The 67,485-nt window shown below is 46.8% G+C and overlaps 7 protein-coding genes across 29 annotated transcripts; 4 read left to right on the top strand and 3 right to left on the bottom strand.

The window, feature by feature from the left end:
• Positions 1 to 10,557: 10,557 nt before the first annotated feature.
• ZNF3 (zinc finger protein 3) lies at positions 10,558 to 23,428 on the bottom strand. Of its 3 annotated transcripts, XM_080680535.1 has the most exons (7): positions 23,309 to 23,428; positions 22,049 to 22,151; positions 20,117 to 20,205; positions 18,062 to 18,200; positions 17,301 to 17,392; positions 16,893 to 17,019; positions 12,814 to 14,976 (listed from the first exon to the last, which is right to left on the bottom strand). In XM_080680535.1, the coding sequence occupies exons 3-7, from the start codon at positions 20,129 to 20,131 to the stop codon at positions 13,907 to 13,909; spliced, it is 1,443 nt and encodes a 480-aa protein (XP_080536661.1). In that variant the 5' UTR covers positions 20,132 to 20,205; positions 22,049 to 22,151; positions 23,309 to 23,428; the 3' UTR covers positions 12,814 to 13,906. The 3 variants fall into 3 exon arrangements, with proteins under 3 accessions (XP_080536662.1, XP_080536661.1, XP_080536663.1); XM_080680536.1 differs by lacking the exon at positions 20,117 to 20,205 and having other exon boundaries at positions 10,558 to 14,976; positions 18,062 to 18,179; XM_080680537.1 differs by lacking the exon at positions 20,117 to 20,205.
• A 6,797-nt stretch (positions 23,429 to 30,225) lies between these two features.
• COPS6 (COP9 signalosome subunit 6) lies at positions 30,226 to 33,135 on the top strand (the record flags this gene model as incomplete). 3 transcript variants are annotated; one of them, XM_080678888.1, is made up of 11 exons in its annotated part: positions 30,226 to 30,361; positions 30,566 to 30,691; positions 30,887 to 31,018; positions 31,344 to 31,432; positions 31,533 to 31,595; positions 31,905 to 31,952; positions 32,029 to 32,143; positions 32,236 to 32,328; positions 32,413 to 32,513; positions 32,616 to 32,760; positions 33,012 to 33,135. In XM_080678888.1, the coding sequence occupies 10 exons, from the start codon at positions 30,226 to 30,228 to the stop codon at positions 32,754 to 32,756; spliced, it is 1,044 nt and encodes a 347-aa protein (XP_080535014.1). In that variant the 3' UTR covers positions 32,757 to 32,760; positions 33,012 to 33,135. The 3 variants fall into 3 exon arrangements, with proteins under 3 accessions (XP_080535014.1, XP_080535015.1, XP_080535016.1); XM_080678889.1 differs by having other exon boundaries at positions 32,918 to 33,134; XM_080678890.1 differs by lacking the exon at positions 33,012 to 33,135 and having other exon boundaries at positions 30,258 to 30,361; positions 32,616 to 32,890.
• A 614-nt stretch (positions 33,136 to 33,749) lies between these two features.
• MCM7 (minichromosome maintenance complex component 7) lies at positions 33,750 to 40,814 on the bottom strand. 14 transcript variants are annotated; one of them, XM_080678879.1, is made up of 15 exons: positions 40,653 to 40,814; positions 39,403 to 39,482; positions 38,928 to 39,092; positions 38,637 to 38,761; positions 38,382 to 38,562; positions 37,944 to 38,081; positions 37,483 to 37,632; positions 37,193 to 37,307; positions 36,989 to 37,120; positions 36,718 to 36,801; positions 36,031 to 36,424; positions 35,677 to 35,760; positions 35,149 to 35,317; positions 34,295 to 34,404; positions 33,750 to 34,118 (listed from the first exon to the last, which is right to left on the bottom strand). In XM_080678879.1, the coding sequence occupies exons 1-15, from the start codon at positions 40,681 to 40,683 to the stop codon at positions 33,917 to 33,919; spliced, it is 2,160 nt and encodes a 719-aa protein (XP_080535005.1). In that variant the 5' UTR covers positions 40,684 to 40,814; the 3' UTR covers positions 33,750 to 33,916. The 14 variants fall into 14 exon arrangements, with proteins under 14 accessions (XP_080535005.1, XP_080535001.1, XP_080535004.1 ...); XM_080678875.1 differs by lacking the exon at positions 40,653 to 40,814 and adding an exon at positions 40,164 to 40,215; XM_080678878.1 differs by lacking the exon at positions 40,653 to 40,814 and adding an exon at positions 40,138 to 40,192.
• Positions 40,815 to 40,917: 103 nt separating this feature from the next.
• AP4M1 (adaptor related protein complex 4 subunit mu 1) lies at positions 40,918 to 45,026 on the top strand. Its single transcript, XM_080677676.1, has 15 exons — positions 40,918 to 41,135; positions 41,236 to 41,324; positions 41,706 to 41,812; positions 41,892 to 41,988; positions 42,120 to 42,230; positions 42,317 to 42,397; positions 42,601 to 42,663; positions 42,764 to 42,830; positions 42,936 to 42,989; positions 43,116 to 43,222; positions 43,323 to 43,417; positions 43,763 to 43,807; positions 44,051 to 44,101; positions 44,247 to 44,358; positions 44,542 to 45,026. The coding sequence occupies exons 1-15, from the start codon at positions 41,078 to 41,080 to the stop codon at positions 44,764 to 44,766; spliced, it is 1,362 nt and encodes a 453-aa protein (XP_080533802.1). The 5' UTR covers positions 40,918 to 41,077; the 3' UTR covers positions 44,767 to 45,026.
• Positions 44,953 to 53,142, bottom strand: TAF6 (TATA-box binding protein associated factor 6). Of its 6 annotated transcripts, none has more exons than XM_080677673.1 (15): positions 53,084 to 53,142; positions 49,806 to 50,020; positions 49,618 to 49,704; positions 49,360 to 49,513; positions 49,091 to 49,147; positions 48,867 to 48,986; positions 48,505 to 48,650; positions 48,321 to 48,398; positions 48,094 to 48,195; positions 47,805 to 47,987; positions 47,228 to 47,302; positions 46,976 to 47,101; positions 46,245 to 46,418; positions 45,785 to 45,982; positions 44,953 to 45,522 (listed from the first exon to the last, which is right to left on the bottom strand). In XM_080677673.1, the coding sequence occupies exons 2-15, from the start codon at positions 49,959 to 49,961 to the stop codon at positions 45,142 to 45,144; spliced, it is 2,037 nt and encodes a 678-aa protein (XP_080533799.1). In that variant the 5' UTR covers positions 49,962 to 50,020; positions 53,084 to 53,142; the 3' UTR covers positions 44,953 to 45,141. The 6 variants fall into 6 exon arrangements, with proteins under 6 accessions (XP_080533799.1, XP_080533800.1, XP_080533801.1 ...); XM_080677674.1 differs by having other exon boundaries at positions 53,105 to 53,134; XM_080677675.1 differs by having other exon boundaries at positions 52,980 to 53,128.
• A 248-nt stretch (positions 53,143 to 53,390) lies between these two features.
• CNPY4 (canopy FGF signaling regulator 4) lies at positions 53,391 to 59,944 on the top strand. The gene is made up of 6 exons (XM_080680015.1): positions 53,391 to 53,638; positions 55,865 to 55,991; positions 56,090 to 56,186; positions 56,411 to 56,533; positions 57,260 to 57,377; positions 57,470 to 59,944. Exons 1-6 carry the CDS (start codon positions 53,521 to 53,523, stop codon positions 57,622 to 57,624), a joined length of 738 nt encoding a protein of 245 aa, XP_080536141.1. The 5' UTR covers positions 53,391 to 53,520; the 3' UTR covers positions 57,625 to 59,944.
• On the top strand, positions 58,891 to 59,727 carry MBLAC1 (metallo-beta-lactamase domain containing 1; the record flags this gene model as incomplete). The annotated part of the gene is made up of 1 exon (XM_080678143.1): positions 58,891 to 59,727. One exon carries the CDS (start codon positions 58,891 to 58,893, stop codon positions 59,725 to 59,727), a length of 837 nt encoding a protein of 278 aa, XP_080534269.1.
• Positions 59,945 to 67,485: the final 7,541 nt, after the last annotated feature.

Below are 67,485 nucleotides of genomic sequence, written 5' to 3'. Positions count from 1 at the left end.
CCCTATTTTTTAAATATCCCTATTTCACACATGAGGAAACAGACTCAAGGCTTCCAAGGAATTAAGTGATGGACTAGAATTCTCAATGAAGTTCTGTTTTCCTGCACATCCAGGCTACCTGCTCATCTACCTAAGAGTCATGAAGATCATTCTAGACATTTTGTAGAATGTTTCTTTTCCTGACCACAGAGATTAATGACATTTGCCTTTTCTATTTATTATCTTAGACCAAAGTGGATAACCAAGAATGCGGTGAGAATTCCACTATGGAGTGATTGTGAAGCAGCAGATATGAACAGAATATTTGATGAATCTTATAAGTCTACAAGCTGTTAAGAAATAGAGCAGCAAAATTCCACAGGAGAGAAAAAAAAAAAGTATCCCATCATGCAGGTTATGTTCTATCAGAGCAACAGTCATCCCCAGGAAACCCCCCATTAGAGAAAAAGCCTATGACAGAAATGTCAACATTCTACAAGAAGATCTTGTAATAAATGTAATTGAGTTGCTCAGCCATTGGCAATCATCGGAAAATCCCCAGAGTAAAGAAATCCTATGTAAGTAGAAATCCTATGTATTTGACTGGGAAAACATGGCATCAGAAGTGCCTTGTAATGCATGTGAGAAAAATATACTGGAAAGAATCCCTCTGTGTGTAATGAATTTGGGGATGCATTCACTGGGAGCTCCACCCTTACTCAGCATTGGAAAATACATACTGGGGAGAAGCCATTTAAGTACAGTGACTGTGCAAAACCCTCAAGGCAGAACTCTGACCTCATCATACATCAGAGAATTCATTCTAGTGAAAAGCATATAAGTGTTCTGAGTGTGGAAAAGCCTTTAGGAATTGTTCATGGCTTTCTCAACAGAAACAAACTGGAGAAAAACCTTATTCCTGTCATTGGTATGAGAAAACCTTTTATTTTAGCATAGATCTCACCAAACATCAGAGGTTCCACATTGGAGAGAAATCTCATCAATGCAACAACTGTGGGAAAATCTATAAGAAATCATCTGATCACACATCAGAGGGTGCATACTGGGGAGAAATCTCACACATGGATTCATTATGGGAAAACTTTATACCAGCCATCAAATCTTATTGTCCATCAGAGAATCCATACTGGAGAGAAATCCTATAAATGCAATGATTGTGGGAAAGCTTTCTGTGAAGTTCAAACCTTATCACACACCAAACATTCACATCAGAGAGAGAGAGAGAGGCCTTGTGCATGTGTTTGGTGTGAGAAAACTTACATGAGTAGGGATATCACCAAACATCAGGCTGTTCACACTGGAGAAATGCCTTACTGATGCAAACAGTATAAGAGAAGCTTTTGTCAAAGTTCCTATCTTTCTCACCCATTAGTGAGTTGATTAGTAAAGGCAAATGTCATTAATATCTGTGGTCAGGAAATGTAACAGGTGATTGTGTCCTTATGACCTTATGAAAGTGTAAAAAGGCATTCCACACTACACAAAGGAACCTTATCAATTATCAGAGTGTCTACACTAGAGGCGCTATGCACATGGTCAGTGTGAAAGAACCTTCTATCTCAGGAGGGATCTTACCAAGCACCTGAGAGTTCATCTAAAGCAGTGGTTCCCAACCTTTTTTTGGCCATGGCCCACCTAAGCATCTCTAAAATCCTGATGCCCCCCCTGTGACATATAATTCTTTTTTTAAAATATATTTTTATTGATTTCAGAGAGGAAGGGAGAGGAAGACAGAGATAGAAACATCAATGATGAGAGAGAATCATTGATTGGCTGCCCGCTGCATGCCCCCCACTGGGGACTGAGCCCACAACCCAGGCATGTGCCCCTGACTGGAATCGAACTCAGGACCCTTCAGTCCCCAGACTGACGCTCTATCCACTGAGCCGAACCAGCCAGGGCGACATATAATTCTTATTATTCAGAAAGTGAACTATTCACATGGAGGAAGCCTTTTAAAAGGCCATTAAATTGGTCTAAAGAAGCTTCCAAAGAACATGGCATCCATGAAAGAGAAAAATAAAAGAACAAAAGGACAGTTGAAGTACTGGGGAAGAAACCACTAAGAAATTGTTTAAAAAAATAATAATCTATATACATAAAAGGCTAAGTGACCGACCGTCCATCCATCTGACCAACCAACCAGTACATATGATGCTCACTGGCAATTTAAAAATAAACATTGACTCATGCATGTGCAATGCATATAAAGCTCTCGCTGGTGCCAATCACACACGTGTGTTTCAATCTGTCATTGTCTATCGTGAATTTGGTTGTTTTTGTTGACATTCTGAAGCTGAAAGAAAGCATTCCTCTTCGACAGAATATGTCTGAAGACGAACTATATGCAATCGGCCATAGTACAAACAAGTTTAAAGTACTGTAAGTATTTGGGGATGTTTCAGACAGTTGTCTGTTAAAACAAATATGAGCCCTAACTGGTTTGGCTCAGTGGATAGAGCATTGGCCTGCGGACTGAAGGGTCCCGGGTTCGATTCCGGTCGGGGGCATGTACCTTGGTTGTGGGCACATCCCCCGTGGGGGGTGTGCAGGAGGCAGCTGATCGATGTTTCTCTCTCATCAATGTTTCTAGCTCTCTATCCCTCTCCCTTCCTCTCTCTGTAAAATATCAATAAAATATATTTTTAAAAAAATCAATAAAATATATTAAAAAAAAAATATGAGATCAGAGGATTCTTCGTATAGCAAATGGTTTGGGAAGTCACAAGGGAAATTAGTCAAGCACTCTGAAAGTGTTTTTACTCTTAATGTATATAGGCAGATATTAGAATAAGTTTAATCAATTTATTGGTCATTGTTTTTATCAATGTTTTTATATCATGTTTTTGTTGTTTTTATATCATGTTGTTACTGTTTACTAATCAATTTATATATTATTTTCATATACATTTTACTAATTTTATTTCATCTTTGACACTTCTATTATAGAGAAAGGACGAATAGCGATATTAAAATATTTTTTCTAATTAATTTCCTTTCAATGTGCATGAATCCGTGCACTGGGCCACTAATAATAATATGAAGTGATATGAAAAAATAGAAAATAAAGTTTCAAAACATACAATAGAGAACTGAAATGCATAAATATGTCACATTATATATTTATATATGGTATATGAGGCCCTTAGAACCATAAGAAAGGCAAAAAATTCACAGTTAATAACTCATTCTCCAATTGCCCCCCTTAAAAACCAAATTGCCCTACTGTGGGGTGTGTGCCCCACGTTGGGAATCATTGATATAAAGGGAAACACTGAAAGAGCCTGCAAGCACAGTTAGGATTTTAAATATATACACATATTTTTATTGATTTCAAAGAAGGGAGAGGGAGAGAGAGAGAGAGAAATATCAATGATGGGAATCATTGATTGGCTGTCTCCTGCATGCCCCATACTGGGGATCAAGCCCACAACCCGGAAATGTGCCCTGACCGGAATCAAACTGTGACCTCCAGGTTCATAGGCTCAGCCACTGAGCCACGCCAGCCAGACACACTGTTAGGATTTTATCTCATATACTAGAGGCCTGGTGCACAAAATTTGCACTGGGGGTGTCCCTCAGCTCAGCCTGTACCCTCTCCAATCTGGGACCCCTCGGGGATGTCCAACTGCCGGTTTAGGGATCGGGCCTAAACCGGCAGTCGGACATCCCTCTCACAATCCAGGACTGCTGGCTCCTTACCGCTTGCCTGCCTGCCTGCCTGCCTGATCACCCCTAACCATTCCCCTGCCAGCCTGATTAACACCTAACTGCTCCCCTGCCAGCCAGATTGCCCCCAACTGCCCTTCCCTACTGGCCTGATCTCGCCCCCAACTACCCTCCCCTGCTGGCCTGGTCACCCCTAACTGCCCTCCCCTGCAAGCCTAGTTGCCCCCAACTGCCCTTCCCAGTCGGCCTGATCACCCCTAACTGCCTCTGCCTGCCTGATCACCCCTAACTGCCCTCCCCTGCCAGCCTGATCTTGCCCCCAACTGCCCTCCCCTGCCGGCCTGATCTTGCCTCCAACTGCCCTCCTCTACTGGCCAATTTGGTTCTGATTGGTCAGTTTCTATGCCAGTCAGCATCAAAAGCTCCATCTCCTAGGCAGCCATTGGCTCCTCACACTTCACTCAGATTTGGTTCTGATTGGTTGGTTTCTATGCCAGTCAGCATCTCTGGGCCTATCAACGGGGCCTGATCAGAAAGACAGGGCTGATCAGCAGCCCCAGTGGAGGCCTGGAGAGAAATGGAGGCGCAACTGCTGGCCAGGCCCAGAGAGAAAGAGAGAGGCAAGTGCTGATCAACAGCTGCTACAGAGGCTATGGATCAGAACCTGCTTCTCTCTTCAGGCCTCTCTCCAGGCCTGATTCGCAGCTCCCTCAGCAGTCAGTGCTGGGTCACCACGCCTGCTGCTGTAGCAGTCAGTGCTGGGTCACCACGGCAACTCAGTGCTGACTACAGGACTGACTTCTGGTTGGTCAAGCCTCCGGTCGTGATGGATCCAGGGTTTTTATATATTAGGATAGTATATATGTTATTTTAGACTGCTTTTTAAAATTAAAATATTCATTTTTATTGATTTTTAGAGAGGAAGAAAAAGAGAAACATTGATGTGAGAGCAAAACATCAATCAGCTGTCCCCTACCAAGGATGGAGCATGCAACCCAGGCATGTGTCCTGACTGGAAATCAAACCAGCAACCCTTCCGCTGCACACGACGATGCTCAACCAACTGAGCCACACCGCCCAGAGCTATATCAGGTTATCATTTAGAATCTCTGCACCAGAGAGGGGCCCTATCCTATCCTATATAATAAAGAGGTAATATGCAAATTGACCATCAAACCCGCACAAGATGGCTGCCTATGACCAGGCCTGCAGGGGGTTAGTGAGGGACAACCAAATGACTGAACAAACATGCTGTGTGGGGCAACCAGGCCGGCGGGGGGGGAGGGGGGAGTTGGGGCGACCAGACTGGCGGGGGGGGGGCAGTTGGGGGAAACCAGGCCAGCAGGGGGGGCAGTAAGAGGTGACCAGGCCAGCAGGGGGGCAGTTAGGGGCAACTAAGCCAGCGGGGGGGGAGGGTGCAGTTGGGGGTGACCAGGCTGGCAGGAGGGGGGATGTAGTTGGGGGTGACCAGGCCGGCAGAGGGGCAGTTGGGGATGATTAGGCTGGCAGGGGGGGCAGTGAGGGGCGACTAGGCCAGTGGGGGGAACAGTTGGGGGACATCAGGCCAGCAGGAGGGAAAGTAAGGGGTGACCAGGCCGGGGGGGGGGGGGGCAGTTAGGAGCAACCAGGCCAGCAGGGAGGGGGCAGTTGGGGGCAATCAGGCCAGCAAGGGGGGGCAGTTAGGGGCGACCAGGCAGGCAGGCAGGTGAGCGATTAGAAGCCAGTGGTCCAGGATTGTGAGAGGGATGTCCGACTGCCGGTTTAGGCCCAATCCCGGAGATTGGGCCTAAACCGGCAGTCGGACATCCCCTGAGGGGTCCCGGATTGGAGAAGGTGCAGGCTGGGCTGAGGGGGAACCCCCCAACCCGCCGTGCAAAAATTTCATGTACCAGGCCTTTAGTAATTGTTATAAAATGGGAGGCATCCTACATCAGGCATATACAGTTATCCAAACTCTTAATTCAGGAAAACCTTTTAAGTTTGATGTTTCAAAAAGACTCCAACATTATGAATGTACTTAGTGCCACTGAATTATATACTTAAAATGGTAAAATTTATCTATATTTTACCACAATTTTTAAAATCACCAAAAAAGTATGGTACACTTGGTGTAGGCAATAAATACTATTTTTTAAAAAAAATGTATTTTATTGATTTTTTACAGAGAGGAAAGGAGAGGGATAGAGAGTTAGAAACATCAATGAGAGAGAAACATCGATCAGCTGCATCCTACACACTCCCCACTGGGGATGTGCCCGCAACCAAGGTACATGCCCTTGACTGGAATCGAACCTGGGACCCTTCAGTCCGCAGGCCGACGCTCTATCCACTGAACCAAACCGGTTAGGGCGCAATAAATACTATTTTTTACCAAAAAGAAAAAACACACAAAAACAAATAAAAAGCTTGAATCATATTCTGTAACTGTGCAATCCATCTTTTGAGAAAATTTAGAGAATGTTAAAGACAGAAGATATTTTATGGTAGTTCAAAAATATATCTAAACTCAAAATTGCTCTTATGCCCTAACTGGTTTGGCTCAGTGGATAGAGCATCGGCCTGCGGACTCAAGGGTCCCAGGTTCGATTCCGGTCAAGGGCATGTACCTTGGTTGTGGGCACATCCCCAGTGGGGGGTGTGCAGGAGGCAGCTGATGTTTCTAACTATCTCTCTACCTTCTTGTCTGTAAAAAATCAATAAAATATATTTTTAAAAAACCCAAAAAAACAAAACTGCTCTTAGAATAAACAGAATATTAGTCTTAGAGTTTGTAAACACTCTTTAAAAATTATTTGAGGGCCCTAGCCGGTTTGGCTCAGTGGATAGAGCATCAGCCTGCTGACCGAAGGGTCCTGGGTTCGATTCCTGTCAAGGGCACGTACCTCCATTGCAGGCTCCTCCCTTGCCCGGGTCCTGATTGGGGCTTGTGCAGGAGGCAACCAATCCATGTGTCTATCTCTCATTGATATTTCTCTCTGTCTTTCCCTGCCTCGGCAAACTGCGGCTCGCGAGCCACAGCGGCTCTTTGGCCCCTTGAGTGTGGCTCTTCCACAAAATACCACGGCCTGGGCGAGTCTATTTTGAAGAAGCAGCATTAGAAGAAGTTTAAGTTTAAAAAATTTGGCTCTCAAAAGAAATTTCAATTGTTGTACTTTTGATATTTGGCTCTGTTGACTAATGAGTTTGTCAACCACTGCCCTAGCCCAATCGGCTCAGTGGCTAGAGCGTCGGCCTGCAGATATAAGGATCATGGGTTCGATTCCAGTCAAGGGCACATGCCTGGGTTGCGGCTCAATCCTCAAGTTCAGGTGCCACAGTCTGTGGCAGGGTTTGTACAGAGCCAGAGGAGCTGACACCACAGTTTTCCCAATGAGTTGCTCGTTGCCTGCTCCCAGGGGCACCCAAATACAGGCTCCCTCCTACGGGGCCCATCATGGGTCCACAGACCAGGTGTGGCAGGCAAGTGGGTGTCGTGACTGGGGGTTAAAGGGCTCCAGGCCAGGGTTGAGCTGCGGACTCCTCCCAGATCCACCATCTCAGCACAGGGCCATATGTGGACTCCAAGGACTTAGGTACCCGCTCATCTCCCTTCTGATCAGCCCCTCTGAGAACCCCCCAAACCATCTTCCCTGCGGATCAATTAGCCCTGCCTTTAACATACTATGTTCTCTGAGCCACAGCCCACAGTTTTTTCCTGTCTAACCAAATCAGCTACACCAATTAACATCAAGGACATAAGTGCACTGTTTCCTGTACTGGACATATCCATGAGGCAGACATTTTTAAATTTTTTTAAATTATCCTGCATCCCAGCTGAAGTGGTTCAGTTAGTGCATTGAAAGGTTGTCAGGTGAACAAAGAGGAGAGGGCATTCAGAAAGAAATAGTATGTGTAAAGGCACAGAAGTATGCCACAATATTTGTTCCCGTCACTGTAGTTCTGCATCAGTCCAGCATAAAATATGTGGGGAATTTGGAATGAGAAGGGTCCTAGGAGGTAGGATGGGAAAGTAGGCAGGGCTAGGAAATGAAAAGCCCTGTATCATGACAAAGAATTTGAACTTTGACCTAGGGGATGAGGAGGGGCCACTGAAAGGTGCTGTCATCCTGCATAGGTATCAAGAATGAATTGGAGAAGACTTTAGAAACAAAAGACCTACCCTCAGGCTGGCGTCCAAGTCCTGGATGGAGTTAAGGATGGCCTAGCATAAGTCACAGGAATGGGCAAGACAGGATATTGACAGACAACCTGTATAGGTAAGAGATGGAGAAACAATGCATCCAGAACAATTCCCAGGTTTCTGGCTTGGCTGACTAACAAGTTGGTGTCAGCAACCAAAGCAGAGAATACACAAGAAAAAAATATGCCTTATGGAGGAAGATAAGAATCCTTTATCATTCCTGGAGAAACCACTTTCTGACCATATTTCTCTTTGTATGTAGAAAATAGTCTATATAATTTTTTTTTCCGGCCACCTGCCCCTCTGGGTCCCTTCTCGCCCTAGACTCAGTCCATATAATTTTTTATTCAAAATCTTCAGTTCTTTGCTGACATATTTAAAATAGTGCACCTGACTGAACTTTTATTTTTTTTAAAGTAGAAAAAATTTAAACTTTATAAACAATTTAAAAGAAAAATAAAATATCTTTGGAGAGCTTTAAAAAAAAATCATTGAATTTTAAAAAAAACCTCACACAGTTCGTTAAGCCCTAGCCAGTTTGGCTCAGTGGATAGAGCATGGGCCTGCTTACTGAAAAGTCCCAGGTTCAATTCCGGTCAAGGGCACATGCTGGGGTTGCAGGCTTGATCCCCAGTAGGGGGTGTGCAGGAGGCAGCTGATCCATGATTCTCTCTCATCATTGATGTTTCTATCTCTCCCTTCCTCTCTGAAATCAATAAAAATACATTTTACAAATAAATAAAATATTTTAAAAAAGAGTATTTGTCATGAAAACAAAGGCATGAATCTAAGATTAAACAAAAAGTACCATATTAAGCCCTGACCGGTTTGGCTCAGTGGATAGAGCATCGGCCTGCGGACTGAAAGGTCCCAGGTTCGATTCCGTTCCAGGGCATGTACCTTGGTTGCGGGCACATCCCCAGCGGGGGATGTGCAGGAGGCAGCTGATCGATGTTTCTAACTCTCTATCCCTCTCCCTTACTCTCTGTAAAAAATCAATAAAATATATTAAAAAAAAAGTACCATATTAAAATATGTATATGTAATATATCCCATGTAAAATAATTTTTAAAAAATTAAGATGTTTTTCTCCATCAACACTCAGTAGCTTACACTTCTGTCAGCTGGAATGTTCAGATAAAACCAGGCTTTTCCCTTACTTGGAAACTTATCACATATCCTTTCTCAGAATTACTGAGTTGGATCTCAAAGAACAGGTGTAACTTGGGGTGCATGGGGGTAGTCAGGAAATTGCTTTTGCTAGGACTGATGGTGTCCTTGGAAATCTTGCTCATCCTCCTCATTTCAGAGATAATACAAAACCACAAGCTAACTGCAAGGCAGAAGCTTATAAGAAGACAGAATTCAGCTTTACTGATTTTCAGCAATCAGAATGCTCAACAGTGGAATTGTCTGCTTTTGCCTGGTCCAATGAGCCTTTTCCCTGAAGATATTACAATAGAGAATGAATAGTCATCTGTCAGGGGTACTGTTGAAAGTTTATGCAGAGTGGAAGATTGAAAATGGTTTCTCAGGCCCTCTTGGACTTCGCTTTTTATTGATTGGATGTGAGAAACTGGAGCAAGATATGGGTACACTGTTGAGTAAACAAGCACATGGTCATGAACATAAGTTGTGTATCTGGCCTTGTTATAATCTTGGTATTTGATGTGACAAGATTCTTTGCTTGACTAAATCTTACTCAGGATCCTGAACTTTCTATGCCCACTTTAGCAAGTCTCCCATCCTCCAGCATCACTTCATAGCAACGTCTAATCACCCTGGCCTGTCTTCAGCAAGGATCCTATTAGGTCAGTTTAGCCCAAACCCCTCTTACCCCGTTTCCTCTTAGAAAATTTTCATCCACTGACCCCCACCCTACTCCTTAGCTATAAATTCCCAATTGCCATGCTGTATTCAGAATTAGGCCAGTTTTGTTTTTATCCTCACCCGAGAATATGTTTTTGTGCCTTTTTCTCTAATTGATGTTAGAGAGAGGAATCGGGGGCAGGAAAGAAACACTGATTGGGTACCTCTCCTACTTGCCCTGAATAAGGATCGAACCCCAAACCCTTTGGTGCACAGGATGATGCTCCAACCGAGCCACCTGGATGGGCAGGGCCCAATTCTTACTGAGGTCTCTTTCCCCCTATTGCAATAGTTCTGAATAAAATCTGTTTTTACTGCTCTGCCAGCCCTGGCTTTTCACACATTTGATTTTCAGATGTGTGAAGAGGAGCACTAAGAGTTAAGGCCAGACATTTATGTGGCAACCAGCTCAAGGAAAGCCTTGACTACATAAAGCTAAGGAGTTTGAATTTTATTCTATAAGAGCAGCCACTGAAACATTTTGATAAAGTGACTAATTGGGGAGTGATTTGTAGTGAGAGAAAATGAAGATATCAATCCATTAGAAGACTGTATAATTCAGGGGGGAATGAAGACCTGAACTCAAGTTAACAGCGATGGAAATGAAGAGGATGAACTATAGAGATTGTAAAACCATAATTGACAGGACAAGATTATTGCCTAGATAAGGTTCTCTTCAGAGGTGGGTGCCTCCCCATCTCACATCCAAGCCATCTACCTGGGGCCCAGCCTCCACTAAGTAGAACCCTGATCTTTGTTGTATCTCACTGGGCAAGTCCAATTGTTTCCTTGTCTGTAAAATGGGATTATACGAACAACTGCCTTACACACAGGTCATAGTGAGAATTAAATGATTTAATATATGAAAAACATTTGGAAAGGGGCCAGGTAGAGTATATGCATAGGTCATCTATTATTACCATCACTTGGAAATCCCACTTCCTCCATGATCTCAACTCTGAAAACTTCCCCTCTGATAATCTCTTTATCTTTCCACAGCATGCTCACTGAACCTGCACAGGATTGATGTTGGTTAGATGTAGGATACCAATAATTTAAAAAACGCATAAGTGCCCTAGCCGGTTTGGCTCAGTGGATAGAGCGTCAGCCTGCGGACTGAAGGGTCCAGGGTTCAATTACGGTCAAGGGCACATGCCCAGGTTGTGGGCTCCATCCCCAGTAGGGGGCGTGCAGGAGGCAGCCAATCAATGATTCTCTTATCATTGATGTTTCTATCTCTCCCTCTCGGAAATCAATAAAAATATATATTTAAAAATAAAAAACTCCTAAGTTATGACTCTGAGAGATTTGCAGAAATTTTGAGAGGGGGCATTGATGGGGAAGACATAACTGATTTGAAATATATCATTTGAAACTTTTACAAGATCCAAGTGTAAATGCCCTGCAGTCTGCTGGAGACCCAAGACTGGAGTTTGGGAGAGATCAGTACCACACATGCAGATGTAAAACTTATTTGCATTGAATAGTGGAGGCCTTGGAAATAAATGGGTTCACCAAGACACGAGCATCATATACATTAAGGACTGCTCAGTTAGGGATTAAGAGGAATTGATGGGAATAGGAATAATCAGGGAAATGAAGTGAATAAAATGTTACGAAAATAGTTTGAGACCTTTTTAAAAAACATTTTTCATGTAATGGCCCGCAAACAGTCTCAGGTCCCACTGAAAGGGTCTGAGTCATGAAGTCTTATGGGAGGTGAAGGGTTCAGCATCTGGGCAGAGAAGGGGCTGACCCTTCCTGTTCAGGGGTCTTTCCCAGAGCTTCACATTAAGTGGCCATACTCAGGCCCACCCCCAACCATCCTGCCTAGAACCTCTTCTTATTTACCACATATTATCTATAAGACCTAGCTCAAGTTTATCTTCTCCTAGGAATTTTCTCTATTCCATTTTTTTCCCAATATAGATATTTGAGTTCTATCCTCAGGAATAATTTTGTCTGATTTGGGGTTTAGAATCTGTACTACTAACAAGCAGCCTAGTGATTCTAGTTCATTTCTCTAGGTCTACACTTTGAGAAACAATCTGCAAATATGTGATGAATGTCAGAGATGAGTCAAAAGTTTCATTTAAAAACACATTCTGGCCAGCATGGCTCAGTTGATTGGGTGTTGTCCAATGAACCAAAAGATCACTGGTTGGATTCCAGGTCAGGGCACATGCCGAGTTGTGAGCTTGATCCCCAGTAGGGAGCGTGCAGGAGGCAGCTAATTGATGTATCTCTCCCTCTAAAATAAAAAGAAATTAGCGCAGTGTGTGGCTCGGTGGTTGAGTATTGACCTATGAACCAGATCATGGTTCGATTCCCAGTCAGGGCGTGCAGGAGGCAGCTGAAAAATGATTCTCATCATTGATGTTTCTCTCTCTCTCTTCCTCTCTGAAATCAATAGATACGTATTTTTTTTTTAAAAAAAAAGAAAGAAATTTAGGTGATCATAATACATGATCCAAAATTTTCCAGGGGCTAGATTTCCAGACATTTCCTCATCTTCTCCATTAGACTTTTTTGTTAGCATGCAACACAGTAAGGATTCGCAGAGGGAATGGGGAGGGGGGGTGGAGTGGGAAGGGATTAACCAAAGAACTTATATGCATATATGCAAAACCAATGAAGATAATAGTGCCGTGAAGGCTTGGGGAGGAAGGAGGAAGAGGTCAATGGGGGGAAATAAAGGGAACATCTGCAATTCTTTCAACAATAAACTTTAAAAAATCTAAATATGCCCATTGCTACCCAACATCCAAGTAAGCGCTTATCAGGGATCCCATGCCCAGTAACCTTTCTAGTTTTAGCTGCTGATTTTAGTATCATACTACACAAAATGATATACAGCACAAAAAAAACCTGTATGTGGATATAAAGGTGGGAGAGATTGTGTAAATGATGGAATAGTCTGTAGTAGTATCTAGGAATATAATGGGAATCTTGAGGGAAAGGGGTCACATGTTTGTGACTGAAATGGTTGGCTGTAAAAATATTTTTAAGGTTAATTTTTAAATATTCCATTTATAGTCACTGTTTAAATTAAAATAAACTTGGCCCCTACACAAGAACACACTCAAGCCCTTCTTCTGAAAAACTATTCTGTTTAATAGTGCACTTCATTTATGCTACAGGATGAGCAGGATTGGGAAAACATGAGGTCATCCCTTCAGCTGGTTTTCAGGAGCTCCATCTTAACCCAGCAAGGAGACCTGCCACCAGGCACAGGCCAGAGCCTTCCTTCTCTGGGCTTTGCTATGTTTGCATTCATACTCTGCTGTTGAAGTCAGAGGTGGGGTCAGAAGTTTGGCTGCTGGGGCCAGATGTCACAGGTCATAGGTGACAGAGGGCAGGGCAAGCTGGCTGAGCAAGCTCCTTAAAAGCATCCTTAAGTCACTAGGGTTTGAATTAAATAACTTATCACAGGAGTGGTGAGAGGAAGAGGGAGAGAAGAGGAAAGAAAACAAAAAGACTAATGCTAAATGCTTTTGATCCATTTCCTCATGTTAGACTCACTGATTAGTTGTACTTCCCAATTAGTCCTGGGTTCTCCAACAAAATTGCCAGAATACTTTAAGAAACTCCTCACCCTCAAATAACAAATCCCTCATCACCCTATTTCCTTATCAAAACTTAAAGCAGGATTAGGAACAGTGGCTTCCACATACAGCATCCTTTCCCCCCCCTTTTTTTTAACAGCTTGTTAGTTACTTCAATGCATTTGAAATTCCTTTTCCCTTTCTTAGCAAGTAACAGGACCCATAACATTCTTTCCACTGCCACCTGTGCTGACTATATTGACTCCAACTAGAGGGATCCTTAGAATTTTACTCCTACTGTGCTTCCACCCTCACCTTGGTAAGAAAGGCTCCCATGGTGTGAGAAATATGGTCTAGTGCAAACTCCCTTCCATAATGGAAGGTGATTGGTCCCAGAGCTTCCCTCTATTTCCAGCTCTTAATCTGCTGCTTGCCTCCTAATTTTTTAAGGCTGGTATTGTTCCTGGGGAAACTGACCAGGTTGCTAATCACTGTGCCAGGATGATTTGCCCAATTTTCCCCATTCTCTAAAGTGAAAGATTTGCATCAGAAGGGACACATCCTAAGTTGTTCATACTTTTATAGTAAGGCAGGGGGTCTTCAGACTCAGAGGAAGTGAGAAAAACAGGTGTGTGGCTCTCTTTCATGTAGACTCTCTGATATTTAATTCAGCAGTAACTCTGAGAGAACTTTTGCTCATTCCCATTACATTCAAAGGCTTCTCTCCAGTGTGAATTCTCTGATGGCGAACAAGAGCTGAACTATACCTAAAGGCTTTCCCACACTCATTACATTCATAGGGATTCTCCCCTGTGTGAATTCTTTGATGCTGAATAAGGCCTGAACTATAGGTAAACTTTCCTCCACATTCCATACATTCATAGGGCTTCTCTCCAGTGTGGATTCTCTGGTGCTGGTAGAGGTGTGAGCTCTGGCTGAAGGCCTTCCCACATTCATTACATTCATAGGGCTTCTCTCCAGTGTGGATTCTCTGGTGATGAATGAGGGTAGAGCTTCTACTGAAGGCTTTTCCACATTCATTACAAGCATACGGTTTCTCTCCAGTGTGGATTCTCTGATGATGAGTAAGGGTGGAGCTCCAGCTAAAGGTTTTCCCACACTCGTTACATTCATAAGGTTTCTCTCCAGTGTGGATCCTTCTATGTAGAATGAGAGCAGAGCTACAACTGAAGGTCTTCCCACAATCATTACATTCATAAGGTTTCTCTCCAGTGTGGATTCTCTGATGCTGAATCAGATGGGAGCTCTGGCTGAAAGCCTTCCCACATTCACTACATTCATAGGGTTTTTCCCCAGTGTGAATTCTCTGATGTTGAATAAGGTCTGAAGTTCGATTAAAGCTCTTGCTACATTCATCACACTTATGGGGTCTGTCTCCCACAGGAAGTCTCTGATGTGAAATAAGGTTGGAACTCACAGTGAAGCTGTTCCCAAAATCATTATATTTCTCACTTCTCTCTATCATAGGGGTTAGTTTTTCCTCAACTGTCACTTGACCAAAATCTTGTATCTTCCTATGCAGTTTTTCTCCAGAAGAGTTCTCCAGCTGCCTGTTGAGACTGACTTCTTTTTCATAGGCTTCTTCAAACTTAAGACCCTGAGAAATATCCTTTTGGAATCTTCCCAATAGCACCCCATGTGATTCTGTATCTTCAGAAATTTCTTGGTCACGCTCAGTTCTGGTCTCACCATCTGGCACAATACAAAATACAAACATCACTGGTTCCTAGTGGAAAAATCAAAACCAGAGGACAGGATAATCATGGGCATACCTCTTACCTGCCCAGGCTGTGTGTAGTAAGGCAAAATAAGAGAAGAGGAAACAGGGAAGGAGAAAGGCAGGAAGCAAAACTGAGATAACAGCTAGAAGTATAGAGAAAATTGGATTGTAAGGAGAGAATGGATCAGGTAGAGGCAGGGAAAAACATGTTGTTTAATGAAGTGAGAAAATCCTCAGAGAGGTTAAAGACTGTAGATATAATTTGGGAGATGGTGACTACCAGAACTGTTTAAGAAAAGTGGGGAAGGTGTTGAGAAACAGTAGCAGAGCAGGAACACCGAGGTTGAAGTCATTAGTAACCCCCTACAGCCCTAGGTGAAAAGAATACTTGTTTGTAGCTGTGCCACGTATGTCAAATTCAGGAAACAGGCAAAAGTTCATGTGTGGGCCTTAGGCCTAGAAGGCTATGCTATGATTTGAGAATATGTAAACAATTTCCATATTTGATTTCTATATTTTCACTGTCTTAAGAGTTTCTAAAGGGAACTTCACACATAAAAAATAACTATAAAGACTCTAGATGTTAGCATTTTTAGGCTGAAAATAAAAAAGTGTTAGGAACAGAAATAGCTATTTCTCCCTCACCTGAACAGGTACCTTTCAGAATCTCTCTGTTCTTAATTCCCTTCAAACCCAGGACCCTCAGCTCTTCCTCAGCCTAGATATCATGTCAACATACAGAAACGGGAGCCCTGGTTGGCAATGCTCAGTGGTTAGAGCATCGGCCTGTATACCAGAGGATCTTGGGTTTGATGCCCAGCCAAGGGCACATACCCAGGTTGCAGGTTCGATCCCTGGCCCCAATCAGGGCATGTTCGGGAAACAACCAATCAATGTGTCTCTCTCACATCGCTGTTTCTCTCTCTCTCCTCTTTCCCTCTCTCCCCCTCCCCACTCCTTTCTATATACTCTAAAAATTAAAGATCAATGGGAAAAAAATCCTCATTCCTTGGATGAAGATTTTAAAAAAACACACACACAAAAAAAACAACAACACAGAAATGGGAATCCTGCTCATGGGAAAAAACATGGGACAAGGTTTTATCCTGCTCATATCAAGCAGGCCCAGAGCTCAATCCCAGACCTAGGATCTGCAGGTTACACAAAGGAAATGTCAGGGAGGTCTCAAATAGGAGTTAGGAAGACCTTCTGGCACTGCTCAAGAAAAAGTTTTCACTGAAAATAGGAAAGAGACAAGGAATTAACAGTCTACAGACTAAAGGTTAAAAAGGTAATTGCTCCCTATACCAAATTAAAATTTCTACCAGAGCAGCAGTTGCATTAGATCATGAACAAAGCAACAAGTCCCTAGAGGCAGTCCAAAAAAGAAGGGGAGGAGATAGAGTTCCAGATAGACAAGAGTTCCAGAATGTTCACTTGGGCACAGACCACTACTTCACACGTTCAGGGATCCCAATATGCTAATCTTTTGGAAAAGTCTCTGGATTATATGATAAATTCTAAGAATAGCATGGGGAAAAGCATCGTATTTGGACTTAAAAGACCAGGGCTTGAGCTGCCACCAACCAGCTATAAGACCATGTGTAAAACATTTAAGACCTCTGACCTCTCTTTCCTCACCTATAAAATGAGGATAATTCTTGCTACTTCCACTGCCATTACTATGAGGATTAAATGAGAATATATATATGAAACCTCTTTATAAACTGCAAAGTACTGTACAAATGGGGTTACTATTATTACTGTTGGAATTTTCTGAGGCTAAGTCAGTCCTTAGTTAATTATTTTCATTGACTCAACTGTTACTAGCAAATAAGGAAGCAAAGAAATGCCAAGGGAGTTTTATTGAGAAAGCATAACTCCTTACCCAATGAGAATACATTCCCATAATTCTCCAGCATCACATCTCTATAGAGATCCCTCTGAGCAGGCTCCAAACGCTTCCACTCCTTCCGGATAAAGTATACAGCCACATCCTCAAATGTCACCAACTCCTGAAACAACACATTCCTGCATGCAATTTCAGGGTGAGGGTAGGACTGGCAGCACACACACACAAAAATAATAATTTGGGATGGGGTTGAGTAATATTTGGGAATCTGGGGAAAGATGATTAGGGTGAAGAGAGATGAGAGTCCAAGAAAGTCTTACTCAGCAGGAAAGGACCACAGTCCTCATGGAGTGAATTGTGGTTGGGGCACTGAATGGGATGTTGCTGTACCAAAAATGTCCACAAAATGGGAAAGAAAAAGAGGATAAGGGGACCACAGCTTACCTGAGACTTGGCCTTTAGGAGTGCAGCTGCCAGCATCTCATCCCCCAAACTGTCCTTGTTGGAAAATTCGGGAACTTTTGAGGAAGGAAGATCTGAGGACAATAAAAGTGTCTATGAGTGAGTCTATCTGCTGCTGTCTGGCCTCCCAACTTACAGAAAACTCACAGGGTCCTGGGACAACCTAGGACCCACTCCTCTGACATTTCTAAGTTCACTTCCTCTGCAGCTACTAAGGGTGCTTATAACAGGTACATTTAGTGTGGGGCCAACCTAAAGAGAGATGTCTAAAGCCCTATTGATTCTTGCTCTCTTCTCTGCCCTCAGTCCCTTCCTTTCTCTCCAGTCACTCTACTCTCAATGAAAGTTGCTCAGTCCTATAAGTAGTGATGAATGTGTTCTTGTCTACTCTCCCAAAACACAGGCTGTCCTGCTCATATCCCTTCCATCATTCACCACAACACTGAATTCAAACTATCGCATGAAGTTCTCTTAGACCAGAGGAAAACTAGGAGCTTCACCCTATCCCTGACTGAAGACATAACACTCCATCCCCCAGATCTACAAATCCCAAAACACTATTGGCTGCTACAAAGCCCCTAGAAAATGGAATTTGGTGACTGTCACAATTTTCTTAATCTTTCACAAGGAACCCACAGATATTAATCATATCAGGATTCTAGCAGTTATCCTAGTACCTGAAATTTCAATAGATGACTATTGAATGACTAAATAAAAGAATAAATGAATCCCCTATTCCATACCACTCTCAAGCAGGGTCTGAGGTTCCCGAGATGCATGATCAGCCTGAGTTTCCATGAGTAAGGCCAGAAGCTCCTGTCTCTGGTCTCCTATTTGCAGACTCAGCAGGAAATAGGTTTTCTGAATGAGAAAGAGGAAGCACTGCAGAAGCAAAAGTTCAAGGTTCAAAGATTTAAAAAAACACACAACCCATCTCCTTAATACAGAGAGGAGAACTAGCATTTTAGTTAGTACCCAAGAACAATGAGAGAAAATGCAGCAACTAGGGCTAGTCTTTAAGACCCTGGTGAATATATATACTCCTACTCCCTGTAATGAAATTACAGGAGAATCACTAAAAGTTCCTGGACAATATCCTACCTTTGGCTCCGCACAGAAACTGAGGGATATTTATAACAACAAAAAATGGAGAATACTAGTGCCAAATAATGATATTAATAGAATGAAATACTATCAAAATGAAAAGTATCAGAATAAAGTGAAAAAAGGAGTACACATATAGATTGCAAAATCATACCCATTTTAAGAATATTTGGGGGGGGGGGGGGGGAGATAATATTTGGGCCCAGCCGGCATGGTTCAGTGGTTAAGTGTCAACCTATAAACCAGGAGGTCATAGTCCAATCCGGGTCAGGGCACATGCCCGGGTTGCTGGCTGGATCCCCAGTGTGGGTATGCAAGAGGCAGCTGATGAATGATTCTCTCTCATCAATGATGTTGCTTTCTCTCTCCTTTCCGCTCTGAAATCAATAAAAATATACTTAAAAAAAATTGTGGGATAATGGAGAAAGCTATTTGTTTATAGAGGAGGAAAAAAAAACCCTCATAGACACTAGAATTGGCAGGAGAAAAAAACACTTTATTGAATTTCTAGCTGTTATATTAAATTTAGCTGTTATAATTAGAGGAAAAGGGACAATGAAAGAGCACCCAAATAACAGAGACCAGAGAAACTTAACAAGTACTCTGTCTCTCATTTTAAAAAACCTGGGGAAACAACACCTGTTTCACAGAACTAGGTCAAACAGCTCTATTAAATTAAATGAGATAAATTCTTCCCTTTCTTTCTAAAATGGTTTTCTGCTTTCAGTCCCAGTCATAGGTGGGACACTGTCGAAGAACTTGAGTCCTTTTTGTGGTCTTCCTGTATCTCATTGCAGGGACTGGGTGTATATATTTACCCGGATCTAAAAGACTAGTCCCAGCCCTGGCTGCTTTGGCTCAGTGGTTAGAGCATCAGACCAAAGGGTTCAGGGTTCAATTCCTGGTCAAGTGCATGTACCTCAGTTGTGGATTGATCCCTTGTCCAGTCGGGGAGCATGTGGGAGGCAACCGATCAATGTGTCTCTCTCACATGGATGTTTCTTTCTCCCCTACCCCCCTTTTCCCTCCCTTCCATTTCTGTCTGAAAATCTGGAAAAAAAATACCCTTGAGTGAGGATTAAAGAATAATAATAATAATAAAAATCTATCTATATATAAAAGGCTAATATGCTACATGTCCAACTGTCCGGGTAATGATGTCATGTACCAATGCCCAGCTTCCTCTCCCTAGTGGCAACTAGCCTCCTTACAGTTTTTTTTAGCCCAAGAACACGACTTGCTTTATAGCCAGGTGCAAACATTTCACACTTTAACCAAATGTCTGTGAAGTTTTTTCCCATGCCTCATCTCATTTGATCCTCACAGAAGTCCTGGAGTAGGTAGATAGGAGACTCAGTGGAATCCTATTTTCTTTTCATTAGCCAGAAAACGGGAGTTTAGAAACTTGACCCGACTAAAAAGAAGAAATGGTAGACCTTGAAAATGACTTCAGGTTTTCTCACTACACAGAATATAGTTAAACACTGCTGCAGTTAAATATTTTACCCTTTGTTCTCCCTGCATGATCTACAATAATAATCTGCTTCATGTTGATATTTACTGCTGTGTTGCTGACAATTACCTGAAAGAGAAGTTGGGATGCTTCACTGGGCTGGAAAAAGTTTAGCTACATCAGAAAGCAGGTCTAATTAAGCAAGTTTATTCTATATATAAAAAAGGCTAAGTTGACTCACACATGCATGATACATAGAAAGCTCTCGCTGGCGCCAATCGCATGCGTGGTTTGATCTGTCACTGCCGATTGTGAATTTGGTTGACACTTCTATTATAGAGAAAGGGTGAATAGCGATATTAAAATATTTCTTCTAATTATTTTCCTTTCAATGTGCACTAATCCATGCACCAGGCCACTAGTAAGTAAATAAAAAACTAGTCCCATTTGCTATGTTTCCTCTCACTGAGAAGGTAGCAACCAACTTTCTTTTTATCTCCCTTCTCTTCTTTTTTCTTTTTTTTTAAATATATCTTTATTGATTTCAGAGAGGAAGGGAGAGAGAAAGAGATAGAAACATCAATGATGAGAGAGAATCATTGATTGGCTGCCTCCTGCAAGTCCCCCAATGGGGATCAAGCCCGCAACCCAGGCATGTGCCCTTGACCGGAATCGAACCTGGGACCCTTCAGTCCGCAGGCTGATGCTCTATCCACTGAGCCAAACCAGCCAGGGCCCTTCTCTTCTAATACATTTCCTTGGGTCAGAATATAAATCCCTGAAGCAGGAACCAACACTTTAAAAAAAATACAAGATTACTGATTACTCTGTTTTTATCCCTACTAATGTCCCTAATCCTCAGATACTACAACAAGCAAAAGAGATCTTTTCTCTGGCCCTAGTGAATAAAATGTAACATTAACATCTAATCTAAGGTTTGATCTCAGGTAAAAGTTTCCCTTCACTGAATACTGTGGCAAGAATCACAGCCTAAACCCTGACGGGGTAGCTCAGTTGGTTAGAATGCCATCCCAATACACCAAGGTTGCAGGTTCGATCCACAGTCAGGGCACATAACAAGAAGCAACCAATGAATGCATAAATAAGTGGAACAACAAATCATTGTTTCTCCCCTCCCCGCTTCCTCTGTCTCTTTCAAATAAATAAACAGATCTAGAATAGATGCAGCAGCCACCCGAGCATCCTTATCTTCAAGCAAGAAAAAACACACACAACACTGTGGATTTTGTTTACCGCCCCTCTCTTTACTTGTTTGCTCATATAACAACAATACTGAGTGCCAACTATATTGCAAAGCTCTACTAAAAGGAGTAAAAAGCCAGGAACAATATTTGCTTTATCAACACAGACTGCTGCATTCACATAGGCATGAAAAGGGGAGGGGCCCAGTCTGAGAGCCACAGAGAGTTCAGAGAACTCTAGTCTTTGGGCAACAAAGGGGTATAAAATGCTCACTACCAACACCATTACACAGTGAAAAGCATTTAAAATATATATGTGTGTGTGTGTGTGTGTGTATATTCTAATGATTTCAGAGAGGGAAATATAGGAAGGGAGAGGGAGATATAGAATCATCAATGATGAGAGAAACCTGCACGACCCTACAATCTGGGCATGTGCCCTGACCTCCCAGTTCATAGCTCCACGCTCAACCACTGAACCACACGTCAGGCTGAAAAGCACTGAATCAGGTATGAGCCAGGCCCACCAGCTCAAGGTGGGTAACATACCCTCTTGCCACTAACACTCTCCCAGCTAGGTCCCTTTAAACAATGTCTCTCAGAGCTAGCCATCTCTTTGTTCCTATCAACCAACTTTACAATTTCCAGGACTGTTAATAAGCACACATCCCCAATAAACCAGCTCTCCATCCAAACTCTCCTTAGAAAGAAAATCAGAGGCTCTGACTCCAGAGACAAAAAGCAATGCACCCTTCTCACAGCTGGGTTAATCAAAGCTGGAACTCAAAGGCATATTGTTGAGAACAAGTCCCCAGTGTCTAGAGCAGTAAACAATGTTTCTCGTAGAAAAAAAAATCTCCATTGTGCTCCCACAGCTTCAGGTGCTCCACTGCCAATTCTTCTTCCTGGAGCTGCTTCTGGGCACTGAGAAAGATGACCTGATGGTGAAAATGAGCCATGGAAAGCTTTACCTGCTGTATTCTTTTCTACCTTCTTTGGAGCTATCTCTCGGCAGCAATTACTGGGAGCCTCTGTTCAAGTTCCTGGGAATTCTGACTTTAGTTGATGCCAATGCTGTACAATTAAGGGGAAGAAAAAAGAATTTTAAATACTCACATAAACTCCACTTCTAATCTAGATATTTACAGATGGGGGGGGGGGGGGGAACGCATGCTAAGAAATACTAATTAAGACCACAACTGGTATTTGTGTTGCACCGTTGAAGAAAGTTGAAAGGGAACTGAAAGTTCTCCAGGTCTACCTCCCATTCAGTGTAAGGAACGTCTTCTAAAGTTCCTAACATTGTCAGCTAACTTGCTAGATACTCTCAATACTTCAAATTCAGCAAGGGTGTCTTCTGTTCCCCTGCTGCACAGCTTAGCCACCAGATGGTAAACTGAAAATCTAAGCCCTTGGACCTTCACCTTACAGAGGCCTCATGCCCTGTGGAGCTTCAGTGATAGAATCTTCTTCCACACAATTGTTCAAAACCGAATGATGCCCCCTCTCCTCAAACATCTCTTCTTGGGGATAAATACCTATAGTTTCTCTAGTCCATCAGTTTCATGTTCATCATCCTCTGGAAGTTTACACATGCCCTTCAGAGGGTAAACACCGGATCTCTGTTCAATCCCACGTCAAAAGCGTATCAAATTAGGAATATAATACAGTTACAAATGGGAGCCGAACAGTAGTACTACTCACCAAAAAAGACTCGACTTACGGGACGCCAGAGGATCAGTCCCATAATCTGAGTCTACACTCCCTCCTAGTTCTAACCATGCACACTTCGAAGAATTCATTCTCTAATCCTAAAACCCAGGTAAGTAAAATCAGACCGCCTTTGCTGCCGCAGGAGCGAATATCTGTGTAAACCTCCATTAAAAGCGTCTCGGAGAACTGCCAAGTTAGCGTCGCTGTCATCAGCGGTTTTCAAGACAGGGACCCTTCTACAGCCACAGTGGAACTTTTAAGTGCTCGAGCCGGGCGCTAGGTCACAAAACCAGAACCGGAGCTCCTTTCTTCCCTCCCATGCCGGGTGCCGCCCGGGGGAAGGGCGTCCCTGGGGAAGCGGCGTCGGGGACCCGCTGCGGGCGAGGGAGCAGCACCTTCGGCACCCTGCTCCGGGCGGGCTTGGGGATCCCACGGGCCGCAGAGGCGCGGACACCACGCCCTTCCCCGGCGACCACAGCCTCCGGCTCACCGCGAGCCCTGAGGGCAGCCGGACTCACCCTGGAGGCAGGGACGGAAGACTTGAGGGGTCCGGACACGGACCAGGCCCCACTGGACACTGTCACAGATCCACACACCGGGGACAGAACAAAGAACGGAAGCTCCTCCGTTTCGCTTCCGGGTCGGTCCTTTTTTTTTTTTTTTTTTTTTTTTGGCCACCACTACCCCTTGCCCGGCCCCCCCCCCCCCCCCCCCACACCTGTTTCCTCTAGGAATTGGGATGTCTCCGCCTCTCGGTGGTTTACTGATTGGGCGTTCGGGCCTCACGCCCCGCCCGCCTTGCTCCTCCGCCTCAGGGCGCATGCCCAGGTGCCGCTGGCCGGGTTAAGGGTGTGAGGTGGGGCGATGGGCCGGGAAAGGTGGAACGGTGTGGATTAGCTTTCGCTCCACGCACCGTCTCCTGAGGGGCAGCCAACGGCGGAGGAGAGCGCCCAGTGCCTCTGAGCGACCCGGTTCCCAGCGGAGCTGTAGTAAACTGTGGAAGGATTCATCCATATGAAAAAAAATCAGCCTTATTTGCAATTTCCAAATAAATTGTTTATGCTTCCAAAGTTTTCTGTTTGTGTTATATGGGAACAGGGCAGGACGCCGCAAAATATCCCACAATACGTATTATTTTGAAGTAAAGTTACTTAAGAAACTGCCAATGCAAGTACTTTCTGACCTCTCTCCTGTCCCCCAGAAAGCAGGAGATCAAGACTCCCATGTGAAAGGTGCCTTTCTTATCGCTCGAGTTAGGGAACCCAGAGGCGGGTGAGGGGCAAGAAGCTTAAGGTAAAAACCTTGTTACTAGGTAACTATCCAAGCCCAAACTTTGTTTAGATGAGATTCCTCACCAACAAGCATCCAAACCTGTCCTGTTGATTCTTCACAAATTTATTGTTTGTTTAAGAAACATAAAAAGCCGAAACCGGTTTGGCTCAATGGATAGAGCGTCGGCCTGCGGACTGAGGGGTCCCGGGTTCGATTCCGGTCAAGGGCATGTACCTTGGTTGCGGGCACATCCCCAGTGGGAGGTGTGCAGGAGGCAGCTGATCGATGTTTCTCTCTCATCGATGTTTCTAGCTCTCTATCCCTCTCCCTTCCTCTCTGTAAAAAATCAATAAAATATATTAAAAAAAAAAAAAGAAACATAAAAAGATGGCTAGTCTATCATTTCTCAGACCGTTATCTATGATTTCCCATGCCCACATTTTAAATTGGTTTTTCTCCTGTGAATCTGGCCTTATATTAGTTTTATTGTTAGTCCAGTTGTAAAAACTCAAGAAGCGTAGAGGGGTGGTATGGGGGTTGGGGACATGATATCTCCCCTCTCCAACAGTTCCATGTAAAAATGCCCCCATAAATATTAAAATTTGAAGAAAACATTCCAGCCCATCAGGGAGTTCAGGTGCAGACAAACCTGCACAAGGGATGACAGCAGAAAAGACTTGGGGAAGTTACTGATCCAAGAAAACAGGAGGACCCACTGAATGTTGTAAAATGCTTTAGGGAATGAGGGCAAGGCTTAGTGGTTCACTCACTTTTATGCCCTCACAGGAGGAATCCTGGACAGGTTGTTCCCTGTTCAGGGCAGCTGGGTGAGGGGGCAAATGGGAACTGAAAGTCAGCCTGAGCTCCAGAAGGGACATCCTTTTTTCTTTTTGAGAATTTATAAGATTTACTCTCTTATCAACTTTCAAATATGCAATACAGTATCGTTAAGTATAGTCGCCAGGCTACTAACTCTTTTTCTAATGATGCACTGGGACACATAGCTGTAGGCCTGAGTCATCTCCCATTGCTACCTCTACTGCTCAGTCCAAGCTGTGGTCATCTCTCACCTGGATTAGGACAATAGCTCCACTTCTGTGCTTCTATGCCCTCTACTGTCTTAACCTCCATGCATCAGCCTGGGTGACCCTTTACAGCCTTGAGTCAAATCAGATCATTCTGATTCAATCTGAAAGCCGAAGTCCTAATAATGAGTGGCCCACGAGACTCCGTCATCTCTCTGATTTCATCTCTTATTACTTTCTCCCTCACTCAGTTCTGGTAATTGACTTTTTTGTTATTCTTGGAACACACCAGCAGTCTCCTGCCTGAAGACCTTTGCAATTACTCCCTCTGGAATACTTTTCCTCCACATAGCCTCATATCTTACTCCCTTATTCCATTTCAATCTTCCCTTCCACGTAAAATACCACCCCTCCAATCCCTCTTAATATCCTGGTATTTGCTTATTGCCTGTTTCTTATAACTAGAATGTGAGCTTTATGAAGTCAGAAGTTCGTTTTATATAGTGCTGTATCCCCAGCACCTGGAATCATGCCTGCTGCATAGTAGGCACTCCTAAATATCTGTTTTTGTTAAGTAAACGAACAATGGATGGATGGATAATTTATTGACAACACCACTGACTCAAAGTAATTGGTGAGCCAGTCTAGATTATTTCCTGGAGGGCTCTCATTTCAGTCCTCAGTATCTTTTCTTTGCACTCTCTAAACAGATATTTCCCATCAGTCGTTAACTCCACCTTGTGGAAGGAAAGTTAACAACAAAGTGATGCGTTGTATTTTAGTTTTGTTGGAAGCTAGGAAGAGAATGGTGAAATAGTTGTTTTAACACAATCGCAACTTGAGTTTTTCTTTTTTTAATTTAATAAGTCTTTATTGTTCAGATTATTACAATTGTTCCTCTTTTTTTCCCCCCATAGCTCCCCTCCACCTGGTTCCCAACCCACCCTCTGCCCTTACCCCTCACCCCACTGTCCTCATCCATAAGTGTACGATTTTTGTCCAGTCTCTTCCCGCACCCCTCCCCACCCCTTTCCCCCCGAGAATTGTCAGACCAATCCCTTTCTATGCCCCTGATTCTATTATATTCACCAGTTTATTCTTTCTGTTCATCAGATTTTTTTATTCACTTGATTTTTAGATTCACTTGTTGATAGATATGTATTTGTTGTTCACAATTTTTATCTTTACCTTTTTCTTCTTTTTCCTCTTCTTAAAGAATACCTTTCAGCATTTCATATAATACTGGTTTGGCAGTGATGAAGTACTTTAGCTTTTTCTTATCTGTGAAGCTCTTTATCTGCCCTTCAATTCTGAATGATAGCTTCGCTGGGTCGAGTAATCTTGGTTGTAGGTTCTTGCTATTCATGACTTCAAATATTTCTTGCCACTCCCATCTGGCCTGCATAGTTTCTGTTGAGAAATCAGCTGACAGTTGTATGGGTGCTCCCTTGTAGGTAGCTAACTGTTTTTGTCTTGCTGCTTTTAATATTCTCTCTTTGTCTTTTGCTCTTGGCATTTTAATTATGATGTGTCTTGGTGTGGTCCTCTTTGGATTCCTTTTGTTTGGAGTTCTCTGTGCTTCCTGGACTTGTAAGTCTATTTCTTTCACTAGGTGGGGGAAGTTTACTGTCATTATTTCTTCAAATAGGTTTTCAGTATCTTGCTCTCTCTCTTCTTCTGGCACCCCCATAATTCTGATGTTGGTATGCTTGAAGTTGTCCCAGAGGCTCCTTACACTATCTTCATATTTTTGGATTCTTTTTTCTTTTTTTTATATTTTATTGATTTTTTACAGAGATGAAGGGAGAGGGATAGAGAGTTAGAAACATCGATGAGAGAGAAACATCGATCAACTGCCTCCTGCACACTCCCTACTGGGTATGTGCCCGCAACCACGGTACATGCCCTTGACCGGAATCGAACCTGGAACCCTTAAGTCCGCAGGCTGACACTCTATCCACTGAGCCAAACCAGCTAGGGCTCTTTTTTCTTTTTGCTTTTCTGGTTGGGTGTTTTTGCTTCTTTGTATTTCAAATCTTTGACTTGATTCTTATGATCCTCTAGTCTGCTGTTGGATCTCTATATATTATTCTTTATTTCAGTCAGTGTATGTTTAACTTCTAGTTGGTCCTTTTTCATATCCTCAAGGGTCTCACTAAATTTATCAGCGGTTTCTAGAAAGTTCTTGAAAAACCTTATAACCGTGGTTTTGAACTCTATATCTTCCATTTTTTTCGTTTGTGACCTGTTTCTTTGTCTCTGCATTTTGGTTGCTTCCCTGTGTTGATAGAGTGGCTTTGTGTACTAGGTGTGCTATAGCAGTGGTTGGCAAACTGCAGCGCTTGTGAGCTGTGGTTTGCTGCTCTGTTGACTAATGAGTTTGCCAACCACTGCTAAGGCATTACCCTTCCCCAGAAGTTTTGACTTCAGGTTAAAGACATTAGTACATTATTAAAATGTTTTTTAAGTGTTTTTCCCTAAGGCAGTGGTCGGCAAACTCATTAGTCAACAGAGCGGCAAACCGCGGCTCGCGAGCTGCAGTTTGCTGACCACTGTCCTATAGGGCCCGGTGGCTCAGCCTCCCCAGTTACCTGAGGTGGACACTCTTGGTGCACCCCTTTGTGGGCTGTGTGCACAGTCTTGTTGTAGTTAAGCCTTGCTTGTTGTTGGTATCACTTGGAGGAATTGACCTCCAGGCCAATGGCTGTGAAATCAGCTGTGTCTACAATGGGAGAACTTCTGTGCTGGAGACACCCTTATGAGGCAAGACTTGCAAAAGCCTCTGTGCTCAGCTTGGATGGGGCAGAGTCTCAGGGCAGAACAGACAGCATTGGTTTCCCGTCAGCCCTGCCCTAATAGGCCCCTGTGTCTCAGTGTCCCATGGTAATTGCTGCAAGCACCTCTGAGAGAAAGCTGCCCTCGAGTTCCGCCCGCTGCCAGTTCCAGTTTCTCCCCGAATGAGTCTGGGTCCCCAGAGTCTTGACTGGAACTGGAGTTCAGCGCAGTCGGGAGCTTTTGTCTCCCTCCCGCTTGAGAAAGCCAGCCGCGCACTCAGTTGCCAGTCCTCTCTGCGTACGCGTCTCAGTACCTCTTCCTCCTGCAGCTCCTCTGAGTCTCACTGTGCTTTTCTCTTTCCTTCTAGTTGTAGAATTTCCCCTCAGCCAGCCTTCCTGTGGTTCTGGATAATGTCTGTTTTGTCTTTTAGTTGTAGTTTTGAAATTGTTGTGCGAGGCAGCAGTTTAGGTGTTTACCTATGCCGCCATCTTGGTTTCTCCCCCACTTGATATTTGCAACTTGAGTTTTTCTTGGTAGTTTTTAATATAATGCACTTTTAAGAAATGCTTAGTAAGCCTTAGGCAGTTTGGCTCAGTGGATAGAGCACAGGCCTACAGACTGAAGGGTCCCAGATTCAATTTGGGTCAAGGGCGTGTACCTCAGTTGTAGGCTCCATCCCTAGCCCCCAACCAATCAATGATTCAATTTCAAAGTCATTCATGAATTTCACAATAACCACTGCTTTATGAGTTGTTTAATTACCTGAACAGTGTTTAAAAGCATTTGAAACAATAAAAAGACAAAGGAGTACTTTAATGTGTGAAACAGCAACACAAATTATCAACTTTATTAACACCAGAATAATTCTTGCCTTTCTTTTAGCCTTCAATCTAGTTGAGAAAAATTATACTGCTTAGAACAGCTGTGGGCAAACTACGGCCTGCGGGCCGGATCCGGCTCTTCTATCTGGTTCTCTTGCTCTTCCCTCCGCTTGTTTACTTTGAATTTATATTAGTTCACACAAACACTCCATCCATGCTTTTGTTCCGGCCCTCCGGTCCAGTTTAAGAACCCATTGTGGCCCTCAAGTCAAAAAGTTTGCCCACCCCTGCCTTAGAACTGCCTATCATGTAAAAGGGATATATATTTTTTGACCTCATTTTTCCTAAGAGAAGTAAGGCATATATGCTTTTCTTCCATAAATATCTTATTTGGCTGAGAGGTTTTTTCACTGGGGATTAGAATGAGATAAAATTTTTCTTCACTTTCTCTTGGCCAGAAGACCTCTCTCTCTGCAGGATTTCTCAGGCCCCTTCCTTGGAGGGTTGCTGGCCCTTCAACTTCCCGTTATCCAGGCTCCTATATGGAAAGATTGCTTAATTCACATAAGTCACCATTATCATTGGAAAACATCTCCCTGTACCTGCTAGTTCTGGGCACTAGAGTAGGCTCTGCAGGGTTAAGGAACAGGTCTCTAACTGCTTTACAGAGCTTACACTTTGGGTGAGGTACACACACATTAAAAGAGCCAATCAGATGGATATGTTGGGGTAGCAGGAGCAGGAGTAAAGGCAGTGTACACAACGTAATTGCATGTAGAAATAGGGAGAGGGTTGGAATAGTCTCTTTGCCAGAGGTGAAACTCATGGAATGGAGAGTGCAGGGAGGGTGGGAAGGGTTAAAAATGCTGAGGATGTTCCATACTGTAGGTAATACCAGTGTTTGGAAGAAGGAAAGATATTACATGCAGATGGAGCCACTCAAGACCAGGCTCTACCCCAAACTATTCATCCATTTATTATAAAATTATTTAGGTACTCAAGTTTAAGGTACCGAATTGGTTATAGAGTTACAATGGTTAACACAGCAGAAGGCCCTTAAGTGGGAGTGGGGCGTGTGAAAGGAACAGATGTGAGGGATACTGTGGCTGAAATATGGGGACTAGGGGCCAGAAAAGTAAAGGTCAGGGTCGGCTGGCAGGCAGGGACAGATTATGGGCTTAATCACAAGGAACAACAGCCTGTAATTATTGGAATCGAGAGGGGCTTGCAAGCCACAGCTAGCAGCTTGAATTTTATTCGGAGGGCAATAACATGACATTTCATTCATTCTGCAATAGACTTGGGAGCTAGGCTGTATTATTACAATTTCACTGACTAAGGAGAAAAGGTTGCAGTGGGGTCCAGTAATTTGTTCAGCGCTAGCCGCAGCCGAGAGGTGGTGTCAAAGTCTACGAAAATCTGTCAGCTCCTAGGCCATGCGGGCGCCGGGTTTTCACAGCTGAGAGGGAGGCCAGCCGAGACCTGACTGGGGAACGGCCGCTGCAGCCCGTCAGACTAGGCGCGCGCTCGGGGACACTGCACATGCGCCGCTGCCCGACGGAAGCCGGGAGGGGGCGGGGCCGAGGCCGAGGCCGGCGGGCGCGGGGGAAAATGGCGGCGGCGGCAGCTGCGGCGAACGGGACGGGTGGGAGCAGCGGGATGGAGGTGGATGCAGCAGGTAACGGGCCCCGCGGGGGCGGCTTCTGGAGACGGCCTTCGGGGTCGTGAAGGCCGCCTTCCTGGATCCTGGAAAGTCAGGAGGGCGGACGGAACATCGACCCCTGGGATAACTGGCGGGAGGGATGTATGGCCCGGGCTCTGCGGTGTCCGGGGAAGGACATGGGGCCTGGATTCTCACCTTCTCTCCTTCCTCCACTCTTAGTAGTCCCCAGCGTGATGGCCTCCGGAGTGACAGGGAGTGTTTCAGTCGCTCTTCATCCCCTCGTGATTCTCAACATCTCAGACCATTGGATTCGCATGCGCTCCCAGGAAGGGCGGCCTATGCAGGGTGAGTGTTAAGCCTAATTCTATAACCTCCTCTCGTCAATTCCTCAAATAATGGTCTATTTTCCTGAAGCCAATTACCCCTCGCCCAAATCACCGTTTCCCCAGTACTTGGTTCACACTGACCTCAGACGCTCAGAATATGATTAGGAAGCTTTAGGATTCCTTACCCTCTCCTATGTGTCCTTCTCTTCCCCAGTGATTGGGGCTCTCATCGGGAAGCAGGAGGGCCGAAATATCGAGGTGATGAACTCCTTTGAACTGCTGTCACACACCGTGGAAGAGAAGATTATCATTGACAAGGAATATTATTACACCAAGGAGGAGCAGTGTGAGAGGGGAATAGAAGTGGGCAGAGGAGTGGGAGAAAAAAAAATGAAGTGGGGAAGATGGAGGAGGTTGGGAAGAAATAAACAGGACATGGGATGAGTACTATGGAAAAGTGAATACAGAGTAATTGAAGAGATCTTAGAAAAAGAATACATTCAGGTATTCTGCCCAAAAAAAGTAAAGGATGAAAGGCTAAAAGGGATTATTCTAAACTGAGCCACGATTTGAGGGGGGAGAGGAGAAGCTGGTGAAAATACACCAGGAGTTTCAAATTAAGGAAGGATGGTTTAAAGAAATACTTTGTGCTCTGGCCCCTTCCTCTCCAGTTAAACAGGTATTCAAGGAGCTGGAGTTTCTGGGATGGTATACCACAGGGGGACCACCTGACCCATCCGACATCCACGTCCATAAGCAGGTATACATTGCTCACACATGTGCATGCTGGGTTAGAAAATAGAGGATGAGGGGAAGAAAGATGGGCATTACCACTCTTGTCTGTCGTCTTCCTCTTCCAGGTGTGTGAGATAATCGAGAGCCCCCTCTTTCTTAAGTTGAACCCTATGACCAAGCACACGGATGTGAGTACACTGACTCCATGCTCACTTTGTCATGCTTGTCTATCCTCATGCTTATCTTTTATCCTCATCGCCTTTTATTGTATGACATCTCTATTTAGAGTTGAATCTCCATTCTGCCACTTAAGAGCTTTGTGACTTTGTTAGTCATTTAACCTCTAACCTGCATTTTCTCATGCGTAAATGGGAATAATACCTCCATCATTGGGTTTGATGAGAAAATCTAAAGTGAAAGGGCCAAAGCCCAATTTTTGGCACATAGTATAGGTTCAGGTGCATTTAATGTGAGAGCTGTTCTCCATCTCTTTACAGCTTCCTGTCAGCGTTTTTGAGTCGGTCATCGATATAATCAATGGAGAGGTAATGCCCTCCCTTTCAACCCTCAGATCCTGCCCCTGGTGTTTCCTGCTTTTGACTTTCCTTATGTGCTCCATAGGCCACAATGCTGTTTGCTGAACTGACCTATACTCTGGCCACAGAGGAAGCTGAACGCATTGGTGTAGACCATGTGGCCCGGATGACAGCAACAGGGAGTGGAGAGAACTCTACTGGTAACTGAGGCTGGATGGGTGTCCTTGGAAGTGGGGGTGGAAGGTGTGGTCACAAGCCTTCTCAACCATGGCCTGTCCTCATCCCCCTGCAGTAGCCGAACACCTGATAGCACAGCACAGTGCTATCAAGATGTTGCACAGCCGTGTCAAGCTCATCTTGGAGTACGTCAAGGCCTCTGAAGCAGGTAGGAGAGAGGTCTCCCTGGCACTCTTCTTTCCTGGCGAAGTGACAATATCCTTATCAATGCAGTCACTTTTTGTGCCTTTAGGAGAGGTCCCCTTTAACCATGAGATCCTGCGGGAGGCCTATGCTCTGTGTCACTGCCTCCCAGTACTCAGCACAGACAAGTTCAAGACAGACTTTTATGATGTGAGTATAAAACCCAGGATGGGGAGGTGGGACTCAACTGTTCCTGGGCATGCTGTGAGGGACCTAAATGCCCTGGGGAACTGGTTCTTTCTGTTCCCTCAGCAATGCAATGATGTGGGGCTCATGGCCTACCTTGGCACCATCACCAAAACATGCAACACCATGAACCAGTTCGTGAACAAGTTCAACGTCCTCTATGATCGACAAGGCATCGGCAGGCGGATGCGGGGGCTCTTCTTCTGAGAGGGTACTTGAAGAGATGATGTACAGGGGTCCCTGTGTGCTCCATAAGCCACAACTGTTGGCAGAGGGGAGGGGTGCTACACTCCCTTAGAGAAGGCTGTCATTAATAAAAGGGGAGCAGCTCCTCAGCACCCCTTTCAGTGGCTCTGTCCTCTTGTTAGGTACCCCACAGATTTCTCAACCATCTTAAAGGAGACCCTTGGTTCCAGCCTTGGAGTCCCTTTTTTATCATCAGCTCTTCTCCATACTTTTCAGTTACTGGGGAGTTCATTGCCACTTGAAGTGACTCCATGTCTGGTCAGGTGGACTGTTGAGCAGAAAACTGCCTGCTTCCATCTACACAATCTGTTGTCTTCCTATAAAAAGGACTGCTTTCCCAAACTTAATTCATTTTTTCACAGAGTGGGAAGATGAGGGATATTAAGCACATTTCTATCTGGGACAACTGAAAGCCTTGATCCTATGGGCAGTGAATATTACTGAGGTTTCCCATTTGTTCTAGTTTATATTTGCCTGAACTATAGACAGCTCAGCCTGACGAGGCAGGTGCGCTAGTGTTTATACTTTAGAGATGAGGCCAGGTGATAAGAACATGGGGATTGTCCTGTGCAATTACTTGTGCCAGGCATTACATTTCACATGCCTTCTTTCAGGTCCGATTTCCATTACCCCCTGAATAAGACTTTCAAGTAGGAGTTGGGGTCTAAGGTGGTGTAATGAAGTGTAGAAGCATTTCAGAAAGAAACGGAGAGACTGTTTCATTGCTGTTTCCTCAGAACCTGAGTGGCACCTCAATATACACTTAAGCCCTAAAGAGATCCAGAGAGAACAGTCTCTGTACAGTGGGATTCTCATCTCTCACTGCATCCCATGTCTATATGAATGCCTGGCAGGTACTTTCCTCAGTGCATTTATGGAGTGGATGAAAGACAAGTATGAAGCAAACAGGGTATGCATCTAGAACACACACAATACCTCATTTTAACAAAAGGCAGCAATCTACAAACACTTTATTAGCAAAAGAAATGAAGAAAAGTGCAGCTCAGGAAAAAGAAGGGATCCTCCTTTTCCCTCAAAGGTAATTTAGGCATTTAAAGGAAGGGGGAGGGGAGTTTGCGCACACTATGCAGAGTAGACTCCAGCGTCACAAGTGGTTGGAATCAGACAAAAGTGATCCGAGTCCGGGCAGTATTGACCTGCCAGACATTTAATTCCTCATACTCATCTAGAGCTGCCTGGAATTGGGCAGGTGTGAAACCACGAGATATGCAGCGCTGCTCCGCCTCGGAAAACCGGACACTTCGGCCTTCTGAGACCAACTCACGAACAGTGGCAAATATCACATCTGCTGGTCTTTGGGTCCTGAAGGCAACAAGTGTGGGTGTGTAAGGTCAGGGTACGAACAAGAGCACCCAACATGTCAGAGAATAGTGGTATTGCAATTCTGAAGCCACCATCATACATGTGTCATTGCAGAAGCCACAGGATAAGTGGTCTGCTAAAGAACTCCTGATTTCCTCTTCCATTAAACCACTCACCTAGCTGTTTGTCCCTTGTCACTCAGTAGTGAGTCCTTTGACATCTCCATTAGCCTTATGGCTTCATTCACATCTTCCTTTTCTACTGTGTCCACCATTCGCAGACGTGCCTAAGGGGAAGGTAGGGACAGATGGGAACAGGAGGAGGGGAGTGGAACAGTCAGGGAACCCCCTTCTGTGTTGCCTACTCAGAAAACCAGTGGAGGCCCCCCTCCCCTCCCCTATAAACATCCGCAGTGTGGGGCCGGCACTGTCAGACCGAGACAAGTGCAATGCCCAGGGCAGCGTCCAGCAATTGCCCAAGTCTCCGCCTCTCAACACTGGCCAGTCCCGGTGATCAGCTGTCCTGCGAGGGAGACTAGACCCTTCTGAATTCCAATGGGCTTCCCCCCACCATGACAGATGGAGCTTGGGGAGCTCAGCCAAGAAAGCGATTGGCAGAGAGGTATCCCTGGGGCTCGGGAAGTGCTAGCTCAGCAGTAGGTCAGGTAATCACACTACCTGCACGAACAGCACTTTGGAGCCCCCAGGACTAAGGTCCAAGATGTGAGGACAGAAATGAAGATTTCTAGCACAGGATCTAGGACATAATGAAATTCACCCCACCCACCCCCATAGTGAAGTTTGAGCAAAAAGAAGGCCTTTCCCTCCATGGACGCTGTGCGTGCCCTGCTGGAGCAGCAAGTACCCACAGTGCGGTAGCACGAGAGGACCACTATCTGCACTGTCAGCACTTTAGCCCCAGCAGGGCCTGAGTGGAAGGGAGGCGGCAATGAGAAAGGACAATGTTACTGCAGGCTGCCCAGTAAGTCAAAACAGATAACCCTCCAGCAGAATAGGAACTAGGCACTCACCAGAGCAGTGGATAGTCGCAGAATAGCCAGCAGAGTCCTGGCAGAAGTATAGGTGGCGTCCTTACTAGCCCAAGCCTCTCGCCTCATCTCCACGTATGCTGCTGTGATATAGTCAGCCAGAGACTCTGGCACTGTGGGCTGCTTCTCCTGGCACATAGCTATATATCGTCTGTGAGTTTGTGAGAAAGCAGAAGAGAGATGGAGTATGCTTTTTCCTGTATAAATTTCCCATTTAAGAAAACTCTTGCCCTAGCTGCTTTAGCTTAGTGGATACAGGGTCAGCCTGCGGTCTGAAAGGTCCCAGGTTCGATTCCAGTCAAGGGCATATGCCTAGGTTGTGGGCTGGGGGACCTGCTGGAGGCAGCCAATCAATGATTCTAATCATTGATGTTTCTCTCTCCCTTCCTCTCTGAAATCAACAAAAAACAAAACAAAAAAACCCTCTTGGGATTAGGGAGGAATTTTTAAGTAGAAGATACTGCCACACAAGGTGAAGCAGACCTGTCCTTTCTTACTCAGCTCTCCTACCTCATAAGCTTCATGTCCAAAGGTTCAAACTGGGCGGGAGGCTGCCGACTGTGCTGGTGTACATAGGTGATATGCTGGGCCAACCTGGGAATAGTGGAGGCAAGGAGGAACACTCTTTTTGGTGCTATGCACCCTGTGCCCCAATTCTTATCTTCCTCTTCCTTGGGCTCCATCTCCTCACAGCATGGCAGGGAAATCCATTACCAAGAAATCCTTACTTAGTGTTTCAGCCCAGACCCACCATTTCCCTAAGAATCGTGGAGCCATTTTCATGAGAATTTGAGGGCTTTCCAATTTCTCCTCCCTCCCAATCATCTCTAAGATATGTCTCTTTGAGTGTTGAGCTTAATTCACCGTAGGTCATTGTCTCGGTCAGGGCGATCCTGGATTAGCCAGAGAAGGTCAAATCGAGAGAGGAGCGCGGCAGGAAGCTGTATGTTCTGTTCCAAGCTGCGGCGAGGGTTGTAGCGCCCATAGGCAGGGTTGGCAGCAGCCAGGATGGAACAACGGGCATTGAGGGTGGTTAGAATGCCTGCCTTGGCAATGGAGATGGTCTGTTGTTCCATGACCTCATGGATGGCTGTTCGGTCGGCCTCAGCCATCTTGTCAAACTCATCGATGCAGCACACACCCTGGTCAGCCAGTACGAGGGCCCCACCCTCTAAGGTTAGTTCTCCAGTTACAGAGTCTCTCAGCACAGCTGCTGTAAGCCCCACTCCAGAGGAGCCGCGACCTGTTGTGTACTGGCCTAAATGACAGGGTCAGGAAGACAGGAAACAAGCAGACATGTTTAGAAGGGAAAGGAAGAAGGAAAAGCAAGAATAGGACAAGGACACAAGTAATGGGGACAGTGAAATGAGGCCTGCAATGATCTAATTTACTTGCTCACCAGGCCTTTCTGGGTAAAGATCTATGGGGTGCTGGCACTATCTCCCTTCCCCAACCCTCTCCCACCTTTCAAATCCCAAAAGAAGAGAATAAATGTGGTGATCCTATTCTTGTCTTCTACATTTACCTCCTTCCCCAAGTCCGATTACTCACTGCGGGGGGCCAGGCGATCAATGTAAGACAGGAGCTGAGATTTGGCCACACCAGGATCCCCCATGAGGCAGATGTTGATGTTGCCTGGAAAAAGAAAGCCCCTGTGATTGTTCTTTTAATGCAAGCTGTCCAACAACAGAGAAAAGTATTTCTGAAGCCTTCCCCACCCCCATACTCAGGATCGTTTCTTCTGATCCATTCTAATGCCCATGAAGCCAAGATGCCAACTCTTGCCTTCCCTTGTCAGAGCCTCTTCCCCATTTCCTCTTACCCCTGATTTTCATGCCCCGAGGAGACTGGTCCACACCTCCCACCAGAAGGAGCAGCAGCGCCTTCTTTACATCTTCATGCCCATATATTTCTGGAGCAATGGAGGCTGCCAGCTTTTCGTAGAAATCCTCCTCTGAGGGAAAGTGAAAATTAGGAAAAAAAGTGCTAGGAAGAAACATTCCTAGTCTTTCCCCCAGTCCCTCACCTGCAATTTGCCTCAGCTCCTCCCTGCTCAGCTCTCCAGACCCAGACTCATCATCCTCACTCTTACTCATCTTCACAATCCGATGGGCTTCCAGGTAAGTTTCTGAAAGTAAACCCTTGAACAGGAAAAGACCATGATATGAAGTCCACACTATTCCTTCAGGAAGGAGTTCCTGACAAAACCCTTTGTTCTCTTTTGTTTTACTGTTAAGTTTTCTCTGTGGGTGGGGTGAGAGTGAGTGGGCAAGGGGAAAAAGGTAACATTTCCTCCCTTCAAACCCCCTTTCTTACCTGTACCACCTGTCGGAACCCAGAGCGCAAGATTGGCAAGAAGATACCAGTGACACTGATGTGGTCCCCAGGCTGGGCAATCCGTGTGTTCTCTCCTTCTACCAACACCGTAATGCTACGAGGGATATTTCCCACAGGCACTTGGTCACTCTGGGGGATAAGGGTGCACAGGCAAGGAAAAAGAAACGTAAGGCCCTTTAGGATCTAAGCTCCTGCCTAGGGATCCCACTCTTCTACTTCTTGACCCACCCTAGCTTCAGACTAGCCAACAGGTATACAGAAGCAGAGATCTCCTTTACCTCTCCCCAGCTCAATCAAAAAGTTTCAGTTAAATATCCCTCCTGCCCTAGGTGACTTCTCTACCTCACCTCTTCCTCCTATTCTTTCTTCCACTACATGACTATAGTATTCAAATTGACTCCCAAGCTCCACCTTCCCTGGGCAACACCCCCAAAACTCACATGTTCTTGCATCTTCATCTCCTGGAATTTTATGAATTTGGAGCCACGTGTCTGTAAATATAGTCGCCCTCCTGAACGGTTGGTCTGGCACTCTTGGCTCGGGCACATAATCAGAGGCATGAAAGTGGGAGACTGGATCTAAGATATAAGAAAAGCATCAAAGGAAGTCAGAAGAAAATGAGCCACTTAAGAGTCAGTCACTTGCATCATGTTTTCTCATCACGGAACTGTCAAGAACATCTTGAACTATTCTGGGATAACAGTTGACAGGCACCAAAAACACAAATGGATGAAAAGACCTCTACATACCAGAAAAACAATGAAAGGTGAAAACACAGATGTATTTTACAATAAACAGAGAAAAGGATAAACCTTATAGACAGAAATTCTTACAAAAGACACTAACAAGTGCATTCCTGTTCCCTATTTCATACATACCGGCTGGTAGGTCTCTGCCCCACACTGGTCACAAGTGTAAGTGGCCACCACCATTCTGGGTTTAACTTCAGAGACACGAGTGACGATACCACGCACAGTTACCAATTTCCCTACAGAGTCAGCCCGCACTTCCCGGATCACACGAGGCTTATTACTACTTGGGCCTTGAAAGTACAGCTCACTGAGAGAGAAAACAGCCATTAGCAAGGTCCTGAAGAACAAATTCCCACACCTTTCCCCACTGAGATCACTCACAATCTACGCATGAGTTCAGGAGGGTATTGGTTCTGGGGGCTTCGGGCTGCCCCAGGGTCCCGGCTCCGCTGCTCCATCATCAGTCGGTGCTCAATGTAAACATCCAGGACATCTTTATTTACCACCTATAGGCAGAGGAAGGAAAATGGGAAAAATGAGGGGCAGGATGGGGCATAAAGGTCAGCAGGCAGAAATCATTGCCCTCCTTTCTGCTAGCTCAGAACACATTAATATCTGAGAATCTTCCTGACAGAAAAGTTCCTTGCCCTGAATTTTCTTGCAAACACTCACCTCCCTCTCCTTGTACTGAGGCAGCAGCTCCTGAACAGAATCAGCAAAGAGCCTTGCATATCGCTTGGTGTTCTCACAAATTGAATCCACCAACTCAGGGTCCTCCTCGGCTACATCATCTAGGTCTATGTACATTGCCACTTGTTCCCGATGAGCCAGTCGAACCTGGGGTGGGGAAGAGCTCAGAGTCAAGTTTACTGTGCTCATGCAAGGAACCATCACTGTGAGCTTAGGACAGATTCCAGGTCTCCACAGGGAAGAAATAGTGTGGGACAGCAGTACTCACTTAACCCCCAAAAGACAGCTTCCCAACTCCTAAAAACACCTTAATTATCACAAACATAGTATCATATCACTTACCAAGTATCAGGTACCGCACTAAACATATGTCATTTACAGACAAATGTACTTGTTGAAATAAGCCAGGCCACCTTACAGCTCCTTAAGATGCCATTCCCTCCAATCTTAGACTTACCAACTGGTTCCCATACTTGAACTGCTTCTTGCCAAACTCGTCATCCTGGTAAAACTCTTGTAGAAATTTCTTCACTTTTTCTATAATGTAAATGTAAAATCATGATGATCAACCTTCCTTTCTTTCAGATACCTTTTTGCAAACCCGACAGAAATCTAAGAAACCCACTCTTGTTTAAGTGACTAATTAGTTATATGAACATTTAAATCACCCCACCCCACATAATTCTCCCCAAACTGGGCAGAACTCCTTTCCACAAGTATGTTTTTATCTAAAGAATAAGGGTCACTTGGCAGTTGAAAAATTACCCAACACCCTCCCCCTGGGTAATTTCAGTGTCTGCCTTCGTTAGAAAATCTCAGTGCCCGTTCCCAAAGGCCTCCCAACTCCCAGCAGCAAACTCAAGTCTCAAGGTTCTCAGCTTTTCTTCCATAATTTATCATCCCCCGTTTTCTTTCGGTCCTCTAAACCTATGCCACTAGTCCCATCCTCCACCCCACCCCTCTACCGCCACTGCTTCCGCTCTTAGTAAACAAAGAAGCACATGGGCCCAGATGCTGCCGCCTCACGGCGAGGGATTCCTCCGCCCAGGGGGAGCCGGTCCGGCAATTGGCCAGCTGGTCCAGGGCCACTCCGTCGTCCCCATCTTGGCTCCATACTACCTCCTCTAAGACTCGCACTAAACCCCCTAATTCCAGGCACGACCCTGCTCTCGGCAGCTCTCTCGGAGGCTACCGCGCGGAAGGACACTGTTTACACACGGAGCTCCCTCCAAGGCGTCGCGCAACTTCCGCCCGCCTTCACTTCCGCTTGTAGGTTGGACTAAAATGGCCAATCCCCGCACGCAGCGGCCCAAGTCAGCCCGCCCCCGGGGCTTCGATGTCCAGAGAGGACGCGGCTACTTCAGAGTGCCTAAGCGCGCGGAAGGTAGCGGGGTCAGGGATGCCCGATTCTACGCCCTAGATAAGACCTGAGGTCCCAGTCTCTCCAGGCGCTACCGTCTCCACTCGAACCCCCAACGGGACTATCTGCCGCCCCCACTCTTTTCCCGAACACCATCACTAGCTATTCTCCGACCTCGGGTCTCCACGTGCCTCCCAGGCACCGTGTGCCTTAGCCACGCCGCCTCTGGACCCCGGCTCTGGCCTCGCGCGCCGAGCGGCGGCCCCCAGGACCCTAGCTCACACCAACAGGTGCTGGCCGGGATAGTTCCCGCGCCGGACGCCCCTCCCAAGCTTGCAAACCCTCACCTTTCTCCAGCGCATAGTCCTTAAGTGCCATCGCTGCTGAGGACCGTGCAGCAACAGTTGGCGCGCTCAGAGTTCACTCTCCCGTAGCAGCGAACGTTCCCGCTGCAGACTGTGGCTGACCAACCGAAATTGGCGCGAAACGTCGCCCAACACGTGACCGGCGCAGCCGCGTATGGGCCAATCCGATAAGAAGTCTTCTGTCCCGCCCTCTCGCCGCGGGCCCAGCCTCGACCAGTCACCAGGCGAACTTGGGCTGAGTGACGGGGAAGCGGCGTGGGTTATGAAAGAGGCAGGTTGGGAGGGGTGGGGCAGGCGCCGGATTTCCCGCGTCAGAGGAGAATCGGTCTTAAAGGGCCAGCCTACACGCGTCCCTTTGTTTGGGGCTGCCGTCCCTTTCCTCTCCTTGTCCACTCTGCAGAACGGCCATGATTTCCCAGTTCTTCATTCTGTCCTCCAAGGGGGACCCACTCATCTACAAAGACTGTATCCTTGACCCACGAGTCCAGGGGGGAGGCTGGGGTAGGAGTAGTGTCCCAGAGCTAGCTTGTGTCTCTGGGTCCTTAGCTGTCCTTCAATCTGTCAGTCCGTGGGGACAGTGGCGGCCGGGATGTGGCCGAGCTCTTCTACCGGAAGCTGACAGGACTGCCTGGAGAAGAGTCCCCGGTTGTCATGGTAACCAAAAGGGGGTTGGAGTGATATTCTGGCAGGTTCGGGTGGAGGGGACGCTTCCTCCCACTCGGGCCTGTGTCCTTGAGAGCTTCCCATTGGGGTGGGGGCCGTGCATTCCTCCAAATAATAATACTGAGGGAGGTTTATTGAGCGCTAACAATATAGCAGGCACAGCTCCTCACATGTCTCAATCCTCAGCACCTCTGAGGAAGGAACTCTCATTAACTCTACTTTACACTTGGGGAAACTGGGCCCTTGGGAGGTTTCTAGTTCGCCCGAGGTCGCACTGCTAGGCAGTTGGGGAATCAGGGTGCCAGCTAAAATCTCCTGGGCCCTTAAGCACAACTCTCTTCCTGACGTTCCCTCCCCCCGCTTCTGCCTCAGCACCACGATGACCGTCATTTTATTCACATCAGACACAGTGGTCTCTATTTGGTGGCCACGACTTCAGAAAACATTTCTCCCTTCAGCCTCCTAGAGCTGCTCTCTCGGTGAGGAGGGCAGGGCTGGGCAGCTGGGTGTTGGGGTGTGACAGGAGGAAGAGATGCACACTCCCTTCTTTTTCCTCAGGTTAGCCACCCTCCTGGGCGATTACTGTGGCTCCCTGGGAGAGGGGACCATCTCCCGCAACGTGGCTCTTGTCTATGAACTCCTGGATGAAGTATTGGTAAGGTTCAAAGATTTCCTTCATTATCCCTGTACCCTAAAGATCTATTCCTTGATTGTGAGGCTAAGTCCACTCCATTTCACCTCTTTTCTCCACTGACCACCCTAAAACTGTTCTTCCTCTGTCTGTAGGATTATGGCTATGTACAGACCACATCCACAGAGATGCTGAGGAATTTCATCCAGACTGAGGCTGTGGTCAGCAAACCCTTCAGCCTCTTTGATCTCAGCAGCGTTGGCTTGGTGAGTAGAGGGAAAGAGGACCAGGAGGGAGAAGGTTTGGCAGGGGTTGTCAGACCCTGAGGACTGATTGTTTGGGTGCTTTGCAGTTTGGGGCTGAGACACAACAGAGCAAAGTGGCCCCCAGCAGTGCAGCCAGCCGCCCTGTCCTGTCCAGCCGTTCTGACCAGGTGAGGGAGACTAAACAGGTTCAGACCCTTTGATTTTGTTTTAGGGGATCCCAGAATCAAAGATCCCTGCATATCTTTCCACCTCTTGTAGATTTGGATAATCCAGTCCCTTCCTATACCTCGTGTCCCCAACCCTGGCCCTAGTGTCCACTGCTCTGTCCACTATTCAGCCTCCAACTACCCAAATGCCCTCTCTTCCTCAGAGCCAAAAGAATGAAGTGTTTTTGGATGTGGTTGAGAGACTGTCCGTACTGATAGCATCTAATGTAAGTTTGGGCCCCCAGCACTGGAGCTGAGGACAGATAGTATCTGGCAAACACATTTAGGGAGGTCATCTCTGGGCATTAACCTCTCTACCACTCTCAGGGCTCACTGCTGAAGGTGGATGTGCAGGGAGAGATCCGACTCAAGAGCTTTCTTCCCAGTGGCTCTGGTGAGAAGTCTGCAGGTTGGGTCTAGGGTTGGGTTTGGGACAGACTTCTTGGTGGGGTTTGTGGTGCTATTTGGTGGCCTTTTCTGATGTCCTTTTTTCTGACAGAGATGCGCATTGGCTTGACAGAAGAATTTTGTGTGGGCAAGTCAGAACTGAGAGGTGAGAAAAAAGTGGGTCTTTGTCTCCTACCAGAAGTTGCATGGAGAGAAGTTAGAGACAGATCCCTACCCCATCCCTGCTCTTTTCTCCCAAAATATGGGTTAGCAGAGGAGTCTTTCTTTCTAGGTTATGGGCCAGGAATTCGGGTGGATGAAGTCTCATTTCACAGCTCGGTGCAACTGGATGAATTTGAGTCTCATCGAATACTCCGCTTGCAGCCACCTCAGGGCGAGGTCAGGATGGGCTGGCCTAGCGTATTCCATCTACCCAAGGGAAGGGAGGCAGTTCAGGTGTGAGGGGATCAAACTGATCTCTGTTTCTCCCTCATCTTAGCTGACTGTGATGCGGTACCAACTCTCAGATGACCTCCCCTCCCCACTTCCCTTCCGACTCTTTCCCTCTGTGCAGTGGGACCGAGGCTCGGGCAGGTGAGGCCATTTCCAGTTCTAGAATTTCTCTGGAACCCAAGTCAGTAGGTAGATTTATTGTGGAGGGTTGGTGGTTAGTGGGATAGGTTACAAATTAGAAAAAGGCACCCTCCCCCCAAGTGGACTCAGCCCCATGAACACTAGTGACTAAATGGAGTCGAGTAGATTTCAGCCCTTCTCTCTCCTTCCTTCAGTACACATCTGGGGGCTAGTGAGATGCCAGTAGGATATGGCTAGAGCAAGCATGTCAAACTCTCGGCCAGTGGGCCGCATGCCTCGTTTGCATGCTGGCCACGAGTTTGACATGCGTGGGCTAGAGTAACGGTATTGTATTCTCTCATCCAGGCTCCAGGTTTATCTGAAGTTACGATGTGACTTGCCCCCAAAGAGGTATGAGTGGGAGTAGCCAATACTAGTTCAGCTATGGGGAGTAGGAGAAAGGGCCCAGATAGATACCTGTTGCTATGGCTTTCAGATGCAGTCACCAGCCTAGGAATCACTTTAGTTAGAGGCTTGAGAGTTTGGGAAGGGGGTGGGGTGGCACTTGTGCTGAATTCCAGCTGTGACATGAATTAAACGTGGAGACAAGTCATTACCTTTCTGGGGCCGACTCTGTTCCTTTCATGTTTGCAGCCAGGCTCTCAATATCAGGCTTCATCTTCCCCTGCCTCGAGGGGTGGTCAGGTTAGTGTGTGTGCATTATGGTTTTACCAGCTTCCCTGGACGACAGGATGGAACTGGGGAGGAGAGTATACATATACTGTGGGGGTGGAACTGGCCCGCCCCGGAGGCAGTCTGGGGCTGAGCCTAGCATCTTTCCAAACTCCAGCCTGTCTCAGGAGCTGAGTAGCCCGGAGCAGAAGGCAGAGCTGTGCGATGGAGCCCTTCGCTGGGACCTGCCTCGGGTGCAAGGAGGCTCTCAGCTCTCGGGCCTTTTCCAGGTATCAGCTGCTGATTCTCTAAGGCCCTCCGCTCCCTCCTCCATTTTCAGCCCCAAATCCTCTCTCCTAATATAGTTACTGCATTGTTCCCACTAATATAGTCATCTTCCTGGCCCCGGGGCTCCCCTTTCCACCTTCCTCTCTGTCTTCAGCACTCATCCCTCTGCCTCTATCCCTCCACAGATGGAAGTCCCAGGTCTTCCTGGGCCTCCTGGTCAAGGACATGCCACCTCAGCCCCTCCTCTGGGGCTGGGCCCTGCGAGCCTCTCCTTTGAACTTCCCCGGCACACGTGCTCCGGCCTCCAGGTTCGCTTCCTCAGGCTGGCGTTCAGACACTGCAGCAATGCCAACCCCCACAAGTGGGTGCGACACCTAAGCCACAGTGATGCTTATGTCATTCGGATTTGAAGCTCCCCAAACAAGGATATGGGCAGAAAAGATGGTGGCCTGTGGTTCAGGAGGACGATACTGTCTTTTCCATCTTCTGGCCTGTGGTAATGGATCTGGCTGGAAGAGACCTAAGTCCTAGAGACCACGAGGGCTCAAAAGGTTAGATCCTTCCATTGTATTGGACACAGGAAGGACTGAGGTTAATCACAAGTTACAAATCAAACTTTTATTATGAGGAGCTGGCTGTACAGTATCTAAAAAGAAAGTTAAGGTGAGGGAAGCAGATGACTACTTCCTTCCACCGTGTGTGTGTGTGTGTGTGTGTGTGTGTGTGTGTGTGTGTGTATAGAGAGAGAATCTTGGGAAGAGAAGATTGGCAGATGTGTGACAGCATCAAGGGGCAGGCTGAGGTGAGCCAGATCCAGGGGGCTGGGAGCCATTAGCCTTTGGAGTCCCTGGAGCTGGAGGAGGGCTATCTCCAGCTTCCTGTTTTCCCCCACAGAGGGCACTGCCCCCAAGTGGGGAAGGGGCTGAGGATTGGGGAGGGACCGGGGAAGGGTGGGAGGTGGGGCCTCCTTTGCCATCCCCTGTTGGAGGAAGAGAGACCACTATGTACTTCTGGACACTGCCAGGGCCAGAGGGGGCAGTGCTGGGGGGTGCAGCTGTGGCAGTGGAGACCAACTTGACAATGGGTTGCACACTGGGGACCGTAGTAGTGACAGGAGAGGTGGTGGTGGAGCCTGAGCCAGGGGCGGAGGTGCTGAGGGACAGGACCTGGGGGAAGAACGGAAAGTCAGTGTCTGTTATCTTGCATCCTCACTACTCCCCAGACCTGGGGGAATACCTCACTTGCTCCAACCAAATAATCCTCTGATTCATCCTCAGGGGGAGAAGCTGTGGCCTTTGGGGCCCCTGGGAAGTGCTCCTTCTAGCTCCTGTTTTGGGCCCAGAGGTGACTGGGCTCTACTCTGGGGCCTCTCAGGACAGCATGGTGACATGCTTCCCATCATCCCTGGTCCCATAGGACTCTACATACCTGTTGGGTGGATGAGGCACTAGAGGACGATGACATTACAATAAACTTGGTTGGAGGAGGGGAAGGCTGAGGTGGAGCAGCAGCTCGTGCAGACACCAGTGTCTGGACGGGCAGTGCGATGGAGCCAGGGACCTTCAGCAAGCCAGGGGTCCGAGGGCCAGGTTGAGGGGCCTGAGAAAGGGTCAGCGTGGGTCGGGGCTGTAGGAGGAAGAGGCAAGAAGAAAATGTCAGCATCTAAGAAAAAGGGCTCGTCTTGCTCCTGAGTTGGTCTCACTGGGGTAGGGGTCTAACTGCCTCCAGAATTTTTGACTCAAAGGGCCCTGGGTTTTAAAAAATTCGTGCTCAGCATGGGCATCCCTGTAATTCCACATCCCAATGCAAAATAGGGCTCTGTCCCCCTCTCGTTATTCTTCATTCCTCCTCTCCATTTGGTCACCCTCCTCCCTGGACTGTCACCGACCTGAGTGATGGTCAGAGTGGTCCTGTTGACCTGTTGAGCCTGCAGAGCAGCTTGAGCCCGGGCCTTGACCACATGGGAGCAGAGGAGGGGTCCAAGGGACCCAAATTCTGCCCGATAGGCATCCTGATTGTCAGGTGGTGGGCGCAGCTTTGCCAGAACAGGGGCACAGTGCTTCTGTAGAGATAAAGCCAAAAAAAAAAAAAAGCAGGTAGGAAGAGGGCTGGGATTCTCAGAAGCATGGTGAAGGCGTGAAAAAGGGTATTACCATTTCAGTATATTCTTGTTGAAGGCCAAACTGCTGGCATAGCAGTGTGTATAAGGAATGCTATGGTTTTTCTTCGTAAGAAAACATAGGCACCAATTGGTGTGAACAGAGAACATGCTAAATACCCTGGTAATATCTGAGAGGTAGTTTTGGTCCATAGGGCATTTGCCACAGAATGGGCCACAGCGATGCAGAAGCATGAGGGGTAGGCCAGTCTGGAAGCCTTGAGAGTTAAGACCTCTTTTTTCTTATTTAACTCCTTTGTGCCTCAGTCTTTTCCATCTGCTAAATAGTATTGGACTCTGAGGTTTCTCTGAATATGAGGCAAGGATGGGATAAAAGATCACATTCTTGAATAAAAGATCACATTCTTGCTAAACATTGTACGTGTGTGTGTGTGTGTGTGTTTGGTGGGGAAGGAGGATGAGTGGGAAGAAGCTGGGGAAGGGCAGGGGGCTCTGGTCACCAGGAGGAGGCTCTGCACGTGGTCAGCTCCAATTCGGTCAATGTTGCTCAGCACAGGGCCATCCAGGACACTTCGGATCCGCTCCCCCTCCTGCTGCAGCCGTGGCAGAATCAGAGTTTTAATCACCTGTTGGAAAGGAAGGGGAGAAGCCAGGGCCCTGGGGTCACCACAGAGTCTCCCAGGTGGTGGGCTATTGCCCACTATAACCTCATGATGCCGCCCTCCCCCAGTGCTTCCCCATTGGGGCCTGACATCATGTCCCAGCTCGGCCAGGCCTGCGATGGAGCCATAACGTGTAGTCCATGGAGTCTTCTCGTCCACCCAGCTCTGTAAGGGGATGGAAGATAAATCCAGGTAAATGGGCCTGAAAGCCTAATTGCTAAGGACTCAAGTCTCATAAACATACTTTCCTTGTAGATCATTAAGACATTACAGATATATATGGCATACGGCTCAAGTCCCATTCCCAATCCCTCTGCCCTCTGCCCCTTGTTTTCTTTTTTTTTTTTAAATATATTTTATTGATTTTTTACAGAGAGGAAGGGAGAGGGATAGAGAGTTAGAAACATCGATGAGAGAGAAACATCGATCAGCTGCCTCCTGCACACCTCCCACTGGAGATGTGCCCGCAACCAAGGTACATGCCCTTGACCGGAATCGAACCCAGGACCCCTCAGTCCACAGGCTGACGCTCTATCCACTGAGCCAAACCGGTTCCGGCCCTTGTTTTCAATTTCCCCCCACAATTGACCCACCACTGCTCTCACTGTCCTGGTGACAACCCTGAGGTAGAGATGTGAAAGGGCTTACATTCCTTGTTCTGGCTCACCTTGGTGAAGGTCTTGGTGATCCGGGACTGGATGTTGTTAGTGGTTGTGCTGAAATGCTTGCAGATCTGGGCCACCAGGCGGGCAGCAAAGTCCCGGAGTGCCCAGTGATTGTCCACATCTGGCCTCAGACACAACTGTCTGCTCACGATGCAGGTCATCACAGCTGGAATCAATTCATGCACCTAAGAGAGAAGTGATAAGGCAGCTAATTATGATAACTGGCTTCCTGTTGGTGGCAGTGAGGTCTCCAAAGCCTGGGATAAGAGGTGGGTAGGCAGGACCACTCACGTATTTTTCTAGATACAGCGTAGGGTTGTCCATCAGTGCCTTCACCATGCGCATCAAATAGATGAGCAGGGCCAGGTTGTTCTGCACCACGTTCACACGGACCTATAGGAGGGAGAAGTGACAGGGCAGGGAGACACTTTAGATGAGCTTCCCCTGCCAACTCCTCACCCGCTGGAACCCAGGGCCTTGACCACATGGGAGCAGAGGAGGGGTCTGAATCCTCTCACCCCCTCTGAGATGAAGGTGCTGAATCGTGGCAGCATCTGATAGAGCCCTGGGTCTGTTGCGATGCTCTGAAGGGCTTCCTGTGGGAGGAGGGGAATGAGTGAGGGGGGCAGATACCATGGGAAGAATTTGTGAGGCCTCCAAGAGAAAGCGTCTTGCGGTAAAGGCAGGGTGTTGGGGCCTCACCGCTCTCTTGGCTTCACATGACCCCACACAGGCTTCAGTGATCTCCTTGTAGTACAGTTGCTGCTCCACAGACAACTCATGGATACTTCGGGGCTTTAATCGAAAAGGGCCCCCCTCCAGGAGGGGTGGTGCCTTCTTCTCTTTCCCTGTGTAAATTGGGAAGATGGGCTTGAAAAAGAAAGCTCCAGAAGAGGCCTTGGTATCAGAGAAACCTTGACCCTCTACTCACCTACCCAGGGAGACCTGGCTTCCCTTACGCTGCTTGATCCCTTCTGGGGCTTTCTGGCTGACCTCACCAATTCACCAGTGACTATCTGGCTTTGGGGAAAGAGCCAGAAGAGGCCTGGCCTAGCAGGACTGACCTTTGCCATCAGCTGGAGAAGCCCCTTGACCTTTGCTTTTCAAGGGTCCATCTTCCTCCTGGCCTGGCTTTGCTGACTTCAGGGGTTCTGTGGCCTCAGCCTTCTGCTGTTCTTTGGGAGCTGGTGGGAAAGCAGTCAGTTGCAAGAGTGTTGAGAGAGGTAGAAGAAGATGGGGAGGGGGTGGGGGGAAAGGCAGAGGGGTGGGCTCTGGGCAGGGAGGTTACCTGGAGGTGGATTCTCTGGGATAGCTGGCTGGCAGCCTTCAATGCTCAACCAATGAGCTGTGAGGAAGGAAGGTATCAAGTTGAACTGCTGGACATGAATACTAGTGAGTCACTCCACACTAAGGAATGTGTGTTTTCATTCCTGTTCCCACTTCCTGCCACTCACCAGGGATCTCACACTGAGGGTTTCATCCTTGTGAGTCTCCTTAAACCTGTAAGCATTGCCCCTCCTTTCCTTGCCCTGCCACCCCGCTCTCCTTTCCCCCAACCTTTGAGGCAGACGTCCAGGGGCACCCGGGGCAGAGGGGTATTGATGATGTCGCTCAGGTCAACCTCCTTCTCCTCATAGAAGTAGAGTTCCCGGCCCCCACCAGAGGCAAACCGGAAAGGAATGAACTCTTGAGCATGGAAGCCATACAGTGGCTATCTCAGGAGAGAGAGAGAGAAAGACAGCAGGATGAGAAGGGGGCCCATGGAAGGACTGTTCTCACCCCCCTGCCCATCTCAGTTCTGTGTGTCCGAATCACCTCAACATTCTTTAGCTTCAGTGCATAGTCAATGTCACTGGTGGTGAGCTTCTGCCGCTTCCCCATGTGCATGAATTTTAAGGCATCCTGGGGTGGGAGAACAAATGTCAGCCTGAGACCCCGAGGAGGAAGAGGGCCTGGGCATCCTCCTCAATACACTGCAGGACTGGGTAGAGGGGCCAGATTACCTGTGCAATCTCCTTGATGCGGTAACTGACTTCATCTGTCAGCAGCTGACAGGTTTCTTCCTGAATCTGGGCGATGCCCATTGATTCGGCCACCACCTTCATTGACTCCGAAGGCAGCACAGTATTGCTGAGCTTCAGCTTCTTCTCCTCAGCCATTCTGGAGCTCTTCCTCCCTCCTCTGAAGGATGATGCCCCAGGGTGGAGAGATGGAGACCCTGGCAGGGGATGGGGGGGCAGAAGAGATAAAAAGAAATGTGAGACCCAAAGTAGAGGGGCTGTCTGCTCAGGAGAGGCCACAACAAATGGAGGACAATAAGGATGTGAGGAGGGAAGAATTCGTGGGTACCTTCTGTCCATCCCCACATGAGCCAGCATTGGGTGTAACAGAAGGAGGTAGCAATTCGATCCAGTTCAACATAATTTATTGAGCTCTGATTCTATGCCAGGCACTATACAAGTGAGGTATAATAGGAATGATCTTGACCCTCAATTTAAATACCAGCCTTAGCATTACTGTGCTGTGTTACTAGGGCAGGTTACTTAAATTGTCCCTGGTTTGGGTTTCCATATTTCCATAAAATATGGAAAACACTTTTTCCCTAGGTTGTTTTACACATACTTTCATCTCTCTTGTCTCTTCTTGCATTATTACTTGACACAAATACAGTACTGGTTAAATACAACTCTCCCACACTAAGCCTATATTCTTGTACAATTCAATATGATGAGAAAAATACACAACCATCATGGCTAATTACCACTTTAAATTCATGGCCATAAACTTCAAATGGGCCCTTATCCTGCCAGACAAGCATACTATAACTCAATGCACTCAGTTTCCCTCGGTCCTGTGTGACAACCTTTCTCCTTCCTCACTTTTGGCCATCAGAAGGGAGGGACCTCCAGACTTTCACCATGTCTACCCACCGAGTAGCACTGGTATCCACATACCCTGCCTTCCCACCTGTTACTATAAACTGTTCATGCCTGTCACCACCTCCAACATTGTTCCAGTGTTTCTCCCATCTCCCTCTATCATCAATTTCTCAACCTACCAGATCATTTCCATCAGTCTACAAAATGCAGTTATTTTTCCTAGCTTAAAAACAGCTTTAAAAAGGAAATTCTGACACATGCTACAACATGAATGAACCCTGAGGACATTATGCTGATTGAAATAAGCATCACAAAAAGACAAAAATGGTATGATTCCACTTGTGTGAGGGTCTTAAAGTAGTCAAACTCAGAGTCAGAAAGTAGAATGGTGGTTGCTAGGGCTGGAGGAGGGGGAATGGGAAGTTATTGTTTAATAGGGACAGAATTTGTTTTACAATGTGAGGAGTTCTGGAGATGGATGGTGGTAATGGTTACACAACAATGTGAATGTATTTAATGCCACTAAACTACACTTAAAAACGGTTAGGATGGTGGGCTTTATGTGTATTTTACCAAATTATACATTAAAACAAACCTTTTACTTCACTTTCTCTATATGTTATACCCCATTTTTTCTCCTCCTTGCATTAAAGCTCCCTCAAAAAGTTGTCTTAACTTTGTTTCTAATTCTCCTCTCCTCTCTTGAACCTACTCCAATTAGGCTTTTGCCCCTTTAGGTCCCTGAAACTCTCAAGGTCATGGATGACTTCACATTGCCAAATCCAAGGCCCACTCTGTCCTCATCTTCTTTCACCTCAAAGCAGTACACAGGATAGTTGACTACTACCTTCTGAAAACTTTTTTTTTTACTCCACTGTGGCACCAACCTCTGGTTTTCCTCCTACCTCACTGGCCATTACCCCTCAGTTTCCTCTTCTGGTTCTTCCTCCTCACCTGCTTAATGTTAGAATGTCCTAGACTCAGTCCTTATACTTCGCTGGCTACACTTACTTACTTGGTGACCACAACCTCTCTGTTTTCAGTATCACTAATAGGGTGATGATGGCCAAATTTATATCCCAGGCCCAGAGCCTGCATCATCTATAACCTGGATAACTTCAATAGCCTCCTGAGAAGCTCTTCCGGCTTCCACCTTGCTCTTTACTTCTACTCCCAACACAGCAGCCAGAGTGATTCTGTCAAATTATAAATCAGATTGGGTCATTGTTCAAACTCTGTAATGGCTCCCCATTTACCATCCAGTAAAATCCAAAATTCTTATTATGGTCTACAAGGCCCTCTCTGCATTACATCTCTGACCTCCTTTCCTCCCTCTTCCAGCTTGATCCAGCTCCACTGTTCTCCTTGCTGTTCAAACCTGATAGACCTGCTCTTGCTTTATGGCCTTTGCTATTCCTTCTGCCTGGAATGCTCTTTCCCAGATGGCAGTTTGACTGCCTATTTCCACCACCCTATTTAATACCACACTCCACCCCCATCCTTTCCCTCCCCTTGGCATTTAACATCTAATATATATTGTTTCATCTTATCGATTATCACCACACCTCCTCCTCCTGCACCGTATGAACAGAGATCTTTGCCTATTATGTTCACTGATGTGTTCCAAGTCAGCAGACTGTTGCCTGAGACACTGTAAATATTCAATATATATTTGAATAAATGAACGAACTGTGAGGATTAGAGATCTAAGTGCTCAATGCATACTCGGTACCAGTATTATCAAGATGAACAAGTACAGACCCAACCTTGGAATCTACTGTTTGGCCAACAGGAAAGGAGCTCGCTTAAAGCTGGTACTAGGAAAACTGATGTCAAAAGTGTTTAGGACTGACTGCGGGATGTAGGTGGGGGCTGGTGAGGACGTGCTGAAGGCATGAGAAGATGGAGACCAAAGAGAATTTGATTCTTCTCAAAACATATCAGCTCTCCTCCACTTTGGTAAGTCTTATTTGCCGGGAACACATTTATTCAACACATACTCGTACTGTGCCTGGAGCCGTGTGTACAAGAAGCGGTCGTGTCCCAGTGTCCTGGAGAACTACTAATCCATCAATACCCTGCCAGAAAAAGCTCAAAACACCCGAGAGCCCCTCAGGTCAGTGGAGTCGGCAGAAAGGCTTCACAGAGGATTAACTTGAGCTAGAGCCAACAGGAAAACGGGTCGAAGGTCCCCAGGCCATGGGTCCAGCTCGAAAGGAGCAGAGAGCCCACATCATCCCTCATCATCCCTCCAATGCAAACACACAGAGTCCCCACGCGTACGGACACACAACCAACCGTCCTCTTCCTGGTGCCCACACAGGCCCGTCAAGGAGTCTAGGCCATGGTACCACTCGACCCCCTCCCGCCAGCCGAGCGCCCCAGGCACGAAAAACTCTCACCGCCGCCAAAGCGCCGCTCACCCGGCGCTCGGCGCCATGTTGGCCCCGCCCCCTCCCAAGAGCCGGTCCTGGCAGAGAAAAGGAGCAAGTCCCTACCCTTTCTCTGAGCAGGAATAAGTTCTTTAGACTCACGGCCTGAAATTATATAAAAACTCTGTTTTTATATATACATATAAGGAGCAAACACTTCTGTGGTAACTACTTCTGTGTATTTCCTCACTACCCGGCGGCCAGGACCTTCAAGAGGCGCCACAAAACCTAGGCGGGGAAGGCCTAAGCGCAGATGGCCCCACCCCCTTTTGGGTCGGCACTGCGCGTGCGCCTGCGGTGATAGGCCATTAAAGTTGCCGCCAAGCCCCTCCGAATTAAAAGGGCCCGCTGCCTTCCCGAAGTTGGTTAGAAGGCAAGGGGTGTTTAGTTGTGGGCAGCATTTTGTCATGGGACCTGTGCCGTTGGGAATATTGCTTTTCATTTTGACTGCATACGTCCCAGCTTGGGCTGGGACGCCGAAGGAGGAGGACGATGACACAGAACGCTTGCCCAGCAAATGCGAAGGTATCTGAAAGGAATAGCCCTTTTGGCATACCTCTGCCCCACCTCCTTTGTTTGGGCTGGACCAAATGGACCGTGATGGGTGGGTCACTCAACCTCCTTGAAGACCTTATGGAAGTTTTGGTGGAGTTTGGCGGAAGTCGAATGGGATCAAGGGAGGGAACCTATAGGGCTATCCTAAATCTATGGCACTACAATTCCCATGAGACATCCAGAGAGAGCCCGCTTTTTCTGGCTGGTCTGGGCTCCAATGGTTTGTGGGAATTGTAGTTCAGAGACTATCCGCCCAGATCACCAAGCTACTGAGCATCGTGTGTGTGTGTGTGTGTGTGTGTGTGTGTGTGTGTGTGTGTGTGTGTGTGTGTTCCCCCATGCCACTATACACTAGACCTCAATCTGGAGATCCTGCAGGAGCGGGATGTTAGGCTCACCTTGTGGATATCCTCTGTCCACCTCAGCAGAGACACTCCCAAAGTACAGGTCCCGCGTTCTCCTGACCGGGCTTGGGGATGAGTAAATCAGCCCTTGAAGCTCATAAATGAAAGAGGAGGCCACACCACTGGGAGAGGTTCCCCATAGGTGTGAGGCTTTCCAAAGGGTGTGTGTGTACTGTGTGGATTTTACAGCAAGCGGTATCTTCTGTGGTTGCACTATTTGTGGGTCCCATCTGGTGTTAGGCAGTTACTTATTGGGCTCCATCTGGATGCATAATAGCAATACAGTGCAATAATAGGGAGAGGGCATTTCAGAGCTGGGCCATTCATTGAGTGATCTGGTTCCCTAGTTTGCCACCTTCCTGACTCTAATTTCTTCCCTGGAATCTTTTTCTTTTAACCTGCATTTCAATATCGGTGTTTCTCAAGACTTGGACCTAATCTCTACTCTCCTTTCACTTGTGCCCCTACTCCTCTGTCAGAATTTCTAAACACAGACCCAACCTTGTCAGTCCTTGCTTTAACACCTGTGCAGGCTTCCTGCAGTGATTAGAGTACAGCCAAGATTGTTGTTAGGGCAGAACATGTGTTTGTTTTATGACCCTCCCCTTCTTTCTTTTCCATAATCAAAATCCTATCCCCAAAGTGCCCATGCTGAAGCCACACTGTACTCAGCAGCTAGTGAGCCTGCCTTATCCTTTCCCACTCGTTTTTCCTTTTGCCTGGAATAACCCTCTCACTTCTGCATGTGGTTCTCCAAGATAACAATTTAAATGTCACCTCCTTTGGAAGTCTTCTTTTCGTATCTGTCACCTCTCACTGTACTGTAAGCCCTTGGAGGGAAAGAGAGTACCTGTGTCTCCCAGATCTTATAGTAGTACCTGGCATATTTTAGGCACTTTTGTTACTTGCTCCCGTGTTTAGTTCACTTGGCACTTCTGTATAGGCCCCTCCCTTTCTTGGGACCCATAACGTGCCAGGTCACATGATGGTGCTGGAAAGACAGTGGTGGGACAGATGCAACGCTCACCCTTAAGGAAATCCCAGGCTAACAGGAAGTCAATGCGTAACCATTGAATTAATTTTGCATTTCCCAATGAGATTAAGTCTCTTGGTCTTTTTTTTTTTAAATATATTTTTATTGATTTCAGAGAGGGAAAGGGAGAGATAGAAACATCGATGAGAGAGAATCACTGATCAGATGCCTCCTGCACACTCCCTCCTGGGGATCGAGCCCACAACCTGACCATCGAGCCCACAACCTGGGCATGTTCCCTTGACTGGAATCGAAACTGGGACCCTTCAATCCGCTGGCTGACGCTCTATCCACTGAGCCAAACCAGCTAGGGTCTTAATCCCTAGTGTAGGAACCATCACACCATATTGCCATCTTTCTATCCCCGACTGCATTGGCAGTGTTTCATGGATAGGGATGGTGGGTCTTACTTGCTCTCTATTGCTATTGTGCATCCAGAAGGAGCCCAATAAATGACTGCCTAACAACAGCAAAGACTTATACACTGCTCACTTTGTGCACTATTGTAAAGGCTTTACATGGATTGATTTAATCCTCACCACCTCCCTAATAAGGAGGTACTATTATCTCCATTTTAGAGGTGAAGAAACCAAGGCACAGCAGATTGCTACACAGCTTACTAAGTGGCTGAGTCAGGATTGTAAACCAGGCTGGCTTCAGAGTCTGCATTTATAACCATCAGGCTCTACTGCTTTTGCTCATCTGCAGAATGAGTTGCTGGCATGTTTGTTTATCTCTCATGTCCCTTTGGACATCTAGTGTGTAAGCTGCTGAGTCTGGAGCTACAGGAAGAGCTGAGTCGCACTGGACGATCTCGAGAGGTGCTGGAGCTGGGGCAGGTGCTGGACACGGGCAAGAGGAAAAGACACGTCCCTTACAGCGTTTCGTGAGTCCTTCTTGATGCTCCTCCACCTTTCAACCCTCAAAAGAGCTCTGGGAGCTCATACAGTATTCAAGGAGTCTTTGTTTCCCCTCTTTCCACAGAGAGACAAGGCTAGAAGAGGCCTTGGAGAATTTATGTGAGCAAACTCTGGATTACAGTGTTCATGCTGAGCGCAAGGGCTCACTGAGATATGCCAAGGTCAGACTCCTCCCCAGGGCAGAATCCCACTGCTTAGGCCTATATCCTTTGGAGCCTCCCTTCTCTAGCTCTTCAGTGTCCCCTCCTCATCTTTAGACTCCCTCATCTCACCCTCATGGAACTTACCCTTCAGACTCCGGTGGTTGACAAAATTGATATGGTGGAAAGGGAAAGGAAGAAGTTGAGGTAGTGGGCTGGGCTGATCCCAAATTCCCATCTCACAGGGGCAGAGTCAGACCATGGCAACGCTGAAAGGCCTGGTGCAGAAGGGAGTAAAGGTGGATCTGGGGATCCCTCTGGAGCTGTGGGACGAGCCCAGTGTGGAGGTCACATTCCTCAAGAAGCAGGTAGGGCCCTGACCGGTTTGGCTCAGTGGATAGAGCGTCAGCCTGCGGACTGAAGGGTCCCAGGTTCGATTCCAGTCAAGGGCATGTACCTTGGTTGCGGGCACATCCCCAGTGGGGGGTGTGCAGGAGGCAGCTGATTGATGTTTCTCTCTCGTCGATGTTTCTAACTCTCTATCATCCCTCTCCCTTCCTCTCTGTAAAAAATCAATAAAATATATTTAAAAAAAAATAAATAAAATAAAAAGAAGCAGGTAGGATAGGATACAGCCCAGGGAGGTGAGAAGGGAACGTGAAAGGGGAGCTAGATCCTAGGGAGTTCTACCTCTAAGCAGGGAGAAGGGGGCAGAATGACTGTCACTGATTGACATGCACCTGGAGTATATCAAGAAGTAATAATGGAGACTAATAATACGCATTACCACTTAATGAGTACCAACATGTGCAAATTTGGAGCCACATATGTTTCAGCTGCTGACTCATTTTGCTCTCACAACAACCTGATTACCATTTCCCATCTTAGAGACAAGGAGCTGAAACTTAGAGTTTAATAACCTACTCAGTAGAGTAGGTGTTAGTAAATGTTGAATGAATGGGGATCACACATCTAGTAAGCCACGTTTAAACTGGCTATCTGCCTCCCCAAGGTGGGGTGGGGAGATAGGTAGTAAAGAGCAAAGAGGAAAGCCCAGCAGAGCAGATACTCTTCTGACCCTTCCACTTGACCAGTGTGAGAAAATGCTGGAGGAGTTTGAAGAAGTTGTGGAAGACTGGTACTTCCACCATCAGGAGCAGCCCCTGCAACATTTTCTCTGTGAAGGTCATGTGCTCCCAGCTTCTGAAACTGGTAAGTGTGTGGGCTGGTCCCTTTCCTGCCAGGCCACAACATCCCCTACCCACAGGACCAATATTTAACTTGTTTTCTATCACCCAACTTAGCATGTCTACAGGAAACTTGGACTGGAAAGGAGATCACAGAAGGGCAAGAGAAGACAGAAGGGGAGGAGGAGCAAGATCAAGAGGAGGAGAAGGAAAAGGAAGAAGAGATGACTAGCACACCAGGCCACTCCAAGCATGACCCAGAGGATCTTTGACCCTTGTTTTTGAGCCCCCAAGAAGGGCAGGGGTCATGGAGAGCACTCTGAAGTCTAAGCTCTCTCTACCCCACAGCTTTAATGGTGTGTGAGTGTGTGTGTGAGTGTGTCTCACCCCTAAGCTTGTAGTTGTTCTCTTCCATCTGGTCTCAGGCAGAATCCTGATGGTACAGCATAGCATAGCTATGGGGAGAAAGGTGTGAGCAGTAGGTAGAAGCCCTACCCCAACAGATGAGCCCTCTGCCTGTCATCTAGCTCCCTTAACTGTAATTGTGGAGACAATATTGAAGGCTTTCCCCTTTAAATAGCTCTACTACTTCTAAACCTCACCCAGAGGTCAGCAATGGCATAGGAGTTGTGGGCCTTGGGAACATCACTTTGCCTTTTTTAGACCCTTACAAGGATGAAGCCAGAAAGGCATTCTCTGCGACTTATATACACCGCCTGCGTCCAGAAGGCTACATGACGACAAACTGTGACCCAAGAGGGGACACTGGATGGGGATGGGGTGATGTTGATAAGTTAGGTGGAGTAGACACTTAGTCTACTTCTTATTAATTTCACCGATGGCCTGCCACATAATTTTTTATATCGCTAGTAAGCTTTCTTTTTTTAAAGTGTCGGTTGCAACCAAAATTTCAAGCAACTACCGTGCACACATCATAGCTGGCTGATGTGGCAGCGCCCCGCCCAGAGAATAGGGCTTTTGGCTGCCGTCCTGTTAGAAGCTAATGGTGCTTTGTAATGTAGCCCAAGGAAGTTGGCAGGGATACCAGGCCGAGGACGGTATTTAGGCCAGGGTCCGGGTCCGCGCACGCCGGAGAATGCGGCCGGGTTAGAATTCCGTGGGCGGTGCCGTCTCGGCCACCATACTTGGGCTTATGGCAGCCGCAGAGGACAAAATCCTTCGCGTTTTCCCGGTTTCCATCCTTGCCACAGAACCTAAGAGGCGTAAAACTGGGTCCAAGGTAGAGAGCGGCTTAGGTTATAGTGAAGGAACTAAAAGACCTCCTTGGAAGGGTGATGAGTGTGGACCTACCACGAGAGAGTGACAAGGCGGGGGCCCCAAAGACACTGAAAGAGGCGCTGCTTCACGTGGAAGAAAAGGTCGGGCGATACCAACCTCGGAAGGGGCTGAGGGCGATACCACTTTAAGTGAGGGGGCGGCAAGAACTGAGACTTGGAGGTGCCACTTATTGGAGGTTCCGGCAAGTGTGGGAATCCTAAGGGACTGGACATTGGCCCACAGCCCCACTTTCTCCTGCCATGAGCAGTGTGGTGCGGACCGAGCCGCTGCGCGGGGAGCCCCCTCTGCGGCTGCCCGGCGACCTCTTCTCCGTGGTCGTTCTACTGCGGGGCTACGCGGAGCCGGAGGGAGTAGGCGGCGCCGTGCTCGCTGACGGCTCTGTGACCCTTATCCTGCCCCGCGCCTCCAGCCACCGAGAGCCCCGGCCCGACAGCGGCGAGGCGAAGACCGCCCTGGAGGAGGCAGCCCGGGGTCCCATCCTCGTGGACACCGGAGGCCCCTGGGCTCGGGAGATGCTCCTGGGGGCTCTGGCGGGGCAGGGCGTGGCTCCTGCAGACGTGACTCTGGTGGTGGGAACCCACGGACACTCGGATCATATCGGGAACTTGGGGCTGTTTCCAGGGGCCGCTCTGTTGGTCTCGCACGACTTCTGCCTCCCCGGGGGCCGCTACCTTCCCCACGGGCTCGGGGAGGAGCGGCCCCTGCGGCTGGGGCCGGGACTCGAGGTGTGGGCCACGCCCGGCCACGGAGGCCAGCGGGATGTGAGCGTGATGGTGGCGGGCACGGCCATGGGCACCGTAGCAGTGGTGGGCGATGTGTTTGAACGTGATGGGGACGAGGACTTCTGGCAGGCCTTGAGTGAAGACCCGGTGGCTCAGGAGCGGAGCCGGAAGAGGGTCCTGGGCACTGCCGACGTGGTCGTGCCTGGTCACGGAGCGCCCTTCAGGGTGGTCAGGGAAGCCTGGAATCCAGAGACAAAGGGTCCTGTGGCTAGAAACAAGGAGCCCCGGGAGACACTGGACGCCTGTCAGGAAAGCCCTCCCACCCAGCCCCCCAGCCAAGGAACTGCCGTCTAGATGAGGAGAGGACCCAGTCAGCCAGAGTCAGAGGAGTCAGGGTGGTCACTTCCAGCGAGGACAGAGTGCTTCTGCCACTGCTGTCACCAATATCACTATTTTTGTAACCAAACTAAGACCAAGGACGGACCAGCTGTGCCACCTCTGGGGGCTTCGTTAACAAAAGGGGAGAATATCCTTGGGAGAGTTGTCCCAAATAAAATTTGGAAACTACATTGAAAATCATACTGCTTTAATGTAAATGTGAAATATTAACAGTGACAGTTATGCAAATGTAATCAACAGTAAACAGGGGACAGCTTTTGGCTAATAGCTTATTTCTCATGAGGTTGCAGGTTGCTGAGAGAAGGTTGTAGGACATAGAAGTAACACCGCAGTCATCTGACATTCATTAATTTATTCAAGGAATAGTTATTTACCTCCTGCTATGTCTCAAGCACCATGATACAACAGTGAACAAGTTAGACAAACTCTCTGTCCCTCATGGATATTACATTCTATTGAAACGGACAAGTAAACAACAACAATAATAGGACTAAGTCAAATACAGGTTGTGGTTAATGATATGAGAAAAAAAAAAGGCTGAGAAGGGGATACAGTTCTGAGGAGTGGGTAGTCAGGGAAAGCCTCTGAGGAGATGATGTTTGATCAGAGAATAGAATGAGGAGAAAGCTGGACAGTTTAATCTGCTTGACCAGCAAGAATCCATGGAGTTGGAAGAGTGGCAATAAATGAAACTGCAGTTACTGAGATTGAAGCCTTGGCTTGTCACTCTTGTTCTGAATGGCAAAGGGGTTAGAGTGGAGCAAGAATTGAATTGGCTGTGGTTGGGAAGCTAGTGCAGTCTTCCAGGTGAGAGGAGTTGATGGCACCTGGCCCATATCCCAGAAGTTGTATTAGGGCTGTGGTCCTCTTCACAACTGTCCCAGTCCCCTTGCCCTCTATCCACACAGCTCTAGGAATGGCAGAGTGCTTAGGAGTGGCAGATGAAGGAGAGGGGGAAGTTCATCTTGTGGATGATGAGCCTCCCTGGGTGGATGCTATCAGACAGGACCAAGCTGGAGGTCATTTCCCAGGTGTCTACAAAGGCCATGCTGAGGTCAGCAAAGACAGCTCAGAAGAGCCAGCTCACCTGGAGAGTGAACCAGTCACAGCCATACATGGACTTGTAGGGTGTTGACCAGCTTGATGACCACAAGAGTGTAACCACAGGGGCCCAGAGTCTGTCAGTCATCAGATAAAGATGGCCCCAGGGAAGGTGGTAAAGTAGACCCCAGCACTACCATGGTGTGGGGGTCCCAGACCATGGAGTGCAGGGAAGCCACTGGTGTATAAAGGGTGTGCAGGGACCAGCTGTAGGCCTCTTAATGCAGCACTATGCTCTGAGTGGTCTCCATAGCCATCAGGGACCCTGTCTAATATGTGGCATGTAGGTAGATCCTCTGGTTTCAGGACTGTGGGGAAGTCAGGGGTTATTTAGAGTTATGCACTCCTACCTTGGACAGACATAAATTCCTGTCCTCACTTTCCAGAACATAGGTATTCTCATTACTCAGGCCTGGTTGTTCGGGGCAACACATCACTTTGGCCACACTGATTGTCTTCAGGATGGACAGGTCACCTAAACAAGTCTAGTCTTGGTAATATTAAAGTTTTTGCTAGAGCTAATGGAAAAGTGTCCAGTTTTTTCCTACAAGACTGACATGGGAGGATGCATCATCTTGCCATTTGTCCAGACAACCCACTGCTGCTGGGGCCACCAAATGGAGACTAAAAATGAAGCTGAACAGTAGGGGCAGAAATGAGCAGTTAAGAGAAACAGACCTGATGACAAGTTTGAATGCTTAAACTCAGATCCTTTGACTCCTTGTCTAGGATTTAGATGTCAATCCCTGCCCAGCCTCTGAGAAGTTCCAACATCATGTCCATGTATGCAAACAAAGGGTTGTATCTCAAAGCCCTCCCTATTCACCTTTCTTCACAAGGTTCCAGGTGTCTTGCCATCCCCTGTCATGGCCATTCGTGGCAGTGTCACGCAGATACACCCATCACTGCCATGGGATGGAATCCCTCATCATGTGGATGACATGGCCCACTAGGCAGCCCAAAATTCTATCAACAGTGCAGAAGGAACATTTGGAGCAGGACACCAAGTGTTCCATATCTCAGTGGTAGAAGCCAGAGAGTTTGGGAGCTAGAAGTCCAGCATGGTATGGGGGTCATGGGAAGAAGAATATAACAGGCTAACTAGTAAAAAGCTAACATTTTTTGAGTGTTTACTGTGTGCCATGTGCATGTATTATAACCATCCTCTTAAAATAGGGAAATTAAGTGAAGTGAGTTGATAAATGTCAGAGCAAGCATGTGAATGAAGGCTTCCAGACTCCAGTGCCCATTTCTTAATTACTCTAGGGAGAGGTCAATCCCAGTTAAGAACATAACTCTCTAGGTCAGCTAGCCTCTACTCCAAACTATCCCAGATACACTCATTCAAGCTGCTCTTTTTTCTTGGCTGCCGTTTGGCTGTGCATCAGAGAAGCCTTGAAGGAGAGTTTTGTTGGTCACATTCCTGGAGAGACAAATGTCTGTGATAAGAATGAAGGCATGCTGAGGGCTAAAAGCTTGATTTTAGGTAGGAGACTCTTCATAATTTCAACTATGTCTATTTTCAAAAAGGATTCCAAGTGGCTACTACAGATGTATGTATATAATCTCTCTATATAAAAGCCTAATGTGCTAATTGTCCCTTTGACTGTTCGACCATTCAACCAGTTGCTATCATGCGCACTGACCACCAGGGGGTAGATGCTCTGACCAGTCAGTTAGCTTACTGCTGGGGTCCGGCCAATCAGGACTGGGTGAGACAGGCTGGACACGCCCTGGAGCCCTCCTGGGGTCCCTCCCTGGCCCCAATCGTGCATGGGGACCCCTTGGTAGATGTTGGAGAGCTGGTTTCAGCCCGATCCTTGCAGGCCAGACCAAGGGACCCCACTGGTGCACGAATCTGTGCACCAGGCCTCTAGTATAGATAGTATCCTATATAATAAAAGGCTAATATGCAAATCAACCTAATGGCAGAACAACCAGTTGCTATGATGCACACCAACCACCAGGGGGCAGATGCTCAATGCAGGAGCTGCCCTCTGGTGGTCAGTGTGCTCTCACAGTGGGAGTGCTGCTCAGCCAGAAGCTGGGCTCATGGCTGGTGAGCATTGCTAAGGATGTCTGACTGCTGTGGGGAGCTGGCCTAAGCCGTCAGTTGAACATCGCCTGAGGGCTCCGGGACTGTGAGAGGGTGCAGGCTGGGCTGAGGAAATCCTCCCCCCTACCGAGTGCACGAATTTTGTGCATTGGGCCTCTAGTAATTAACATAAAGATTAAAAAGAAGTTAGAAACCAGGTAGAAGGTGAAGATAATTTTATCAGGATACTTCCTGAAACCGAACATTGCATTCACTATCTCAGTCTGGCTTCACTCTAACCACTCCACTAAAATGGCTCTGGATGACATTACTCATGAATGTCATAATTGGCAAATCCAAACTTCCTAGCAACAACACACACACACACACATATACACTGGATTTTGTATTTTTCCTTTTGTAGTAATAGAAAATATAAGAGCTTGTTTGGAGAGAAATTTTTTCTTGTGTTTACATTCCAAAAGGATCAAGGAGTGGATGAAAACTTAGACAAAAGTATGATTGGAAACAACCAGACAGTTATGAATATGCTTTAAAAGTCATCTAAAGAATGAATGAATTAGCTTTTATTGTACAACAGACCACCCCAAAAAGCAGTGGCTTAAAACCACAAAGATTAGCCCTAACCGGTTTGGCTCAGTGGATAGAGCGTTGGCCTGCGGACTCAAGGGTCCCAGGTTCGATTCCGGCCAAGGGCATGTACCTTGGTTGCAGGCACATACCCAGTGGGGAGTGTGCAGAAGGCAGCTGATCGATGTTTCTCTCTCATCGATGTTTCTGACTCTCTATCCTCCCTTCCTCTCTGTAAAAAATCAATAAAATATATTAAAAAAAAAAAACAAACCACAAAGATTATTTCTTACAATTCCATGAGTCATCTAGACTGCCTTGGCTGGAGCTGAATGATCCAGGATAGCCTCATCACTCATTGGATGCCTCAACTGGAACTGGTGGAATGGCAGGGTCTCTCTCTATATGGTTTCTCTCTTTTTTTATTTATTTAATAAATCTTTATTGTTCAGATTATTACAGTTGTTCCTCCCCCCCCCCCCATAGCTCCCCTTCACCCGGTTCCTACCCCACCCTCTGCCCTTACCCCCCGCCACTGTCCTCATCCATAGGTGTATGCTTTTTGTCCAGTCTCTTCCCGCACCCCCCACACCCCTTTTCCCCCTGAGAATTGTCCACTCCCTTTCTATGCCCCTGATTCTATTATATTCACCAGTTAATACTGTTCATCAGATTTTTTATTCCCTTGGTTTTTAGATTCACTTATTGATAGATACGTATTTGTTTTTTTTGTTTTTTTTTTAAAATAAATCTTTATTCAGATTATTACAATTATTTCTCCTTTTTCCCCCCATAGCTCCCCTCCACCCATTTCCCACCCCACCTTCTGCCCTTACCTCCCCCCCACTGTCCTCATCCATAGGTGTATGATTTTTGTCCATTCTCTTCATGAACCCCCCATACCCCTTTCCCCCTGAGAATTATCAGTCCATTCCCTTTCTATGCCCCTGATTCTATTATATTCACTAGATTATTCTGTTCCTCAGGTTTTTAATTCACTTGATTTTTAGGTTCGCTTGTTGATAGATATGTATTTGTTGTTCATAATTTTTCTCTTTACTTTTTTCTTCTTCCTCTTTAAGAATACCTTTCAGCATTTCATCTAATACTGGTTTGGTGGTGATGAACTCCTTCAGCTTTTTCTTATCTGTGAAGCTCTTTATCTGCCCTTCAATTCTGAATGATAGCTTTGCTGGGTAGAGTAATCTTGGTTGTAGGTTCTTGCTATTCATCACATTGAAAATTTCTTGCCACTCCCGTCTGGCCTGCATAGTTTCTGTTGAGAAGTCAGCTGACAGTCGTATGGGTGCTCCCTTGTAGGTAATTAACTGTTTTTGTCTTGCTGCTTTTAATATTCTCTCTTTGTCTTTTGCTCTTGGCATTTTAATTATGATGTGTCTTGGTGTGGTCCTCTTTGGATTCCTTTTGTTTGGGGTTCTGTGGGCTTCCTGGACTTGTAAGTCTATTTCTTTCACCAGGTGGGGGAAGTTTTCGGTCATTATTTCTTCAAATAGGTTTTCAGTATCTTGCTCTCTCTCTTCTTCTGGCACCCCCATAATTCTGATGTTGGTACGCTTGAAGTTGTCCCAGAGTCTTCTTACATTATCTTCAACTTTTTGGATTTTTTTTTTTTGCTTTTTGCTTTTTCGGTTGAGTGTTTTTTGCTTCTTTGTATTTCAATTCTTTGACTTGATTCTTGTGTTCCTCTATTCTGTTTCTGGGTCTCTGTATAATATTTTTTATTTCAGTCAGTGTATGTTTAATTTCTAGTTGGTCCTTTTTCATATCTTCCAGGGTCTCGTTATATTTATCGGCCTTTTCTAGGATATTCTTAAAAAGTCTTATAACAGTGGTTTTGAATTCTATATCCAGTCGTTTGTTTTCCTCCATTTCTTTCGTTTGTGATCTGATTCTTTGACCCCGCATTTTCACTGATTCCCTGAGTTGGTAAGGTAGATATTTGTGCTAGGTTTCCAATATGGCCCAGTGGGTCTGCTTCCCCAGTTAACCTGAGGTGGACACTCTTGGTGCACCGCTTTGTGGACTGTGTGTACAGCCTTGTTGTAATTAAGTCTTTATTGTTGTTGGTATCACTGGAAAGAATTGACCTCCGGGCCAGTTGGCTGTAAGGATCAGCTGTGTCTATGCTGGGAGAGGTTCGGTGCTGGAGACAGCCTTATAGGATTAGACTTGCCAAATTGCAATAGCCTCTGTGCTCAGCTTGGATGGGGTGGAGTCTCAGTCTTGGCTTCCTGTCAGCCTTGCCCTTGCGCGCATGTGCGCTTTCAGTCCTCTGCCTTCCCCAGCTTGAGTCTCCGCCTGAGAGTCCAGACTCCCTCCACAAGAGCGTGGGTCCCCAGGGGCTCGCCTGGAACTGGGGTTCACTGCAGTCAGAACTGGGGCTCAGTGCCGTCAGGAGCCTCTGACTCCCTTTCACTAGGGAAAGCCTGTGGCAACCTCCACAGCCTTTGTGCGCACTGGCACGCGCGCGCGCACTTTCAGTCCTCCGCCTTCCCCGGCTCCCGAGTCTCCGCCCGAGAGTCCAGACTCCTCCCACAAGAGCGTGGGTCCCCAGGGGCTCGCCTGGAACTGGGGTTCAGTGCAGTCAGAACTGGGGTTCAGTGCGGTCGGAGGCTTCCTTCCCCCTTCCGCCAGAGAAAGTCAGCCAGGCTCTCAGCCGCCCTTCCTCTCTGCGCGCACAAAGACCCTTTGCCGTACCTCCAATTCTCTGTGAGGTTTTCTCTTTCCTTCTAGTTGTAGAATTTTCACTCAGCCAGCTTTCCTGTGGTTCTGGATGGTGTCTGTTCTGTCTTTTAGTTGTAGTTTTGAAATTGTTGTGCGAGGCAGCAGTTTAGGTGTTTACCTATGCCGCCATCTTGGTTTCTCCGATAGATACGTATTTGTTGTTCATAATTTTTATCTTTACCTTTTTCTTCTTCTTCCTCTTCTTAAAGAATACCTTTCAGCATTTCATATAATTCTGGTTTGGTGGTGATGAACCCCTTTAGCTTTTTCTTATCTGTGAAGCTCTTTATCTGCCCTTCAATTCTGAATGATAGCTTTGCTGGGTAGAGTAATCTTGGTTGTAGTTTCTTGCTATTCATCACTTTGAATATTTCTTGTCATTCCCTTCTGGCCTGCATAGTTTCTGTTGAGAAATGAGCTGGCAATCGTATGGGTGCTCCCTTGTAGGTAACTAACTGTTTTTCTCTTGCTGCTTTTAATATTCTCTCTTTGTCTTTTGCTCTTGGCTTTTTAATTATGATGTGTCTTGGTGTGGTCCTCTTTGGATTCCTTTTGTTTGGGGTTCTGTGCGCTCCCTGGACTTGTAAGTCTAAATCTTTATCAAGTGGGGGGAAGTTTTCTGTCACTATTTCTTCAAATAGGTTTTCAGTATCTTGCTCTCTCTCTTCTTCTGGCACCCCCATAATTCTGATGTTGGTATGCTTGAAGTTGTCCCAGAGGCTTCTTACACTATCTTCAACTTTTTGGATTCTTTTTTCTTTTTGCTTTTCCGGTTAAGTGTTTTTTCTTCTTTGTATTCCAAATCTTTGAACTTGGTTCTTGCAATCCTCTAGTATGCTTTTAGGTCTCTGTATAATATTTTTTGTTTCAGTCAGTGTATGCTTAATTTCTAGTTGATCCTTTTTTCATATCCTTGAGGGTCTCGTTAAATTTATTGGCCTTTTCTAGGAAATTCTTGAAAAACCTTATAACCATGGTTTTGAACTCTATATCCAGTTATTTACTTTCCTCCATTTCCTTCATTTGTGACCTGCCTCTTTGTCTCCGCATTTTGGCTGCTTCCCTGAGTTGATGGTGTGGCTTTGTGTGCTAGGTGTCCTAGCAGGGCCCAGTGGCTCAGCCTCCCCAGTTACCTGAGGTGGACACTCTTGGTGGGCCCCTTTGTGGGCTGTGTGTGCAGTCTTGTAGTTAAGCCTAGATTGTTGTTAGTATCACTGGGGGGAGTTGACCTCCAGGCCAAT

The sequence above is a fragment of the Plecotus auritus genome, assembly GCF_963455305.1.
Source record: "Plecotus auritus genome assembly, chromosome: 7".
Taxonomy (NCBI): domain Eukaryota; kingdom Metazoa; phylum Chordata; class Mammalia; order Chiroptera; family Vespertilionidae; genus Plecotus; species Plecotus auritus.
The sequence above is the reverse complement of the archived record's forward strand: the minus strand, read 5'-3'. Positions and strand labels throughout refer to the sequence as shown.

Coding starts and splice junctions, on each gene's coding strand:
- MCM7 (XM_080678873.1), bottom strand. CDS start 40,059: ATGGAGCCAAGATGGGGACGACGGAGTGGCCCTGGACCAGCTGGCCAA. Junction 37,121..37,192: donor GGAGCTGAGGCAAATTGCAG/GTGAGGGACTGG, acceptor ACTTTCCCTCAG/AGGAGGATTTCTACGAAAAG. Junction 35,318..35,676: donor TTGGACATGAAGCTTATGAG/GTAGGAGAGCTG, acceptor ACAAACTCACAG/ACGATATATAGCTATGTGCC.
- ZNF3 (XM_080680535.1), bottom strand. Junction 17,393..18,061: donor TCAGACCCTGCTTGAGAGTG/GTATGGAATAGG, acceptor TATTGTCCTCAG/ATCTTCCTTCCTCAAAAGTT. Junction 14,977..16,892: donor TGGGAATGTATTCTCATTGG/GTAAGGAGTTAT, acceptor GTATTGTGCCAG/ATGGTGAGACCAGAACTGAG.
- AP4M1 (XM_080677676.1), top strand. CDS start 41,078: ATGATTTCCCAGTTCTTCATTCTGTCCTCCAAGGGGGACCCACTCATC. Junction 42,231..42,316: donor ATCTCAGCAGCGTTGGCTTG/GTGAGTAGAGGG, acceptor GGTGCTTTGCAG/TTTGGGGCTGAGACACAACA. Junction 43,808..44,050: donor TGTGACTTGCCCCCAAAGAG/GTATGAGTGGGA, acceptor TCATGTTTGCAG/CCAGGCTCTCAATATCAGGC.
- CNPY4 (XM_080680015.1), top strand. CDS start 53,521: ATGGGACCTGTGCCGTTGGGAATATTGCTTTTCATTTTGACTGCATAC. Junction 55,992..56,089: donor CACGTCCCTTACAGCGTTTC/GTGAGTCCTTCT, acceptor CTCTTTCCACAG/AGAGACAAGGCTAGAAGAGG. Junction 56,534..57,259: donor TCACATTCCTCAAGAAGCAG/GTAGGGCCCTGA, acceptor CCACTTGACCAG/TGTGAGAAAATGCTGGAGGA.
- TAF6 (XM_080677670.1), bottom strand. CDS start 49,961: ATGGCTGAGGAGAAGAAGCTGAAGCTCAGCAATACTGTGCTGCCTTCG. Junction 48,987..49,090: donor CCCAGAGAATCCACCTCCAG/GTAACCTCCCTG, acceptor CTTTCCCACCAG/CTCCCAAAGAACAGCAGAAG. Junction 48,399..48,504: donor CATGTGAAGCCAAGAGAGCG/GTGAGGCCCCAA, acceptor CTCCTCCCACAG/GAAGCCCTTCAGAGCATCGC.